Here is a 72,089-nt window from a genome sequence, read left to right on the forward strand (position 1 = left end):
ACCCTCAGTCCCCAGGTGGGTAGATGGCAGGTTGAATAAAGAGAAGCTAGTGATGTGGGGGTTCTCTCATAATCCTCAGTCCCCAGGTGGGTAGATGGCAGGTTGTATAAAGAGAAGCTAGTGATGTGGGGGTTCTCTCATAACCCTCAGTCCCCAGGTGGGTAGATGGCAGGTTGAATAACGAGAAGCTAGTGATGTGGGGGTTCTCTCATCACCCTCAGTCCCCAAGTGGGTAGATGGCAGGTTGAATAAAGAGAAGCTAGTGATGTGGGGGTTCTCTCATAACCCTCAGTCCCCAGGTGGGTAGATGGCAGGTTGAATAACGAGAAGCTAGTGATGTGGGGGTTCTCTAATAACCCTCAGTCCCCTGGTGGGTAGATGGCAGGTTGTATAAAGAGAAGCTAGTGATGTGGGGGTTCTCTCATAACCCTCAGTCCCCAGGTGGGTAGATGGCAGGTTGAATCAAGAGAAAACAATAGGCTACATAACAAAACCCATGAATGTATAAAACGTTAAGGACACCTTTCTTTTTCATGACAAACTGTGAATCCAGGTGAAAGCTATGATTCCTTATTTTTCACTTATAGATGAAAGGTTAACTTCTCTGGGATATGTGGGACGCTAACATCCCACTTGGCCAAAAGCCAGTAAAAATGCAGAGCGCCAAATTCAAATAAATTACTCTAAAAATCAATCTTTCATGAATTCACACATGAAAGACACCAAATTAAAGCTACACATGTTGTGTACCCAGCCAACATGTCTGATTTCAAAAAGGATTTATGGCGAAAGCACACCAAACTATTATGTTAGATCAGTACACAGCCACAGAAAAACACAGCCATTTTCCCAGCCAAAGATAGGAGTCACAAAAAGCAGAAATATAGATAAAATGAATCACTAACCTTTGATGATCTTCATCAGATGACATTCATAGGACTTCATGTTACACAAAACATGTATGTTTAGTTGTTCTTATTAATGCAACCGCTGTGTCAGATTTTTAAAAAAACTTTACGGAAAAAGCAAACCATGCAATAATCTGAGACGGCGCTCAGATATAAACAGCATTTCTCCTCCATGTTGGAGTCAACAGAAATACGAAATTACATCATAAATACTCCCTTAACTTTGATGATCTTCATCAGAATGCACTCCCAGGAATCCTAGTTCCACAATAAATTGTTGTTTTGTTCGATAATGTCCATTAATTTAAAAAAGTAGCTACTTTTCAAAGCTCGTTTAGTAAACATGTCCAAAAGCTTGCGCAGGTCCAGGCGAACGTCGGACGAAAACTTCAAAAAGTTGTATTACAGTTCGAATAAACTTGTCAAACTAAGTAGATAATCAATCTTCAAAATGTTGTTATCATAAATATTCAATAACGTTCAAACCCGAGAATTCCTTTGTGTCTACAGAAGTAATGGAAAGCAAGGCGATATCATGTGGAATGCGCATGACCAGGAACTGGCTCTCTGCCAGACCACTGACTCAAACACCTCCCATCCAGCCCCACATCACAGTAGAGGCTTCATTCAACGTTCTACAGACTGTTGACATCTAGTGGAAGGCGTAGGCAGTGCAAACAGATCCATATCTTACTGGGATTTGAATAGGCGATGAGTTGAAAATCGACCAGCCTCAGAATTCTCACTTCCTGTTTGGATTTTTTTCTCAGGTGTTTGCCTGCCATATGAGTTCTGTTATAGTCACAGACATCATCACTAGATTATTACCAGTTTATATTCACAACTAAAACTTCACCTCATTCCCAGTTTATATTCATAACTAAAACTACACCTCATTACCAGTTTATATTCACAACTTAAACTACACCTCATTACCAATTAATATTCATAACTACACCTCATTACCAGTTTATATTCATAACTAAAACTACACCTCATTACCAGTTTATATTCACAACTTAAACTACACCTCATTACCAGTTTATATTCATAACTAAAACTTCACCTCATTACCAGATTATATTCAAAACTACACCTCATTACCAGTTTATATTCATAACTAAAACTACACCTCATTACCAGTTTATATTCATAACTACACCTCATTACCAGTTTATATTCATAACTAAAACTACACCTCATTACCAGTTTATATTCATAACTACACCTCATTACCAGTTTATATTCATATCTACACCTTATTACCAGTTTATATTCATAACTAAAACTACACCTCATTACCAGTTTACATTTATAACTAGAACTACACCTACACAGTTTATATTCATAACTAAAACTACACCTCATTACCAGTTTATATTCATAACTAAAACTACACCTCATTACCAGTTTATATTCATAACTAAAACTACACCTCATTACCAATTAATATTCATAACTAAAACTACACCTCATTACCAGTTTATATTCATAACTAAAACTACACCTCATTACCAGTTTATATTCATAACTAAAACTACACCTCATTACCAGTTTATATTCATAACTAAAACTACACCTCATTACCAGTTTACATTTATAAGTACACCTCATTACCAGTTTATATTCATAACTAGAACTACACCTACACAGTTTATATTCATAACTAGAACTACACCTCATTACCGAAAGAAACAAACATCTCTCCGGTAAGAAGAAGGGCGGGGGTGTATGCCATATGATTAACAACTCATGGTGTAATCATAACAACATACAGGAACTCAAGTCCTTTTGTTCACCTGAACTAGAATTCCTTACAATAAAATGCAGACCGCATTATCTACCAAGAAAATTCTCTTCGATTATAGTCACAGCCGTGTATATTCCCCCCAAGCAGATACCTCGATGGCCCTGAAAGAACTTCACTGGACTCTATCTATGTAAACTGGTCACCATATATCCTGAGGCTGCATTTATTGTAGCTGGGCATTTTAACAAAGCTAATCTGAAAACAAGGCTCCCTAAATTTTATCAGCATATCGAATGCGTGACTCGAGCTGGTAGCATTCTGGATCATTGCAACTCTAACTTCCATGATGCATACAAAGCCCTCCCCTGCCCTCCCGTCAGCAAATCTGACCATGACTCAATTTTTTTGCTCCCAGCCTATAGACAGGAACTTAAACAGGAAACGCCCGTACTCAGGTCTATCCAACGCTGGCCCAACCAATCGGATTCCACACTTCAAGATTGCTTCAATCACGTGGACTGGGATATGTTCCGGGTACCCTCAGACAACAACATTGATGTATACGCTGATTCGGTGAGCGAGTTTATTAGCAAGTGCATCGGTGATGTTGTACCCACGGTGACTAATAAAACCTTCCCCAACCAAAATTGTGGATTGACGGCAGAATTCGTGCGAAACTGAAAGTGGAAATCACCGCTTTTAATCATGGCAAGACGACTGGAAACATGACCGAATACAAACAGGGTAGCTATTCCTTCCCAAAGACAATCAAACAAGCTAAACGTCAGTATAGAGACAAAGTAGAGTCTTAATTCAATGGCTCAAACACGAGACGCATGTGGTAGGGGCTACAGTCAATCACGGATTACAAAAAGAAAACCAAAATGCTCTTCAACAGCTTTTACCCACAAGCCATTAGACTGCTGAACAATTCATAAAAATACCCACTGGACAATTTACATTGACAACCCCCCTCTTGTACACTGCTGCTGCTCATTGTTTGTTTGTTACCTATGCACAGTCACTTCGCCCCCACCTACATGTACAGATTAACTCAAATAGCCTGTACCCCTGTACACTGACTCGGTACCGGTGCCCCCTGTATATAACCTCGTTATTGTTATTCTTATTGTGTTACTTTTTATTAATACTTTTTATTGTAGCCTACTAGGCTTCTCCGTGACCAACGTGAGTAAAACATTTAAATGCGTGAACCATCGCAAGGCTGCCGGCCCAGAAGGCATCCCTAACTGCGCCCTCAGACCAGCTGGCTGGTGTGTTTACAAGCATATTCAATCAATCCCTATCCCAGTCTGCCTCAAGAGGGCCACCATTGTTCCTGTTCCCAAGAAAGCTAAGGTAACTGAGCTAAACGACTATCGCCCCATAGCACTCACTTCTGTCATCATGAAGTCCTTTGAGAGGCAAGTTAAGGATCATATCACCTCTACCTTACCTGACACCCTAGACCCACTCCAATTTGCTTACCGCCCAAATAGGTCCACAGACGATGCAATCTCAACCACACTGCACACTGGCCTGTCCTATCTGGACAAGAGGAATACCTATGTAAGAATGCTGTTCATTGACTACAGCTCAGCATTTAACACCATAGTACCCTGCAAACTCGTCATTAAGTTCGAGACCCTGGGTCTCAACCTCGCCCTGTGCAACTGGGTACTGGACTTTCTGATGAGCTGCACCCAGGTGGTGAGGGTAGGAAACAACATCTCCACCCCACTTATCCTCAACACTGGGGCCCCACAAGGCTGCATTCTCAGCCCTCCCCTGTACTCCTTTTCACCCATGACTGAGTGGTCATGCACGCCTCCAACTCAATCATCAAGTTTGCAGGTGACACAACAGTGGTAGGCTTGATTACCAGAGGGAGCATCCCCCCATCCATATCGACAGGACTGTAGGTTGAACGTTTTAAGTTCCTCGGTGTACACATCACAGGAAAACGGAAATGGTCCAACCACACAGACAGCATGGTGAAGAAGGCGCACCAGCACCTCTTCAATCTCAGAAGGCTGAAGAAATTTGACTTGTCACCAAAAACACTTTTACAGATGTACAATCGAGAGTATCCTGTCAGGCTGTATCACCGCCTGGTACGGCAACTGCTCCGCCCACAACTGTAAGGCTCTCCAGAGTGTAGTGAGGTCTGCACAACGTATCACCGGGGGCAAACTACCTGCCCTCCAGGACACCTACACCACCCGATGTCACAGGAAGGCCAAAAAGATCATCAAGGACAACAACCACCCGAGCCACTGCCTGTTCACCCCGCTATCATCCAGAAGGCGAGGTCAGAACAGGTGCATCAAAGCTGGGACCTAGAGACTGAAAAACAGCTTCAATCTCAAGGCCATTTGACTGTTAAAAAGCCATCACTAACATTGAGTGGCTGCTGCCAACACACTGACTCTAATCTCTAGCCACTAATAATTAAAAATTGGATGTAATAAATGTATCACGAGTTACTTTAAACAATGCCACTTTATATCATGTTTACATACCCTACCTTACTCATCTCATCTCATCTCATGTATATACGATACTCTATACCATCTATTGCATCTTGTCTATGCCGTTCGGGCCATCGCTCATCCATATATTTATATGTAAATTTTCTTGTTCTTCCCTTTACATTTGTGTGTATAAGGTAGTAGTTGTGGAATTGTTAGATTACTCATTGGATATTTACTGCACTTTCGGAACTAGAAGCACAAGAATTTCGCTACACTCGCATTAACATTTGCTAACCATGTGTATGTGACCAATAACATTTGATTTGATATGTCAACATAGCCTATATAAAATCCATACCATTCAGGTTGTGCAGATAGAGAATTACTTCCTCAGTTTTTAACAGTGTAATTGTTAGATCAATGAATATAATTGATCTCCCTGGTCAAAGTATTTAGAACTTTTCTGATGACAGAAAACTGAAGATGATGGAGAGGAAGAACAGCATCCTCCGTCGATGGTCCCCCACCAGCAGTCTCTTCCAGACTGCAGAGTAACAGATTGATGGTCCCCCACCAGCAGTCTCTTCCAGACTGCAGAGGAACAGATTGATGGTCCCCCACCAGCAGTCTCTTCCAGACTGTACTCCACAGACTGCAGAGCAACAGATTGATGGTCCCCCACCAGCAGTCTCTTCCAGACTGCAGAGGAACAGATTGATAGTCCCCCACCAGCAGTCTCTTCCAGACTGCAGAGTAACAGATTGATGGTCTCCCACCAGCAGTCTCTTCCAGACTGTACTCCACAGACTGCAGAGCAACAGATTGATGGTCCCCCACCAGCAGTCTCTTCCAGACTGCACTCCACAGACTGCAGAGTAACAGATTGATGGTCCCCCACCAGCAGTCTCTTCCAGACTGCACTCCACAGACTGCAGAGCAACAGATTGATGGTCCCCCACCAGCAGTCTCTTCCAGACTGTACTCCACAGACTGCAGAGTAACAGATTGATGGTCCTCCACCAGCAGTCTCTTCCAGACTGCACTCCACAGACTGCAGAGTAACAGATTGATGGTCCCCCACCAGCAGTCTCTTCCAAGACTGAACTCCACAGACAGCAGAGTAACAGATTGAGGACCAATCTGGAGGGAACCTTCAGTCTGCTGCTAGAACTGAGGTTCCTCTGTGGCCTGATGAAAAAATATACAGGTTATATATATAGGAACAAGTCAACTCATATCAGTTATATGATCATTCTTGGTGGACAAACACAATAATAATGTGTATTCGTATCTGTTTCTGAACTTGGTTTCTGTTGCTAATGATCTGTTGTTGGATGGTAACAGAGTAATTGCATAGCAGCTTCTGTCATTTCTGAATGTTTTTTTGTTTAGATTGGATTTCCTTGAACATATTTTCTGTCTGTTTAATCTGTTATCAATAGATGGTCAAGGTATTGATTATCTGTTATCAATAGATGGTGAAGGTATTGATTATCTGTTATCAATAGACGGTCAAGGTATTGATTATTTGTTATCAATAGATGGTCAAGGTATTGATTATCTGTTATCAATAGATGGTCAAGGTATTGCCAAGGTATTGTCATCCGCCTGTCCAAAAGGCCACGTCGTAGTAGCATTTCGTTTTATTGAAGGACTAGAACCTGAGGAGACGAGTGTCACATCCTGATCTGTTTCACCTGTCTTGGTGATTGTCTCCACCCCCCTCCAGGTGTCACCCATTATCCCCAGTGTATTTAAATCTGTCTTCTCTGTTTGTCTGTTGCCAGTTCGTTTTGTTTAGTCAAGACTACCTGCAGTTTTCCCCGTACTCCTGTCATTCTCTAGTTCCTGTTCTCTAGTTTTCCCATTTTGACCATTCTGCCTGCCCTGAGCGTGCCTGACTACCAGCGGTTTTCCCCATGCACCTGTCAGTTCCTGTTTTCTAGTTTTCCTGGTTTTGACCATTCTGCCTGACCCTGACCCTGAGCCTGAGCCTGCCTGCCCTGCCCTGACCCTGCCTGCCCTGCCCTGCCCTGCCCTGCCCTGCCCTGCCCTGCCCTGACCCTGACCCTGACCCTGAGCCTGCCTGCTTGCCCTGCCCTGCCCTGACCCTGACCCTGACCCTGACCCTGAGCCTGAGCCTGAGCCTGAGCCTGCCCTGCCCTGACCCTGGCCCTGAGCCTGCCCTGCCCTGCCCTGACCCTGAGCCTGCCTGCCCTGACCCTGCCTGCCCTGACCCTGCCCTGCCCTGAGCCTGAGCCTGACCCTGACCCTGACCCTGACCCTGAGCCTGACCCTGAGCCTGCCGTTCTGTACCTTTCGGAGTCTGCTCTGGATTACTGACCTCTGTCTGTCCTTGACCTGTCGTTTACCCCCCCCCCCCTGTCCCCCCCCATTCTGTGTAATAAAATGTTGTTACTTCGAAACTGTCTGCATCTGGGTCTTCTCCTGAGCCTTGACAGAAATGGGTTCATCAACTAAGGATTATATCTTTAAGGGTTCAGTATGTAGCCTACAGAGAAACACATTTAGAGAACAAGCTTTGTAGACTCATCATTTCTGATAAGAAAGAGCAGGTGTATTCAAACCATTACAGTTCCTCAGCACTGGAACATTTTGGAATCACAATCATGAAACAGCCCTTAAACATATGACAGAATGTTCTCACTACAGTTGAGGACTCTTACTGTGGTGGACTTTATTTAATAAATAGGTCTGTGGGCTTTTAGCTGGGGTTGAATATACTCCTCAGTAAACTGGGGAAACAGCTTGATTGTGCTACTAGAGACTTGTAATGAGTAGAATAAGAACATATTTGGTTGATCAGAAAGTTTATGTCCACATGCCAAGACAACAGGCTTTGGGCGAGAGCTTAAAACGCATCAGTTTTCACTGTCTGAACGCCTGAAACACTACATGGGCTGGTTGAATATAACGTTACTCATCATATAGACCAGGCTACACATATTCATATACAGCAGACAGGCCTACAAGTTGTTGACATTTAAAGGAAATGTTCCCCCTTCATGGAGATTCACAGTAAACATGGGCTGGTTGAATATAACGTTACTCATCATATAGGCCAGGCTACACATATTCATATACAGCAGACAGGCCTACAAGTTGTTGACATTTAAAGGAAATGTTCCCCCTTCATGGAGACTGCATTCACAGTAAACACTGCATATGTCGGCTTAGTCTGAAATGACCTTTACATTTCTATGGCCTGTGTCTCAGCTGGGATTCTTTCTGAATTTTCTGATTAATCAATTCTTGTTGCTCCATCGTTCTTTCGTTTGAATCACAGCTACATTTTAATTTATAACGTGGGATTGTTTTAATGTATGTAACAAATGCAACAGTTCTCTCATCAATAGCCAGGGGAACAACAGTTCTCTCCTCAATAGCCAGGGGAACAACAGTTCTCTCATCAATAGCCAGGGGAAAATGCTCAGCCTGACTGAGCCCTTCCAGAACAATCCTATGCACGTCATCCTTCAGAGCATGGACACGTGTCCGGTTGTTGAAGCAGACAAGGGGCACCTGTTTGACAGACGCAATTATGCTATCCATAGACTTGTCTGTGGCCAATTACTCCAAAACTGTCACCATGCACTTTTTGAAAAGCTCCTCGTCTGTGAAGGGCATATTGTGTTTGGTTAGTACCCATTATGCTTTTAGGAAGGCTTGTGACCTTCTGTTGTTGGGTCAGGCCACGAAGGAGGATTCTACTGTCGTGTTTGTAGCTTGTAGTTAATGATTACATGTTTCTGCTGGGGCGGGAAGGCCTCTGTCTGGGGCAGGAAGGACACTGTCTGGGGGCGGGAAGGACACTGTCTGGGGCGGAAAGGCCTCTGTCTGGGGTGGGAAGGCCTCTGTCTTGGGCAGGAAAGACACTGTCTGGGGGCGGAAAGGCCTCTGTCTGGGGCGGGAAGGACACTGTCTGGGGTGGGAAGGCCTCTGTCTGTGGCAGGAAGGTCTCTGTCTGGGGCGGGAAGGCCTCTGTCTGTGGCAGGAAGGTCTCTGTCTGGGGCAGGAAGGCCTCTGTCTGTGGCAGGAAGGTCTCTGTCTGGGGCGGGAAGGCCTCTGTCTGGGGCGGGAAAGACACTTTGAAAGTATCATGCTAAGATTCATAATACCGAGATACTGGTGATTTTATGAACTTAATCAGATCTACATTATTTTATTGTCACTTCAGTCTATTCATTAACTCAGCCTATTCATTAATTCAGCCTATTCATTAATTCAGCCTGTTTGTTATTCAGCCTGTTCATTAATTCAGCCTGTTCATTAATTCAGCCTGTTCATTAATTAAGCCTGCTCATTAATTCAGCCTGTTCATTAATTCAGCCTGTTCATTAATTCAGTCTATTTATTAACTCAGCCTATTCATTCATTCAGCCTATTCATTAACTCAGCCTATTAATTGTGATAATATTATATGCTAATTATGTTCTTGACAGTCGACTTTAACTCAGAAAACAATTGTCCCGAAGCCAAACCTAGTTGACGAACCCTGTTTTATAGTATTCCATGGCCTTTACTGGCCAACTGCTGTTATGGTTATGAAATACTATGGTGTTGTGTCACTAGACTTTGACCAGATATTATTGCATCCAAAGATCAACTGTACCTAGAACATAGATACAGAGACACTTGTCATCAGGAAGGTTCTCTCTCAGCACAACGGAAAATATCTCAGTGACTTGACATGTTCTGGTTGTGAATTCAGGCTACAAGGTAAGAATCTTCCCAGGGATTATTATAAAGTGTGTAGAGACATTAAATGTCTGGTGTTATTTTAGTATAGTGAATGACAGTAAAACACTCAGATCTAACAGTCCATTTCACCTGGGACAGCTACGTGACAGTTCAATCATACTAAATGGCGCTAACTGGGCGTAGGCAAGTCACATTTAAAAACATATTGTTCATATATCGTATTATACGATTCTTATATAGTGGTTATTTTATAATTTGTAAAAATGTTAATGTATCATAGTTCTAAATCATCTTTCAGAATATCAGAACATTTGTTGTTTTCTAAATTCCAATGAACTCCTGCTTCCTGTGTAATTTGGTATGAAACCACTGACCAGACTTTTCTTAACATTAATATTATGAACTGAATTCAGAAACAGCATCATAATATCATACCTGTTGAAGAAAGCAACACACTAGAATGAGAGAAATTATTAAAAGAGAAAGTGACACATTATTATTAATATTATTATATATTATATTATTATTATTATTATTATTATATTATTATTATTATGGACAAAAGGTGAAAAATATACATCTGGACTACATATTCATGTGATGCATTGTTTGGATGTGTCCGTTAGAAATAAAACATTTACTAAGAGATAATGAATAAAAGAGAACATATGACCTTCAAGAATTATTGTGTTAACCACAACCAACATGTTGGATCTCTGTTTAGTTGTCACTGTGTTAACCACAACCAACATGGTGGATCTCTGTTTAGTTGTCACTGTGTTAACCACAACCAACATGGTGGATCTCTGTTTAGTTGTCACTGTGTTAACCACAACTAACATGTTGGATCTCTGTTTAGTTGTCACTGTCTTAACCACAACCAACATGCTGGATCTCTGTTTAGGGGACAGTGCTCTAAAATGAGTCTCTCTGGGGAGAGAGAGGAAGGGGGCCCTGCCTCTAAAAGGAATGTCTCTGGGGAGAGAGAGGAAGGGGGCCCTGCCTCTAAAAGGAATGTCTCTGGGGAGAGAGAGGAAGGGGGCCCTGCCTCTAAAAGGAATGTCTCTGGGGAGAGAGAGGAAGGGGGCCCTGCCTCTAAAATGAGTCTCACTGGGGAGAGCGAGAAGGGGGGCCCTGCCTCTAAAAGGAATGTCTCTGGGGAACATGGCACCAAATCTAAGAGGTGAGAGGGACCATTTTTTTAAGATTTTATGAATTGTTTATATCCAAAACACAATAACCACCATCTTTTCTCGTTTGTGTTTTTTCATGAGAAATGAAGGCTGATGGGTAAAATATTACTGTTCTAAGATATTAAATACATAGAGTTTAGTGTCTGACATTTTACTGAGAACATCACAGCAAGATTAAACTAATATTATTCTCTAGATTCTCCCATTTAATTTGCACCATAAAGCCCCACAGTGGAGGTGTCATAATACCCATAACACCTAGCGGTCAAACAGGGAAATGGTTCCAATAGTTTTATAGAGCCCCACAGTGGAGGTGTCATAATACCCATAACACCTAGCGGTCAAACAGGGAAATGGTTCCAATAGTTTTATAGAGCCCCACAGTGGAGGTGTCATAATACCCATAACACCTAGCGGTCAAACAGGGAAATGTTTCCAATAGTTTTATAGAGCCCCACAATGGAGGTGTCATAATACCCATAACACCTAGCGGTCAAACAGGGAAATGGTTCCAATAGTTTTATAGAGCCCCACAGTGGAGGTGTCATAATACCCATAACACCTAGCGGTCAAACAGGGAAATGGTTCCAATAGTTTTATAGAGCCCCACAGTGGAGGTGTCATAATACCCATAACACCTAGCGGTCAAACAGGGAAATGGTTCCAATAGTTTTATAGAGCCCCACAGTGGAGGTGCCATAATACCCATAACACCTAGCGGTCAAACAGGGAAATGGTTCCAATAGTTTTATAGAGCCCCACAGTGGAGGTGTCATAATACCCATAACACCTAGCGGTCAAACAGGGAAATGGTTCCAATAGTTTTTCCAATAGAAAACATGAGCTGGAGCACACCCAGATATTTTTTTTTGTGGAGTTTCTGACTAACGGCTAATAAACTATAAGATATAAAAAATAAATTGAGTCGCACACTCCATGTATAAACTCCATATATAAACTCCATATATAAACTCCATATATAAACTCCCAGTAATTTATTGGGTTTTTACCAACGTTTCAGCATCACTGTGTCTTCTTCAGGGTGATGTCATGAATACTTGAACCAGGTTATGTAGACAAACAGTGCAATTAGTTTAACCAATGTCAATAGAGAGGGGTGTGTCATAATTATTAAGTTAATTAGAATGAATTAAATAAACTGTTTAAAAAACAATAGTTTATAACATATTTAATATATTAGTCTATTGTTATGATATGGAAACATAACTGAATATTGTACATCATATTAGCATCAACAGACATTATTGTTTAATTACATTTCACCTAAATTTCACCTATTTAATTGTTTCCTATTTCAATTCATGTTTTGTTCCATGTAATCTTTTGGTTCAACCTTAATGCATAATAAGCATCATCACCAGGAGGAACATATTGGATGCACTCTGATAAGCTGTTGAAAGAAGATATCAATTTTAAAGAGAGAATTGTTCAGCAGGGCCTGAGATCAAAGTCAATATTCACACAACTAGGGGTCAATGTTTTTAGGATATCCAGCAAGCCTCCCTTTGTCGTAGTAGGATCTCCATGTTACCTCCCCTCCCTTTGTAGTAGTAGGATCTCCATGTTACCTCCTCTGTAGTGGTAGGATCTCTATGTAACCTCCCCTCCCTCTGTAGTGGTAGGAAATCCATGTTACCTCCTCTGTAGTAGTAGGATCTCTATGTTACCTCCTCTGTAGTGGTAGGATCTCCATGTTACATCCTCTGTCGTGGTAGGATCTCCATGTTACATCCTCTGTAGTGGTAGGATCTCCATGTTACATCCTCTGTAGTGGTAGGATCTCCATGTTACCTCCTCTCCTTGGTAGAGCAACATGCTCAATGCCACACTTATAGACCACCAGTGGGGGTTACTTGAAGAGGTGTGTGATTTGTTTTCTGATTGTAGAATATGCCAGTGCTTTTTCAGGATTGCTTACATTTTCTCCCAGTACTTGGTAAACTTGGTGCAAAAGACGGTTGTTGTTTTTTTAGCAACTCCTCTCTTGGGTTTTGAGATATTTTCATCATTGCAGCATCAATAGTTTTGTCCTTGTAGCCTCTAGTCCTTCCTCTCATTTTGAATTTATCTGTCATGTTTTTATCATTTGCTGTCAAAACCCAATAGTTTTTCCACCATACAGTTTCCTCTGGGGGAATTGTAGAAACACTGAAAATAAGGGATGTTTTGTGTAGGGTGGAGTGGCGCGGTGGTTGTCCTTGTGGGCAAATTTTGTCATCAAATACTATCATTCGCTGGATTTATTGGATTAGGGTGGTTATTTTTTTATTTTTTTTTATTTAACTAGGCAAGTCAATTAAGAACAAATTCTTATTTTCAATGACGGCCTAGGAACAGTGGGTTAACTGCCTGTTCAGGGGCAGAACGACAGATTTGTACCAGCTCGGGGGTTTGAACTTGCAACCTTCCGGTTACTAGTCCAACGCTCTAACCACTAAGCTACGCTGCCGACCATGAAGCAACAGTTATAGTTTACAAGCAGCAATATGATGGACCGTGAAGCATCAGTTATAGTCTACAAGCAGCAATATGATGGACCATGAAGCATCAGTTATAGGCTACAAGCAGCAATATGATGGACCACGAAGCATCAGTTATAGTCTACAAGCAGCAATATGATGGACCATGAAGCATCAGTTATAGTCTACAAGCAGCAATATGATGGACCATGAAGCATCAGTTATAGTCTACAAGCAGCAATATGATGGACCATGAAGCATCAGTTATAGTCTACAAGCAGCAATGTGATGGACCACGAAGCATCAGTTATAGTCTACAAGCAGCACTATGATGGACCACGAAGCATCAGTTACAGGCTACAAGCAGCAATATGATTGACATAAAATAGCATACAACTACAGACTATATGATTGCCATAATTTTCTAAAATGGTCTCTCATTACTTTAGTTAGCTATATATCTCATATTAGGGCTGTGTTGATTTGGGAGAGCAAAAAAATAGTGACTATAGCAGGTATTGAACCCCAGGTAAATAGTCACTAGTCAGAACCTCAACCTTAGTATACATGCATTATAAAACATAATATTAATATCTGATATTGCGAGTAAACAACCTCGGAATAGAAAAGACAAGAGTGCGTCTTCCAGCCCTCCAATAAATTACATAATTCAACCCTCCCAGTTAGTAAATTTACCTCAACATGCCCCCGGAGAAGGCAGAGTAACGACACAAGCTTTTTAGCGGGGCTGAAATGACTACTAGCGAGAGAAGGCAGAGTAACGACACAAGCTTTTTAGCGGGGCTGAGTTGACTACTAAGGAGAGAAGGCAGAGCGGCTCGATGCTGGTTGAGGAATTTGACAATGAATGTACTGGGAAAATGTGTTTTTCTAGACCAGAGGTCAATGAATTCCTTTTCAGGTTTATTGATAATCATTATAGTAATGAAGTATAATTTCAAAACATGAGCATAAAACCAGGTAATAATAAACATGAATCATCATTATATTACTTCACAATAATCTGTTAAATGCTTTTTCAGTCCTTCCTCTTGTGTTAGCAGTGTGGAAAGGGACAGGAAGAAGCACAAGGGAGTTTTCCTGTGAGGGGGAGTGGTGGTGTATCCAGGGAGAAAACTAAACTAATCTTCTGAAATGGCATTAGTGGTCTTATGCTGCCATCTATTGGAATTATGGAGGAATTGCAGTAGTACTGAATAATGTGTAATTATTTACTAAAGTAGTAATTACTCAGAATTGCAAAATACAAAATGTTCTAGTTCATTTTACCACTTACAAAAAAATAAAAAAAATAACCATTATTACATAACAGACAATTCAAAAGACATCAACTAAAAACACCATACATTTAGATAATTAAATATATATATATTATATATACAGTATATCACAAAAGTGAGTACACCCCTCACATTTTTGTACATATTTGAGTATATCTTTTCATGTGACAACACTGAAGAAATGACACTTTGCTACAATGTAAAGTAGTGAGTGTACAGCTTGTATAACAGTGTAGATTTGCTGTCCCCTCAAAATAACTCAACACACAGCCATTAATGTCTAAACCGCTGGCAACAAAAGTGAGTACACCCCTAAGTAAAAATGTCCAAATTGGGCCCAATTAGCCAGTTTCCCTACCCGCTGTCATGTGACTCGTTAGTGTTACAAGGTCTCAGGTGTTTGTAAGGCTTCCTTCTGGGACGACAGCCATTGTCTCTGTTGTGTTGAAGACCAATTAAGCAGGAGAGACCAGCCTCCCCTGTTCCCAGCTGTGTGTCCATGAAGAGTGACCGGTCTATGGATGCTCTTATATACTTTAGAGAGGGAGACTTTTCTACTGAACAAAGGTAAGAAGAACTCCTGGGTCATGGTCAGTGAGTTAAACAACACTGTCTCTAGTCATTTCTCCTCTCCCATTTTCCCATTTATTGTTGTTGTTTTCATAATCCATAGGCTAATCATTTTGTCCATTTTCATAGTCCTAAAACAATATTAAACAAACACAACATTCCCTACGTGTGTGTGTGTGTGTGTGTGTGTGTGTGTGTGTGTGTGTGTGTGTGTGTGTGTGTGTGTGTGTGTGTGTGTGTGTGTGTGTGTGTGTGTGTGTGTGTGTGTGTGTGTGTGTGAACTCCCTGGATGAGGAGATGTAATCTCATGTTTTGTCCACAGAAACCAACAGGAGAGATCGGAGTCAGAGATGCTCAGTGGTCAGTCTTCCCAGAGTCATGAAACAAACCTGGCCTCTATATTCAGTGTATGTGGTCCTGTTATGTATATTTGTTTCTTGTTTATCTCAAGTAAAGTTGATCTGTCAATCATTCATTAATGTTTTGAATATAAAGCATTTTGTTTCTTGCTTAACTTATTTACTTTATTTTTTTCAGTTGCTTGAAGAGAATATTATTAGATTTGTGAAGAACGAGCTGAAGATGTTCAAGAGGATTCTTAGTCCAGAACTCCCAGAAGGCTTTGAGAGTCAGAAGCAGGAAGTGGTGGATGCTGAAGATGAGAAGCAGGAGAGCAGTGCCAGAGAGGGGGCTCTGAAGATCACACTGCACATCCTGAGGACAATGAACCAGAAGGAGCTTGCTGACACACTGGAGAAAAGTAAGAGCTGTCTGCCTCATGATGAATGATGTTTTATAACATTTAAAAGCTGTAGCTAAAGTACAGCTAAAGTAGCTGTGTAACTCAATGATATTGTAGCAGCCTTAACACAACACCTAGTGACTTCATCAAGTAGCAGCAGGGATGTGTTGTGGTGATTAATTTAGAGAGAGAGAGAGACTACATTAATAATACCATCAATAATACCAATAATAATATAATAATAACAATAATAGTCTGGAATGGATTATGAAAACATTTATTAAAACCTGTTATGGATGATGCGAATGTTCGCAACTTTTTTAATTTTAAAAAGTGACGTTGCGTCTTGTAAAGGTGAATTTTCCTGGATCAGACCGGCCTTCATAATTTGACATTTTGGGTATACAATGACGGATTTAATCGGGAAAAATACCCAATTGTGATGTTTATGGGACATATAGGAGTGCCGACAAAGAAGCTCGTCAAAGGTAATGAATGTTTTATATTTTATTTATGCGTTTTGTGTAGCGCCGGCTACCGCTAAATATTTTGTTTAGGTCTCGTTCAGGTATTTCGGGGGGTGCATGCTATCAGATAATAGCTTCTCACGCTTTCGCCGAAAAGCATTTTACAAATCTGACATGTTGGCTAGATTCACAATGAGTGTAGCTTTAATTCAGTACCTTGCATGTGTGTTTTAATGAAAGTTTGAGTTTTATCGAGTACTACAGGTGGCGCTCTGAAATTTCACGGATTTTGGTTCCTGTACAGGAACCAAATTCCGCATCATCCCTAAGAGGATTTATTAAAACAGGCGTTATATTAAAATCCACTGTGTTATTTCTTCCTTCAGATGAGCTTGCTGTGATTTGCCAACGTGAACTCAAATCTAATCTAAAGAAGAAGTTTCAATGTGTATTTGAGGGGATCGCTAAACAAGGAAACCCAACACTTCTCAATAGGATCTACACAGAGCTCTACATCACAGAGGGTGGAACAGGAGAGGTCAATAAGGAACATGAGCTGAGACAGATTGAGACAACAACCAGGAAACAAACAAGACCAGAGACTGCAATCAAATGTAATGACATCTTCAAACCCTTAACTGGACAAGACAAACCTATCAGAACTGTGCTGACAAAGGGAGTTGCTGGCATTGGAAAAACAGTCTCTGTGCAGAAGTTCATTCTGGACTGGGCTGAAGGAAAAGCAAATCAGGATGTCCAATTTGTATTTTCAATCCCGTTTCGGGAGCTGAATTTGATGAAAGTGGACAAACACACATTCATTGAACTTCTCAATCACTTCTCAATGGAAACCAAACAATCAAGAATCTCCAACTACCACAAGTACAAAGTTCTGTTCATCTTTGATGGTCTGGATGAGTGCCGACTGCCCCTAGACTTCCAGAAGAACAAGATCTGTTGGGACGTCACAGAGTCAACCTCAGTGGATGTTCTGCTGACAAATCTCATCAAGGGAAATCTGCTTCCCTCTGCTCTCCTCTGGATAACTACCCGACCTGCAGCAGCCAATAAGATCACTTCAGGGTGTGTTGACCAGGTGACAGAGGTACGAGGGTTCAATGATCCACAGAAGGAGAGGTACTTCAGGAAGAGATTCAGTGATGAGGACCTGGCCAACAGAATCATCTCACACATAAAGACATCAAGGAGCCTCCACATCATGTGCCACATTCCAGTCTTCTGTTGGATTTCTGCAACAGTCCTTGAACACATGCTGAAACATAAGAGAGAAGAGATGCCCAAGACTCTGACTGAGATGTACACACACCTTGTGGTGTTTCATACCAAACAGAAGAATGAAAAGTATCTTGGGAATAAAGAGAGCATTCTGTCACTGGGAAAATTGGCTTTTCAACAGCTTGTGAATGGCAATCTTATTTTCTATGAAGAAGACCTGAAAGAGGCTGGCATTGATGTCAATGAAGCCTCAGTGTACTCAGGATTGTGCACACAGCTCTTTAAAGAGGAATGTGTGCTGTACCAGGACAAGGTGTACTGCTTTGTTCATCTGAGCATTCAGGAGTTTCTGGCTGCTGTTTATGTGTTCCTCTCATTCATCAACAACAATGAGAATCTAATGGCCAAGCCTCAATCAACCTCAAGGAACATTTCTGCGCTGTTCAGAGACGAGCCTGAAGTTACTGTCTACAAGAGTGCTGTGGATAAAGCCTTACAAAGTGAGACGGGAAACCTGGACCTTTTCCTCCGCTTCCTTCTGGGCCTCTCACTGGAGTCCAATCAGAAGCACTTACGAGGTCTACTGACAAAGACAAGAAGCAGCTCAAAGACCCATGAAAAAACAGTCAAGTACATCAAGGAGAAGATCAGGGAGAATCCCTCTCCAGAGAGGTGCATCAATCTGTTCCACTGTCTGAATGAACTGAATGACCATTCTCTCGTGGAGGAGATCCAAAGCTTCCTGAGATCAGGAAGTCTCTCAAAACCCAACCTGTCACCTGCACAGTGGTCAGCTCTGGTCTTTGTGTTGCTGACTTCAGAAAAGGAGCTGGATGTGTTTGACCTGAAGAAATACTCCAGATCAGAGGAAGGTCTTCTGAGGCTGCTGCCAGTGGTCAAAGCCTCCAGAGCTGCTCTGTGAGTAAATAAAATGACATTTAAGAACTAATCATCAGGAAGAAATATTCAGTTTAGAGAAAAATATGTGTTGTTTTTTTTATTTTACCTTTATTTAACTGTCAGGGTGTGTTAAGAACAAATTCTTATTTTCAATGACGTCCAGGTGTTCAGGGGCAAAACGACAGATTTGTACCTTGTTAGCTCAGGGTTTGAACTTGCAACCTTCCGGATACTAGTCCAACGCTCTGACCACTAAGGCTACCCTGTGTGTATAATATCATATTTAAAAACATATTGAGTAAATGCATTGATTTTCACATTAGTATAACAATATGACCATACAATTCAAGGAGACAGAAGATTAATCTATATCTTGTTTGGGAGAATAAACCAAATGCATCTGCCATTATCCTTCTACACTACTGGTGTTAAATTAACAGTGTGTTTGTGAAGTCATGATGATCTCTTTGTCAGGTTGTCAGGATGTGGAGTCACAGAGAAAGGCTGTACTTCTCTGGTCTCAGCTCTGAGGTCAAACCCCTCACACCTGAGAGAGCTGGATCTGAGTAATAATGACCTGAAGGATTCAGGAGTGAAGCTGCTCTCTGATGGACTGGGGAATCCCCACTGTAAACTGGAGACTCTGAGGTCAGTATTATCAGATATGAAAGCACTTTATGTATGTAGTTCTCCCATTTGAAAACGTCGTAATTATTCTGACACATTTACTCATTTACTTACTATTAGAGTAGTCATAAGTTTAGTATTTTGTCACAAATTCCATGCCTGCAGTGGTTACATCAAGCAAGTGATTCTACAAACTTGTTGAATGCATTTGCAGTTTGTCTTGGTTGTGTTTTAGATGTTTTCCTAATAGAAACTGAATGGTGAATAATGTCCTGTCATTTTGGAGTCACTTCACTTGTATTGTCAGTAAGAATAGAAGATGTTTCTGAACACTTCTACATTCATGTGGATGATTCCATGATTATGACTAATCATGAATGAATCGAGAAAGTGACAGAGGTTATCGGTAAATCTGAGAGGTTAGCATGTTTTGTTGTAGTCTCTGTTATTGGTAATGGTGAGAGGTTAGCATGTTTTGTTGTAGCCTCTGTTATTGGTAGTGGTGAGAGGTTAGCATGTTTTGTTGTAGCCTCTGTTATTGGTAATGGTGAGAGGTTAACATGCTTTTTTGTAGCCTCTGTTATTGGTAATGGTGAGAGGTTAGCATGTTTTGTTGTAGCCTCTGTTATTGGTAATGGTGAGAGGTTAGCATGTTTTGTTGTAGCCTCTGTAACTCTCTCACTCATTATTGTTCATGATTCATTCATGATTTTTCTTAATCATAGCATCATCATAATTTCATTTTCATCGTGAAACACATACAGTTGAAGTCGGAAGTTTACATACACTTAGTTTGGAGTCATTAAAACTCGTTTTTCAACCACTCCACAAATGTCTTGTTAACAAACTATCGTTTTGGCAAGTCGGTTAGGACATCTACTTTGTGCATGACACAAGTAATTTTTCAAACACTTTTTTACAGACAGATAATTTAATTTATAATTCACTGTATCACAATTCCAGTGGGTCAGAGGTTTACATACAGTAAGTTGACTGTGCCTTTAAACAGCTTGGAAAATTCCAGAAAATCATGTCATAGCTTTAGAAGCTTCTGATAGGCTAATTGACATAATTTGGATGTATTTCAAGGCCTACCTTCAAGCTCAGTGCCTCTTTGCTTGACATCATGGGAAAATGAAAAGAAATCAGCCAAGACTTCGGAAAAAATATTGTAGACCTCGACAAGTCTGGTTCATCCTTGGGAGCAATTTCCAAATGAATGAAGGTACCACGTTCATCTGTTCAAACAATAGTACGCAAGTCTAAACACCATGGGACCACTCAGCCGTCATACCGCTCAGGAAGGAGATGCTTTCTGTCTCCTAGAGATGATCTTACTTTGTGGCAAATAAATCCCAGAACAACAGCAAAGGACCTTGTGAAGATGCTTGAGGAAAAACGTACACAAGTATCTATATCCACAGTAAAACGAGTCCTATATCAACATAAGCTGAAAGATTGTTCATCAAGCAATAAGCCACTGCTCCCAAATCGCCATAAAAAAGCCAAACTACAGTTTGCAGCTGCGCATGGGGACAAAGATCATACTTTTTGGAGAAATGTCCTCTGGTCAGATGAAACAAAAATAGAACTGTTTGGCCATAATGACCATCGTTATGTTTGGAGGAAAAAGGGGGAGGCTTGCAAGCTGAAGAACACCATCCCAAACATGAAGCACGGGGGTGGCAGCATCATGTTGTGGGGGTGCTTTGCTGCAGGAGGGACTGGTACACTTCACAAAATAGATGGCATCATGAGGGAAGAAAATTATGTGGATATATTGAAGCAACATTTCAAGACATAAGTCAGAAAGTTAAAGATTGGTCACAAATGGTTCTTCCAAATGGAAAATGACCCCAAGCATACTTCCAAAGTTGTGGCAAAATGGCTTAAGGACAACAAAGTCAAGGTATTGGAGTGGCCATCACAAAGCCCTGACCTTAATCCTACAGATAATTTGAGGGCAGAACTGAAAAAGCATGTGTGAGCAAGGAGACCTACAAACCTGACTCAGTTACACCAGCTCTATCAGGAGGAATGGGCCATAATTTACCCAATTTATTGTGGGTAGTTTGTGGAAGGAACATTTGACAAAAGTTAAACAATGTAAAGGCAATGCTACCAAATACTAATTGAGTGTATGTAAACTTGTGACCCACTGGGAATGTGATGAAAGAAATAAAAGCTAAAAAAAAACAATTCTCTCTACTATTATTCTGACATTTCACATTCTTAACATAAAGTGGTGATCCTAACTGACCTAAGACAGGGAATTTTAACAAGGATTAAATGTCAGGAATTGTAAAAATTGAGTTTAAATGTATTTGGTTAAGGTGTATGTAAACTACCGACTTCAACTGTATGTATTAAAATACCCCCAAATAAAAGGTGACATTATATACTGTCACCTCATATGAAACATTTGATCTCAAATCCAAAATGTTGGAGTATAGAGACACATTTAAAATGTTAGCTTCACTGTCTAAATAGATATGGTGTGGACTGTATACTCAATACAATCTAAATCTGATACCTCACTGTCTAAATATATATGGTGTGGACTGTCTACTCAATACAATCTAAATCTGATACCTCACTGTCTGTCTTTTGACTGATTCTGCTTTTTATACAAGTCTGGTCAGTCTACCTCAAATAAAAGGTGACATTATAAACTGTAACGTGATAACTCACATTCTACAGATGTTTCTATCTGACGTCACAGTCGTTGTAACATTCTATAGATGTTTCTATCTGACGTCACAGTCGTTGTAACATTCTATAGATGTTTCTATCTGATGTCACAGTCGTTGTAACATTCTATAGATGTTTCTATCTGATGTCACAGTCGTTGTAACATTCAATAGATGTTTCTATCTGATGTCACAGTCGTTGTAACATTCTATAGATGTTTCTATCTGACGTCACAGTCGTTGTAACATTCAATAGATGTTTCTATCTGACGTCACAGTCGTTGTAACATTCTATAGATGTTTCTATCTGACATCACAGTCGTTGTAACATTCTATAGATGTTTCTATCTGATATCACAGTCGTTGTAACATTCTACAGATGTTTCTATCTGACGTCAGTCGTTGTAACATTCTAGAGATGTTTCTATCTGATGTCACAGTCGTTGTAACATTCTATAGATGTTTCTATCTGATGTCACAGTCGTTGTAACATTCTATAGATGTTTCTATCTGATGTCACAGTCGTTGTAACATTCTTCTTTATTTACAGGAAGAAAAGAAACTAACAAAATGAACCGTAAAGCAATATGTCAGAACAGGCAACTAAACATAGAATAACAACCCACAATACTAAACAACTAAACATAGAATAACAACCCACAATACTAAACATAGAATAACAACCCACAAATACTAAACAACTAAACATAGAATAACAACCCACAATACTAAACAACTAAACATAGAATAACAACCCACAAATAAACCAAGAAATATGGTTCACAATCAGAGACAACGATAAACAGCTGCCTCTGTTTGAGAACCAATCCAGGCAACCATAGACATATAAACACCTAGACTAGACAAACCCCATAGATGTCTATAAACTAAACAAGCCCTCATCACACCCTGACCTAACTAAAATAATTAAGAAAACAAAGTTAACTAAGGTCAGGACATCTACAGTCAATACTTTGATCATTTGTCATTTATAATAATGATACATTCATTTATGAATAGATATGGAAGGTTTCAGGACACTGATATATCTGAATATGTTGAAAAAATATACTGCCACTATTTTCACCACCAAATCAGTGTGGTTTTAATATGATTTGAATCTTTGCAGGCTGTCAGGCTGTCTAGTCACAGAGGAAGGCTGTGCTTCTCTGGTCTCAGCTCTGAAGTCAAACCCCTCACACCTGAGAGAGCTGGACCTGAGTAACAATGACCTGAAGGATTCAGGAGTGAAGCTGCTCTCTGATGGACTGGGGAATCCCCACTGTAAACTGGAGACTCTGAGGTCAGTATTCCTGTAGTTGGTCAACAAGTGATAACTGTTCACCAGATGTGTTTACCAGACACACATAGTCCACACCATATGTGTTTGGACAGTGAAGATTACAGTTTTACATTTGGTGCTCTGCTCCAGCATTTTGAATTTGAGAAATAATGTTTCATATTAGGAGACAGTACAGAATGTCACCTTTTATTTGAGGTTGATGGTGAGAGGTTAGCATGTTTTGTTGTATCCTCTGTTATTGGTAATGGTGAGAGGTTAGCATGTTTTGTTGTAGTCTCTGTTATTGGTTATGGTGAGAGGTTAGCATGTTTTGTTGTAGCCTCTCTTATTGGTAATGGTGAGAGGTTAGCATGTTTTGTTGTATCCTCTGTTATTGGTAATGGTGAGAGGTTAGCATGTTTTTTTGTAGTCTCTGTTATTGGTAATGGTGAGAGGTTAGCATGTTTTGTTGTAGTCTCTGTTATTGGTTATGGTGAGAGGTTAGCATGTTTTGTTGTAGCCTCTGTTATTGGTAATGGTGAGAGGTTAGCATGTTTTGTTGTAGTCTCTGTTATTGGTTATGGTGAGAGGTTAGCATGTTTTGTTGTAGTCTGTTTTTGGTAATGGTGAGAGGTTAGCATGTTTTGTTGTAGCCTCTGTTATTGGTAATGGTGAGAGGTTAGCATGTTTTGTTGTAGCCTCTGTTATTGGTAATGGTGAGAGGTTAGCATGTTTTGTTGTAGCCTCTGTTATTGGTTATGGTGAGAGGTTAGTATGTTTTGTTGTAGCCTCTGTTATTGGTAATGGTGAGAGGTTAGCATGTTTTGTTGTAGTCTCTGTTATTGGTAATGGTGAGAGGTTAGTATGTTTTGGTGTAGCCTCTGTTATTGGTTATGGTGAGAGGTTAGCATGTTTTGTTGTAGCCTCTGTTATTGGTAATGGTGAGAGGTTAGTATGTTTTGTTGTAGTCTCTGTTATTGGTAATGGTGAGAGGTTAGCATGTTTTGTTGTAGCCTCTGTTATTGGTAATGGTGAGAGGTTAGCATGTTTTGTTGTAGCCTCTTTTATTGGTAATGGTGAGAGGTTAGCATGTTTTGTTGTAGCCTCTGTTATTGGTAATGGTGAGAGGTTAGCATGTTTTGTTGTAGCCTCTGTTATTGGTAATGGTGAGAGGTTAGTATGTTTTGTTGTAGTCTCTGTTATTGGTAATGGTGAGAGGTTAGCATGTTTTGTTGTAGCCTCTGTTATTGGTAATGGTGAGAGGTTAGTATGTTTTGTTGTAGCCTCTGTTATTGGTAATGGTGAGAGGTTAGCATGTTTTGTTGTAGTCTCTGTTATTGGTAATGGTGAGAGGTTAGTATGTTTTGGTGTAGCCTCTGTTATTGGTTATGGTGAGAGGTTAGCATGTTTTGTTGTAGCCTCTGTTATTGGTAATGGTGAGAGGTTAGCATGTTTTGTTGTAGCCTCTGTTATTGGTAATGGTGAGAGGTTAGTATGTTTTGTTGTAGTCTCTGTTATTGGTAATGGTGAGAGGTTAGCATATTTTGTTGTAGTCTCTGTTATTGGTTATGGTGAGAGGTTAGTATGTTTTGTTGTAGCCTCTGTTATTGGTAATGGTGAGAGGTTAGCATGTTTTGTTGTAGCCTCTGTTATTGGTAATGGTGAGAGGTTAGCATGTTTTGTTGTAGTCTCTGTTATTGGTTATGTTGAGAGTTTAGCATGTTTTGTTGTAGCCTCTCTTATTGGTAATGGTGAGAGGTTAGCATGTTTTGTTGTATCCTCTGTTATTGGTAATGGTGAGAGGTTAGCATGTTTTGTTGTAGTCTCTGTTATTGGTTATGGTGAGAGGTTAGCATGTTTTGTTGTAGCCTCTGTTATTGGTAATGGTGAGAGGTTAGTATGTTTTGTTGTAGCCTCTGTTATTGGTAATGGTGAGAGGTTAGCATGTTTTGTTGTAGTCTCTGTTATTGGTTATGGTGAGAGGTTAGCATGTTTTGTTGTAGTCTGTTTTTGGTAATGGTGAGAGGTTAGCATGTTTTGTTGTAGCCTCTGTTATTGGTAATGGTGAGAGGTTAGCATGTTTTGTTGTAGCCTCTGTTATTGGTAATGGTGAGAGGTTAGCATGTTTTGTTGTAGCCTCTGTTATTGGTAATGGTGAGAGGTTAGTATGTTTTGTTGTAGTCTCTGTTATTGGTAATGGTGAGAGGTTAGCATGTTTTGTTGTAGTCTCTGTTATTGGTTATGGTGAGAGGTTAGTATGTTTTGTTGTAGCCTCTGTTATTGGTAATGGTGAGAGGTTAGCATGTTTTGTTGTAGCCTCTGTTATTGGTAATGATGAGAGGTTAGTATGTTTTGTTGTAGTCTCTGTTATTGGTAATGGTGAGAGGTTAGCATGTTTTGTTGTAGTCTCTGTTATTGGTTATGGTGAGAGGTTAGTATGTTTTGTTGTAGCCTCTGTTATTGGTAATGGTGAGAGGTTAGCATGTTTTGTTGTAGCCTCTGTTATTGGTAATGGTGAGAGGTTAGAATGTTTTGTTGTAGCCTCTGTTATTGGTAATGGTGAGAGGTTAACATGTTTTGTTGTAGCCTCTGTTATTGGTAATGGTGAGAGGTTAGCATGTTTTGTTGTAGCCTCTGTTATTGGTAATGGTGAGAGGTTAGCATGTTTTGTTGTAGTCTCTGTTATTGGTTATGGTGAGAGGTTAGCGTGTTTTGTTGTAGTCTGTTTTTGGTAATGGTGAGAGGTTAGCATGTTTTGTTGTAGCCTCTGTTATTGGTAATGGTGAGAGGTTAGCATGTTTTGTTGTAGCCTCTGTTATTGGTAATGGTGAGAGGTTAGCATGTTTTGTTGTAGCCTCTGTTATTGGTAATGGTGAGAGGTTAGCATGTTTTGTTGTAGTCTCTGTTATTGGTAATGGTGAGAGGTTAGTATGTTTTGGTGTAGCCTCTGTTATTGGTTATGGTGAGAGGTTAGCATGTTTTGTTGTAGCCTCTGTTATTGGTAATGGTGAGAGGTTAGTATGTTTTGTTGTAGTCTCTGTTATTGGTAATGGTGAGAGGTTAGCATGTTTTGTTGTAGCCTCTGTTATTGGTAATGATGAGAGGTTAGTATGTTTTGTTGTAGCCTCTGTTATTGGTAATGGTGAGAGGTTAGCATGTTTTGTTGTAGTCTCTGTTATTGGTAATGATGAGAGGTTAGTATGTTTTGTTGTAGCCTCTGTTATTGGTAATGGTGAGAGGTTAGCATGTTTTGTTGTAGTCTCTGTTATTGGTTATGGTGAGAGGTTAGTATGTTTTGTTGTAGCCTCTGTTATTGGTAATGGTGAGAGGTTAGCATGTTTTGTTGTAGCCTCTGTTATTGGTAATGGTGAGAGGTTAGAATGTTTTGTTGTAGCCTCTGTTATTGGTAATGGTGAGAGGTTAACATGTTTTGTTGTAGCCTCTGTTATTGGTAATGGTGAGAGGTTAGCATGTTTTGTTGTAGCCTCTGTTATTGGTAATGATGAGAGGTTAGTATGTTTTGTTGTAGCATCTGTTATTGGTAATGGTGAGAGGTTAGCATGTTTTGTTGTAGTCTCTGTTATTGGTTATGGTGAGAGGTTAGCATGTTTTGTTGTAGTCTGTTTTTGGTAATGGTGAGAGGTTATCATGTTTTGTTGTAGCCTCTGTTATTGGTAATGGTGAGAGTTTAGCATGTTTTGTTGTAGTCTCTGTTATTGGTAATGGTGAGAGGTTAGCATGTTTTGTTGTAGTCTCTGTTATTGGTTATGGTGAGAGGTTAGTATGTTTTGTTGTAGCCTCTGTTATTGGTAATGGTGAGAGGTTAGCATGTTTTGTTGTAGCCTCTGTTATTGGTAATGATGAGAGGTTAGTATGTTTTGTTGTAGTCTCTGTTATTGGTAATGGTGAGAGGTTAGCATGTTTTGTTGTAGTCTCTGTTATTGGTTATGGTGAGAGGTTAGTATGTTTTGTTGTAGCCTCTGTTATTGGTAATGGTGAGAGGTTAGCATGTTTTGTTGTAGCCTCTGTTATTGGTAATGGTGAGAGGTTAGAATGTTTTGTTGTAGCCTCTGTTATTGGTAATGGTGAGAGGTTAACATGTTTTGTTGTAGCCTCTGTTATTGGTAATGGTGAGAGGTTAGCATGTTTTGTTGTAGCCTCTGTTATTGGTAATGGTGAGAGGTTAGCATGTTTTGTTGTAGTCTCTGTTATTGGTTATGTTGAGAGGTTAGCATGTTTTGTTGTAGTCTGTTTTTGGTAATGGTGAGAGGTTAGCATGTTTTGTTGTAGCCTCTGTTATTGGTAATGGTGAGAGGTTAGCATGTTTTGTTGTAGCCTCTGTTATTGGTAATGGTGAGAGGTTAGCATGTTTTGTTGTAGTCTCTGTTATTGGTAATGGTGAGAGGTTAGTATGTTTTGGTGTAGCCTCTGTTATTGGTTATGGTGAGAGGTTAGCATGTTTTGTTGTAGCCTCTGTTATTGGTAATGGTGAGAGGTTAGTATGTTTTGTTGTAGTCTCTGTTATTGGTAATGGTGAGAGGTTAGCATGTTTTGTTGTAGCCTCTGTTATTGGTAATGATGAGAGGTTAGTATGTTTTGTTGTAGCCTCTGTTATTGGTAATGGTGAGAGGTTAGCATGTTTTGTTGTAGTCTCTGTTATTGGTAATGATGAGAGGTTAGTATGTTTTGTTGTAGCCTCTGTTATTGGTAATGGTGAGGAGTTAGCATGTTTTGTTGTAGTCTCTGTTATTGGTTATGGTGAGAGGTTAGCATGTTTTGTTGTAGTCTGTTTTTGGTAATGGTGAGAGGCTAGCATGTTTTGTTGTAGCCTCTGTTATTGGTAATGGTGAGAGGTTAGCATGTTTTGTTGTAGCCTCTGTTATTGGTAATGGTGAGAGGTTAGCATGTTTTGTTGTAGCCTCTGTTATTGGTAATGGTGAGAGGTTAGTATGTTTTGTTGTAGTCTCTGTTATTGGTAATGGTGAGAGGTTAGCATGTTTTGTTGTAGTCTCTGTTATTGGTTATGTTGAGAGGTTAGTATGTTTTGTTGTAGCCTCTGTTATTGGTAATGGTGAGAGGTTAGCATGTTTTGTTGTAGCCTCTGTTATTGGTAATGGTGAGAGGTTAGAATGTTTTGTTGTAGCCTCTGTTATTGGTAATGGTGAGAGGTTAGCATGTTTTGTTGTAGCCTCTGTTATTGGTAATGATGACAGGTTAGTATGTTTTGTTGTAGCATCTGTTATTGGTAATGGTGAGAGGTTAGCATGTTTTGTTGTAGTCTCTGTTATTGGTTATGGTGAGAGGTTAGCATGTTTTGTTGTAGTCTGTTTTTGGTAATGGTGAGAGGTTATCATGTTTTGTTGTAGCCTCTGTTATTGGTAATGGTGAGAGTTTAGCATGTTTTGTTGTAGCCTCTGTTATTGGTAATGGTAGGGGGGTTAGTATGTTTTGTTGTAGCCTCTGTTATTGGTAATGGTGAGAGGTTAGCATGTTTTGTTGTAGCCTCTGTTATTGGTAATGGTGAGAGGTTAGCATGTTTTGTTGTAGCCTCTGTTATTGGTAATGGTGAGAGGTTAGCATGTTTTGTTGTAGCCTCTGTTATTGGTAATGGTGAGAGGTTAGTATGTTTTGTTGTAGCCTCTGATATTGGTAATGGTGAGAGGTTAGCATGTTTTGTTGTATCCTCTGTTATTGGTAATGGTGAGAGGTTAGCATGTTTTGTTGTAGCCTCTGTAACTTTCTCACTCATTATTATTCATGATTCATTCATTATCTTTCTCAATCATGGCAGTCTCAGGCTTGGTGTCTCAGTGTTCAAATAATATGGGACCAAAACAAACTGCAAATGCAACCAACGAGTTTACGACCAAATACTCAACTTTTGACTACTTTAATACACTATAAGGTAATTGGTCAGATTACTGATGACTTCTTGGGGAGACTGGAAACATAAAGGGCTTTCATTTATTTTATTATTTATTATTATATTTATTTACTTTATTTTTCTAAATGGTGAAACAGACTGATACTGCTTTTTAAACTGGTCTTGTCAGTCGACTATAATATTTGTACTTTTCATGTTTCTCTCTACTAGTAATATTATGATAATTTATAATGATAACTGGTCTGTACATTTTTCTCTCAACAAGCAATACTTTGATAATTTGTCATTTATAATAATGATACATTCATTTATGAATAGATATGGCAGGTTTCAGGACACTGATGTATCTGAAAATGTTGAAAAATATACTGCCACTATTTTAACCACCAAAGAATATCAGTGTGATTTTAATATGATTTGACTCTTTGCAGGCTGTCAGGCTGTCTAGTCACAGAGGAAGGCTGTGCTTCTCTGGTCTCAGCTCCGAGGTCAAACCCCTCACACCTGAGAGAGCTGGATCTGAGTAACAATGACCTGAAGGATTCAGGAGTGAAGCTGCTCTCTGCTGGACTGGGGAATCCCCACTGTAAACTGGAGACTCTGAGGTCAGTATTATCAGATATGAAAGCACTTTATGTATGTAGTTCTCCCATTTGAAAAAGTCGTAATTAATATAATTTGCAGTTTGTCTCGGTTGTGTTTTATGTTTTTCCTAATAGAAACTGAGTGGTGAATAATGTCCTGTCATTTTGGAGTCACTTCACTTGTATTGTCAGTAAGAATAGAAGATGTTTCTGAACACTTCTACATTCATGTGGATGCTACTATGATGATGAATAATCAGGAATGAATCGATGATAATGATGAATGAGAAAGTTACAGAGGCACAAAGATCAGACCCCCTCTGTTATTGGTAATGGTGAGAGGTTAGTATGTTTTGTTGTAGCCTCTGTTATTGGTAATGGTGAGAGGTTAGCATGTTTTGTTGTAGCCTCTGTTATTGGTAATGGTGAGAGGTTAGCATGTTTTGTTGTAGCCTCTGTTATTGGTAATGATGAGAGGTTAGCATGTTTTGTTGTAGCCTCTGTTATTGGTAATGGTGAGAGGTTAGCATGTTTTGTTGTAGCCTGTTATTGGTAATGGTGAGAGGTTAGCATGTTTTGTTGTAGTCTGTTATTGGTAATGGTGAGAGGTTAGCATGTTTTGTTGTAGTCTGTTATTGGTGATGGTGAGAGGTTAGTATGTTTTGTTGTATCCTCTGTTATTGGTAATGATGAGAGGTTAGATTGTTTTGTTGTAGCCGCTGTTATTGGTAATGGTGAGAGGTTAGCATGTTTTGTTGTACTCTGTTATTGGTAATGGTGAGAGGTTAGCATGTTTTGTTTTAGCCTCTGTTATTGGTAATGATGAGAGGTTAGCATGTTTTGTTGTAGCCTCTGTTATTGGTAATGGTGAGAGGTTAGTATGTTTTGTTGTATCCTCTGTTATTGGTAATGATGAGAGGTTAGCATGTTTTGTAGTAGCCTCTGTTATTGGTAATGGTGAGAGGTTAGCATGTTTTGTTGTAGTCTCTGTTATTGGTAATGGTGAGAGGTTAGCATGTTTTGTTGTATCCTCTGTTATTGGTAATGATGAGGGGTTAGCATGTTTTGTTGTAGCCTCTGTTATTGGTAATGGTGAGAGGTTAGTATGTTTTGTTGTAGTCTCTGTTATTGGTAATGGTGAGAGGTTAGCATGTTTTGTTGTAGCCTCTGTTATTGGTAATGGTGAGAGGTTAGTATGTTTTGTTGTAGTCTCTGTTATTGGTAATGGTGAGAGGTTAGCATGTTTTGTTGTAGTCTCTGTTATTGGTAATGGTGAGAGGTTAGCATGTCTTGTTGTAGCCTCTGTTATTGGTAATGGTGAGAGGTTAGTATGTTTTGTTGTAGCCTCTGTTATTGGTAATGGTGAGAGGTTAGCATGTTTTGTTGTAGCCTCTGTTATTGGTAATGGTGAGAGGTTAGCATGTTTTGTTGTAGCCTCTGTTATTGGTAATGGTGAGAGGTTAGCATGTTTTGTTGTAGCCTCTGTTATTGGTAATGGTGAGAGGTTAGCATGTTTTGTTGTATCCTCTGTTATTGGTAATGGTGAGAGGTTAGCATGTTTTGTTGTAGCCTCTGTTATTGGTAATGGTGAGAGGTTAGCATGTTTTGTTGTAGTCTCTGTTATTGGTAATGGTGAGAGGTTAGCATGTTTTGTTGTAGCCTCTGTTATTGGTAATGGTGAGAGGTTAGCATGTTTTGTTGTAGCCTGTTATTGGTAATGGTGAGAGGTTAGCATGTTTTGTTGTAGTCTGTTATTGGTAATGGTGAGAGGTTAGCATGTTTTGTTGTAGTCTGTTATTGGTGATGGTGAGAGGTTAGTATGTTTTGTTGTATCCTCTGTTATTGGTAATGATGAGAGGTTAGATTGTTTTGTTGTAGCCGCTGTTATTGGTAATGGTGAGAGGTTAGCATGTTTTGTTGTACTCTGTTATTGGTAATGGTGAGAGGTTAGCATGTTTTGTTTTAGCCTCTGTTATTGGTAATGATGAGAGGTTAGCGTGTTTTGTTGTAGCCTCTGTTATTGGTAATGGTGAGAGGTTAGTATGTTTTGTTGTATCCTCTGTTATTGGTAATGATGAGAGGTTAGCATGTTTTGTAGTAGCCTCTGTTATTGGTAATGGTGAGAGGTTAGCATGTTTTGTTGTAGTCTCTGTTATTGGTAATGGTGAGAGGTTAGCATGTTTTGTTGTATCCTCTGTTATTGGTAATGGTGAGAGGTTAGCATGTTTTGTTGTAGCCTCTGTTATTGGTAATGGTGAGAGGTTAGCATGTTTTGTTGTATCCTCTGTTATTGGTAATGGTGAGAGGTTAGCATGTTTTGTTGTAGCCTCTGTTATTGGTAATGGTGAGAGGTTAGCATGTTTTGTTGTAGTCTCTGTTATTGGTAATGGTGAGAGGTTAGCATGTTTTGTTGTAGCCTCTGTTATTGGTAATGGTGAGAGGTTAGTATGTTTTGTTGTAGTCTCTGTTATTGGTAATGGTGAGAGGTTAGCATGTTTTGTTGTAGCCTCTGTTATTGGTAATGGTGAGAGGTTAGTATGTTTTGTTGTAGTCTCTGTTATTGGTAATGGTGAGAGGTTAGCATGTTTTGTTGTAGCCTCTGTTATTGGTAATGGTGAGAGGTTAGTATGTTTTGTTGTAGTCTCTGTTATTGGTAATGGTGAGAGGTTAGCATGTTTTGTTGTAGTCTCTGTTATTGGTAATGGTGAGAGGTTAGCATGTTTTGTTGTATCCTCTGTTATTGGTAATGGTGAGAGGTTAGTATGTTTTGTTGTAGACTCTGTTATTGGTAATGGTGAGAGGTTAGCATGTTTTGTTGTAGCCTCTGTTATTGGTAATGGTGAGAGGTTAGCATGTTTTGTTGTAGCCTCTGTTATTGGTAATGGTGAGAGGTTAGTATGTTTTGTTGTAGCCTCTGTTATTGGTAATGGTGAGAGGTTAGCATGTTTTGTTGTAGTCTCTGTTATTGGTAATGGTGAGAGGTTAGCATGTTTTGTTGTAGCCTCTGTTATTGGTAATGGTGAGAGGTTAGCATGTTTTGTTGTAGTCTCTGTTATTGGTAATGGTGAGAGGTTAGTATGTTTTGTTGTATTCTCTGTTATTGGTAATGGTGAGAGGTTAGCATGTTTTGTTGTAGCCTCTGTTATTGGTAATGGTGAGAGGTTAGCATGTTTTGTTGTAGCCTCTGTTATTGGTAATGGTGAGAGGTTAGCATGTTTTGTTGTAGCCTCTGTTATTGGTAATGGTGAGAGGTTAGCATGTTTTGTTGTAGCCTCTGTAACTTTCTCACTCATTATTATTCATGATTCATTCATGATCTTTCTCAATCATGGCAGTCTCAGGCTTGGTGTCTCATTGTTCAAATAATATGGGACCAAAACAAACTGCAAATGCAACCAACGAGTTTACGACCAAATACTCAACTTTTGACTACTTTAATACACTATAAGGTAATTGGTCAGATTACTGATGACTTCTTGGGGAGACTGGAAACATAAAGGGCTTTCATTTATTTTATTATTTATTATTATATTTATTTACTTTATTTTTCTAAATGGTGAAACAGACTGATACTGCTTTTTAAACTGGTCTTGTCAGTCGACTATAATATTTGTACTTTTCATGTTTCTCTCTACTAATAATATTATGATAATTTATAATGATAACTGGTCTGTACATTTTTCTCTCAACAAGCAATACTTTGATAATTTGTAATTTATAATAATGATACATTCATTTATGAATAGATATGGCAGGTTTCAGGACACTGATGTATCTGAAAATGTTGAAAAATATACTGCCACTATTTTAACCACCAAAGAATATCAGTGTGATTTTAATATGATTTGACTCTTTGCAGGCTGTCAGGCTGTCTAGTCACAGAGGAAGGCTGTGCTTCTCTGGTCTCAGCTCCGAGGTCAAACCCCTCACACCTGAGAGAGCTGGATCTGAGTAACAATGACCTGAAGGATTCAGGAGTGAAGCTGCTCTCTGCTGGACTGGGGAATCCCCACTGTAAACTGGAGACTCTGAGGTCAGTATTATCAGATATGAAAGCACTTTATGTATGTAGTTCTCCCATTTGAAAAAGTCGTAATTAATATAATTTGCAGTTTGTCTCGGTTGTGTTTTATGTTTTTCCTAATAGAATCTGAATGGTGAATAATGTCCTGTCATTTTGGAGTCACTTCACTTGTATTCTCAGTAAGAATAGAAGATGTTTCTGAACACTTCTACATTCATGTGGATGCTACTATGATGATGAATAATCAGGAATGAATCGATGATAATGATGAATGAGAAAGTTACAGAGGCACAAAGATCAGACCCCCTCTGTTATTGGTAATGGTGAGAGGTTAGCATGTTTTGTTGTAGTCTCTGTTATTGGTAATGGTGAGAGGTTAGCATGTTTTGTTGTAGTCTCTGTTATTGGTAATGGAGAGAGGTTAGCATGTTTTGTTGTAGCCTCTGTTATTGGTAATGGTGAGAGGTTAGCATGTTTTGTTGTAGTCCCTGTTACTGGTAATGGTGAGAGGTTAGCATGTTTTGTTGTAGTCTCTGTTATTGGTAATGGTGAGAGGTTAGCATGTTTTGTTGTGTCTGTTATTGGTAATGGTGAGAGGTTAGCATGTTTTGTTGTGTCTGATATTGGTAATGGTGAGAGGTTAGCATGTTTTGTTGTGTCTGTTATTGGTAATGGTGAGAGGTTAGCATGTTTTGTTGTAGTCTCTGTTATTGGTAATGGTGAGAGGTTAGTATGTTTTGTTGTAGTCTCTGTTATTGGTAATGGTGAGAGGTTAGCATGTTTTGTTGTAGTCTCTGTTATTGTTAATGATGAGAGGTTAGCATGTTTTGTTGTATCCTCTGTTATTGGTAATGGTGAGAGGTTAGTATGTTTTGTTGTAGTCTCTGTTATTGGTAATGGTGAGAGGTTAGCATGTTTTGTTGTAGCCTCTGTTATTGGTAATGGTGAGAGGTTAGCATGTTTTGTTGTAGCCTCTGTTATTGGTAATGATGAGAGGTTAGCATGTTTTGTTGTAGCCTCTGTTATTGGTAATGATGAGAGGTTAGCATGTTTTGTTGTAGTCCCTGTTATTGGTCATGGTGAGAGGTTAGCATGTTTTGTTGTAGTCTCTGTTATTGGTAATGGTGAGAGGTTAGCATGTTGTGTTGTAGCCTCTGTTATTGGTAATGGTGAGAGGTTAGCATGTTTTGTTGTAGCCTCTGTTATTGGTCATGGTGAGAGGTTAGCATGTTTTGTTGTAGTCTCTGTTATTGGTAATGGTGAGAGGTTAGCATGTTTTGTTGTAGCCTCTGTTATTGGTAATGGTGAGAGGTTAGTATGTTTTGTTGTAGCCTCTGTTATTGGTAATGGTGAGAGGTTAGTATGTTTTGTTGTAGCCTCTGTTATTGGTAATTGTGAGAGGTTAGCATGTTTTGTTGTAGCCTCTGTTATTGGTAATGGTGAGAGGTTAGTATGTTTTGTTGTAGCCTCTGTTATTGGTAATGGTGAGAGGTTAGTATGTTTTGTTGTAGTCTCTGTTATTGGTAATGGTGAGAGGTTAGCATGTTTTGTTGTAGTCTCTGTTATTGGTAATGGTGAGAGGTTAGCATGTTTTGTTGTAGTCTCTGTTATTGGTAATGGTGAGAGGTTAGCATGTTTTGTTGTAGTCTCTGTTATTGGTAATGGTGAGAGGTTAGCATGTTTTGTTGTAGTCTCTATTATTGGTAATGGTGAGAGGTTAGCATGTTTTGTTGTATCCTCTGTTATTGGTAATGGTGAGAGGTTAGCATGTTTTGTTGTAGTCTCTGTTATTGGTAATGGTGAGAGGTTAGCATGTTTTGTTGTAACCTCTGTTATTGGTAATGGTGAGAGGTTAGCATGTTTTGTTGTAGCCTCTGTTATTGGTCATGGTGAGAGGTTAGTATGTTTTGTTGTAGCCTCTGTTATTGGAAATGGTGAGAGGTTAGTATGTTGTGTTGTAGTCTCTGTTATTGGTAATGGTGAGAGGTTAGCATGTTTTGTTGTATCCTCTGTTATTGGTAATGGTGAGAGGTTAGTATGTTTTGTTGTAGCCTCTGTTATTGGTAATGGTGAGAGGTTAGTATGCTGTGTTGTAGTCTCTGTTATTGATAATGGTGAGAGGTTAGCATGTTTTGTTGTAGTCTCTGTTATTGGTAATGGTGAGAGGTTAGTATGTTGTGTTGTAGTCTCTGTTATTGGTAATGGTGAGAGGTTAGTATGTTTTGTTGTATCCTCTGTTATTGGTAATGGTGAGAGGTTAGCATGTTTTGTTGTAGCCTCTGTTATTGGTAATGGTGAGAGGTTAGCATGTTTTGTTGTAGCCTCTGTTATTGGTAATGGTGAGAGGTTAGCATGTTTTGTTGTAGCCTCTGTTATTGGTAAAGGTGAGAGGTTAGCATGTTTTGTTGTAGCCTCTGTTATTGGTAATGGTGAGAGGTTAGCATGTTTTGTTGTAGCCTCTGTTATTGGTAATGGTGAGAGGTTAGCATGTTTTGTTGTAGCCTCTGTTATTGGTAATGGTGAGAGGTTAGCATGTTTTGTTGTAGCCTCTGTTATTGGTAATGGTGAGAGGTTAGCATGTTTTGTTGTAGCCTCTGTTATTGGTAATGGTGAGAGGTTAGCATGTTTTGTTGTAGCCTCTGTTATTGGTAATGGTGAGAGGTTAGCATGTTTTGTTGTAGCCTCTGTTATTGGTAATGGTGAGAGGTTAGCATGTTTTGTTGTAGCCTCTGTTATTGGTAATGGTGAGAGGTTAGCATGTTTTGTTGTAGCCTCTGTTATTGGGAATGGTGAGAGGTTAGCATGTTTTGTTGTAGCCTCTGTAACTTTCTCACTCATTATTATTCATGATTCATTCATGATCTTTCTCAATCATGGCAGTCACAGGCTTGGTGTCTCATTGTTCAAATAATATGGGACCAAAACAAACTGCAAATGCAACCAACGAGTTTACGACCAAATACTCAACTTTTGACTACTTTAATACACTATAAGGTAATTGGTCAGATTACTGATGACTTCTTGGGGAGACTGGAAACATAAAGGGCTTTCATTTATTTTATTATTTATTATTATATTTATTTACTTTATTTTTCTAAATGGTGAAACAGACTGATACTGCTTTTTAAACTGGTCTTGTCAGTCGACTATAATATTTGTACTTTTCATGTTTCTCTCTACTAGTAATATTATGATAATTTATAATGATAACTGGTCTGTACATTTTTCTCTCAACAAGCAATACTTTGATAATTTGTCATTTCTAATAATGATACATTCATTTATGAATAGATATGGCAGGTTTCAGGACACTGATGTATCTGAAAATGTTGAAAAATATACTGCCACTATTTTAACCACCAAAGAATAGCAGTGTGATTTTAATATGATTTGACTCTTTGCAGGCTGTCAGGCTGTCTAGTCACAGAGGAAGGCTGTGCTTCTCTGGTCTCAGCTCTGAGGTCAAACCCCTCACACCTGAGAGAGCTGGATCTGAGTAACAATGACCTGAAGGATTCAGGAGTGAAGCTGCTCTCTGCTGGACTGGGGAATCCCCACTGTAAACTGGAGACTCTGAGGTCAGTATTATCAGATATGAAAGCACTTTATGTATGTAGTTCTCCCATTTGAAAAAGTCGTAATTAATATAATTTGCAGTTTGTCTCGGTTGTGTTTTATGTTTTTCCTAATAGAATCTGAATGGTGAATAATGTCCTGTCATTTTGGAGTCACTTCACTTGTATTGTCAGTAAGAATAGAAGATGTTTCTGAACACTTCTACATTAATGTGGATGCTACTATGATGATGAATAATCAGGAATGAATCGATGATAATGATGAATGAGAAAGTTACAGAGGCACAAAGATCAGACCCCCTCTGTTATTGGTAATGGTGAGAGGTTAGTATGTTTTGTTGTAGTCTCTGTTATTGGTAATGGTGAGAGGTTAGCATGTTTTGTTGTAGCCTCTGTTATTGGTAATGGTGAGAGGTTAGTATGTTTTGTTGTAGCCTCTGTTATTGGTAATGGTGAGAGGTTAGCATGTTTTGTTGTAGCCTCTGTTATTGGTAATGGTGAGAGGTTAGTATGTTTTGTTGTATCCTCTGTTATTGGTATTGGTGAGAGGTTAGTATGTTTTGTTGTAGCCTCTGTTATTGGTAATGGTGAGAGGTTAGTATGTTGTGTTGTAGTCTCTGTTATTGATAATGGTGAGAGGTTAGCATGTTTTGTTGTAGTCTCTGTTATTGGTAATGGTGAGAGGTTAGTATGTTGTGTTGTAGTCTCTGTTATTGGTAATGGTGAGAGGTTAGCATGTTTTGTTGTATCCTCTGTTATTGGTAATGGTGAGAGGTTAGCATGTTTTGTTGTAGCCTCTGTTATTGGTAATGGTGAGAGGTTAGCATGTTTTGTTGTAGCCTCTGTTATTGGTAATGGTGAGAGGTTAGCATGTTTTGTTGTAGCCTATGTTATTGGTAATGGTGAGAGGTTAGCATGTTTTGTTGTAGCCTCTGTTATTGGTAATGGTGAGAGGTTAGTATGTTGTGTTGTAGTCTCTGTTATTGATAATGGTGAGAGGTTAGCATGTTTTGTTGTAGTCTCTGTTATTGGTAATGGTGAGAGGTTAGTATGTTGTGTTGTAGTCTCTGTTATTGGTAATGGTGAGAGGTTAGCATGTTTTGTTGTAGCCTCTGTTATTGGTAATGGTGAGAGGTTAGCATGTTTTGTTTTAGCCTCTGTTATTGGTAATGGTGAGAGGTTAGCATGTTTTGTTGTAGCCTCTGTTATTGGTAATGGTGAGAGGTTAGCATGTTTTGTTGTAGCCTCTGTTATTGGTAATGGTGAGAGGTTAACATGTTTTGTTGTAGCCTCTGTTATTGGTAATGGTGAGAGGTTAGCATGTTTTGTTTTAGCCTCTGTTATTGGTAATGGTGAGAGGTTAGCATGTTTTGTTGTAGCCTCTGTTATTGGTAATGGTGAGAGGTTAGCATGTTTTGTTGTAGCCTCTGTTATTGGTAATAGTGAGAGGTTAGCATGTTTTGTTGTAGCCTCTGTTATTGGTAATGATGAGAGGTTAGTATGTTTTGTTGTAGTCTCTGTTATTGGTAATGGTGAGAGGTTAGCATGTTTTGTTGTAGCCTCTGTTATTGGTAATGGTGAGAGGTTAGCATGTTTTGTTGTAGCCTCTGTAATTTGCTAATGGTGAGAGGTTAGCATGTTTTGTTGTAGTCCCTGTTACTGGTAATGGTGAGAGGTTAGCATGTTTTGTTGTAGTCTCTGTTATTGGTAATGGTGAGAGGTTAGCATGTTTTGTTGTAGTCTCTGTTATTGGTAATGGTGAGAGGTTAGCATGTTTTGTTGTAGTCTCTGTTATTGGTAATGGTGAGAGGTTAGTATGTTTTGTTGTAGCCTCTGTTATTGGTAATGGTGAGAGGTTAGCATGTGTTGTTGTAGCCTCTGTTATTGGTAATGGTGAGAGGTTAGCATGTTTTGTTGTAGCCACTGTTATTGGTAATGGTGAGAGGTTAGCATGTTTTGTTGTAGTCTCTGTTATTGGTAATGGTGAGAGGTTAGCATGTTTTGTTGTAGTCTCTGTTAATGGTAATGGTGAGAGGTTAGCATGTTTTGTTGTAGCCTCTGTTATTGGTAATGGTGAGAGGTTAGCATGTTTTGTTGTAGCCTCTGTTATTGGTAATGGTGAGAGGTTGGCATGTTTTGTTGTAGTCTCTGTTATTGGTAATGGTGAGAGGTTAGCATGTTTTGTTGTAGCCTCTGTTGTTGGTAATGGTGAGAGGTTAGCATGTTTTGTTGTAGCCTCTGTTATTGGTAATGGTGAGAGGTTAGTATGATTTGTTGTAGCCTCTGTTATTGGTAATGGTGAGAGGTTAGCATGTTTTGTTGTATCCTCTGTTATTGGTAATGGTGAGAGGTTAGCATGTTTTGTTGTATCTTCTGTTATTGGTAATGGTGAGAGGTTAGCATGTTTTGTTGTATTCTCTGTTATTGGTAATGGTGAGAGGTTAGCATGTTTTGTTGTAGCCTCTGTTATTGGTAATGGTGAGAGGTTAGCATGCTTTGTTGTAGCCTCTGTTATTGGTAATGGTGAGAGGTTAGTATGTTTTGTTGTAGCCTCTGTAACTTTCTCACTCATTATTATTCATGATTCATTCATGATCTTTCTCAATCATGGCAGTCACAGGCTTGATGTCTCATTGTTCAAATAATATGGGACCAAAACATACTGCAAATGCAACCAACGAGTTTACGACCAAATACTCAACTTTTGACTACTTTAAAAAATATATTTCCACTATTTTCACCACCAAAGAATATCAGTGTGATTTTAATATGATTTGACTCTTTGCAGGCTGTCACACTGTCTCGTCACAGAGGAAGGCTGTGCTTCTCTGGCCTCAGCTCTGAGGTCAAACCCCTCACACCTGAGAGAGCTGGACCTGAGCTACAATCACCCAGGAGACTCTGGAGTCAGACTGCTCTCTGCTGGACTGGAGGATCCACACAGCAGACTGGAGAAACTCAAGTATGTAGAGGGTTTGTGTCAATGTTCAAATCAGACAAGTTTGACTTATCAGGCTAGTTAAGACAAACATTCTTACCACCACTTGGCCAATGGTATTTGCTGACTGTGTTTGTGCATGAGTGTGTGTGTGTGTGTGTGTGTGTGTGTGTGTGTGTCTGTGTGTGTCTGTGTGTGTTCAGGTGTATCCCTCAATGACTGTCTGTTCTTCTGCTTACCGCTACAGTGTGGAACATGGTGGAGAGTACACAATGAAACCTGGGCTTAGAAAATGTGAGTGTTGACTGCAGTGAAGAATATGACTAAGAATAAGTCTTAATTCAAGTTAAGTCAAAGTCAAAGACCACCATCATTACTGACTTGGTCATATTAAATATCAGCTGTAGTTCTACAGAAGCAGAAATCAGGGACACCAAAGTTTACAAAGAGTTGATTTGATTGTGTGTGTGTGTGTGTGTGTGTGTGCGTGTGTGTGAATGTGCGTGTGTGTGTGTGTGTAATTAATGGGAATAAGTGTGTTTTTTATTACCATACAGTATAACATATGATCATTCAACAAGTCTCAAGTTACCTTAACTTCTCCTTTTGATACCTAGAAACATCTACATTAAATGAATTAGTGAAAAGTGAGTTAACATTCTAATGTGAATGATGATGATTTCTAATATTGTGTCTGGTTTCATCCATCAGATGTCTGTGATCTCACACTGGACCCAAACACAGTAAACAGACTCCTCTCTCTGTCTGAGGAGAACAGAAAGGTGACATGTAGGAGAGAGAAGCAGCTGTATCCTGATCACCCAGATAGATTTGAGGACTGTGGACAGGTGCTGTGTAGAGAGGGTCTGACTGGGCGCTGTTACTGGGAGGTAGAGTGGAGTGGGAGAAGGGCTGATATAGGAGTGACATATAAAGGAATCAGCAGGAGAGGAGGGGTTCAGGACTGTTGTCTTGGATTTAATGACAAGTCCTGGATTCTGAACTGCTCTGACAACAGTTACATTGCCTGGCACAATAATAATCCCACTACCATAGACGTCCCCTCCTCCAGCTCCCACAGAGTAGGAGTGTATCTGGACTGGCCAGCCGGCACTCTGTCCTTCTATAGAGCCTCCTCTGACACACTGACCCACCTGAACACATTCACCTCCACATTCACTGAGCCCATCTATCCAGGGATTCATATTTGGTATGATGGTGACTCAGTGTCTCTCACAACATGTCAAACACAACATGACGTTTCACTCTAATAGTTCAGTAAGACACACTGGAGCATCAATGTAGAAGGTTAACCTCTCTATCCAGGGTGTTTGGTATGAATATCTCTCTAGTGTGTAAACCTCTCTATCCAGGGTGTTTGGTATGAATATCTCTCTAGTGTGTAAACCTCTCTATCCAGGGTGTTTGGTATGAATATCTCTCTAGTGTGTAAACCTCTCTATCCAGGGTGTTTGGTATGAAAAATATGTAGTAGCATTACTTTAAATGATAGGTGTGTACAATCGTGTTACTCTGGTTGTGTAAATGGCTGTTTTCACATAACTCTGTACCTAATTCACCACGGCTGTCCACATCTCGTGTTACTCTGGTTGTGTAAATGGCTGTTTTCACATAACTCTGTACCTAATTCACCACGGCTGTCCACTTCTCGTGTTACTCTGGTTGTGTAAATTGCTGTTTTCACATAACTCTGTACCTAATTCACATCTTGTCTGTTCCGAACAAAGTCTCTCCTCATCCTCTATTCTAAGAACCAACTGTTCTTGGTACTCGTAGGAGAACACAGAGGACTCTGACTAGTTGGCCACCTCATCCACTAGATATGTGTTGGTTCGACACATTGAGTCAGTTGTGGTGGAACCAGCCATGACAAAGCATTAATAGGTTTACTATATGAGACCTCTGTTGGTTTCTGCATGTCAGAGCTCTTGGCCCAACACTCAAGAGTGTGGGGTCGACCAGCCTCATTATTGCAGGGCTCTCAACGAGTCTCTTATTGGTGCAGTGATTCAGGGCAGGTGGAGCTGTTATGAGCCCCAAATCTTTACCAACATAAATCAAATCCCACCCAAAAATGGTGGCTTGCTTGTTTTGCATGTTATTTTGGCATTAAAATGTGACACATATCCGTTTGCAAACAATGTAATTTTTTATAATATATATATCATTGAATTAATAAAGCTCTATAGAAACATTGTTTCTTTTTTGATTTCTTGAGTAAGGCAACTAAAAAAATGCAGGTGTTTCAGCCCAGCTCAGTGCTTTTTAGTGGTGGTGGGGCAAGCCAGCAGAAAATACAAGCGTTGCGCCTTGATTGACTCAGTGTTCTGTCACCCATGGTGACAGTCTAAGGGGAGACCTCGAAGAATTCTAGCCCCTTGGGTGTTGCCATAGAGTTACATTAGAAATGCCCATCCAAGAAGGCTCAAAGTCATTGGCCACAGATAAAATGACGTCAAATCACATATGTACAGTAGCTTTGATTGGACTGATCATGTAAACATCATGTGATATCTACAGTAGCTTTGATTGGACTGATCATGTCAACATCATGTGATATCTACAGTAGCTTTGATTGGACTGATCATGTCAACATCATGTGATATCTACAGTAGCTTTGATTGGACTGATCATGTCAACATCATGTGATATCTACAGTAGCTTTGATTGGACTGATCATGTCAACATCATGTGATATCTACAGTAGCTTTGATTGGACTGATCATGTCAACATCATACCTTCAAAATCGTAGCTAGCAAGCTAGACAGTCATCATCATGAATCAAGTCGAAAATCTACTGGCAAATCATATGATGAGAAATAATAGACAAAACATATCGGTGCTCATCGGCCATTGGACATAAACACAACAAGTTGGAAATTTAACAACACGTGTTGAACGGTCATCCAACTTGGAATTGTAAATCTGGCCTCTTTCTAGAGAAACGACCTGAAGCTCAATGACCTCATCATGATTTGACCTTGTTTTTTCCGAGTTCCAGTTGTTTTGAAAGCACCATAAATCCAGAAAATTCCAGGCTTTGATGACAAAATTTTCCCACGAAGGACCACCGTGCCAACTTCCTGTTCAAGTGAGCACAGCACAACAAGGTGAGTCCAAAACTGTTTTCTATGCTGCTGCATAAATGATGTAATATGCCAGGGAGATATGTATACCGTAGCTAAGAAAGTAATACTAAGTGTATGTTGTGTAGTAAGATGTTAGCAGCCCACGTGCCTCACCCTAATAATTTGTTCTATTTACCCCTCTTAATTTCACCTGCTGTTCTGACTTGGTGGTGCACATGTAGCCTATCACCTGTTCTAGAGAAATGTAATCATTGAATATTGTAAGAGCTTTCATTGTCTACTTTATATGCCCCCTTTATTTTCTCCTCTGGTTCTGACTTAGTGGCTTTGCTGGCATGCATCCCACTTGTTTTTTTTTGGGCCCCAACAAGATTGTTGGGCAGATTTATGCAATCTAGTCTTCAGGAGATTTGATTATATATTTACTTTATTTAGTCTGATTCTTAACACAATGGTCTATGATATACAGTAAGTCTGATCTCCTTAACAATGGTCTATAATATACAGTAAGTCTGATCTTCTTAACAATGGTCATACAAATAAGCATTGGATATTAAATGTTCCAGGAATCAAATACCATTTCTGACATTTTAGTATTGGCCACATGTAGAGATGGTAGGAGGACTTACAACTCATACAGACATCATATTATATATATGTAGAGATGGTAGGAGGACTTACAAGACATCATATTATATCTATGTAGAGATGGTAGGAGGACTTACAAGACATCATATTATATCTATGTAGAGATGGTAGGAGGACTTACAAGACATCATATTATATCTATGTAGAGATGTTAGGAGGACTTACAACTCATACAGACATCATATTATATCTATGCAGAGATGGTAGGAGGACTTACAAGACATCATATTATATCTATGTAGAGATGGTAGGGGGACTTACAACTCATACAGACATCATATTATATCTATGCAGAGATGGTAGGAGGACTTACAACTCATTAAGACATCACATTATATCTATGTAGAGATGGTAGGAGGACTTACAACTCATAAAGACATCATATTATATCTATGTAGAGATGGTAGGAGGACTTACAAGACATCATATTATGTCTATGTTGAGATGGTAGGAGGACTTACAACTCATAAAGACATTATATTATATCTATGTAGAGATGGTAGGAGGACTTACAACTCATAAAGACATTATATTATATCTATGTAGAGATGTTAGGAGGACTTACAAGACATCATATTATATCTATGTAGAGATGGTAGGGGGACTTACAACTCATTAAGACATATTATATCTATGTAGAGATGGTAGGGGGACTTACAACTCATAAAGACATCATATTATATCCATGTAGAGATGGTAGGAGGACTTACAACTCACAAAGACATCATATTATATCTATGTAGAGATGGTAGGGGCACTTACAACTCATTAAGACATCATATTATATCTATGTAGAGATGGTAGGAGGACTTACAACTCATGAAGACATCATATTATATCTATGTAGAGATGGTAGGAGGACTTACAAGACATCATATTATATCTATGTAGAGATGGTAGGAGGACTTACAAGACATCATATTATATCTATGTAGAGATGGTAGGGGCACTTACAACTCACAAAGACATCATATTATATCTATGTAGAGATGGTAGGGGGACTTACAACTCATAAAGACATCATATTATATCTATGTAGAGATGGTAGGAGGACTTACAAGACATCATATTATATCTATGTAGAGATGGTAGGAGGACTTACAAGACATCATATTATATCTATGTAGAGATGGTAGGAGGACTTACAAGACATCATATTATATCTATGTAGAGATGGTAGGAGGACTTACAAGACATCATATTATATCTATGTAGAGATGGTAGGAGGACTTACAACTCATAAAGACATCATATTATATCTATGTAGAGATGTTAGGAGGACTTACAACTCATAAAGACATCATATTATATCTATGTAGAGATGTTAGGAGGACTTACAACTCATAAAGACATTATATTATATCTATGTAGAGATGGTAGGAGGACTTACAAGACATCATATTATATCTATGTTGAGATGGTAGGAGGACTTACAACTCATAAAGACATCATATTATATCTATGTAGAGATGGTAGGGGGACTTACAACTCATAAAGACATCATATTATATCTATGTAGAGATGGTAGGAGGACTTACAACTCATAAAGTCATTATATTATATCTATGTAGAGATGGTAGGAGGACTTACAACTCATAACGACATCATATTATATCTATGTAGAGATGGTAGGAGGACTTACAACTCAAAAAGTCATTATATTATATCTATGTAGAGATGGTAGGAGGACTTACAACTCATAACGACATCATATTATATCTATGTAGAGATGGTAGGAGGACTTACAAGACATCATATTATGTCTATGTTGAGATGGTAGGAGGACTTACAAGACATTCTATTATATCTATGTTGAGATGGTAGGAGGACTTACAACTCATAAAGACATTATATTATATCTATGTAGAGATGGTAGGAGGACTTACAACTCATAAAGACATTATATTATATCTATGTAGAGATGTTAGGAGGACTTACAAGACATCATATTATATCTATGTAGAGATGGTAGGATGACTTACAACTCATAAAGACATATTATATCTATGTAGAGATGGTAGGGGGACTTACAACTCATTAAGACATATTATATCTATGTAGAGATGGTAGGGGGACTTACAACTCATTAAGACATATTATTTCTATGTAGAGATGGTAGGGGGACTTACAACTCATAAAGACATCATATTATATCCATGTAGAGATGGTAGGAGGACTTACAACTCACAAAGACATCATATTATATCTATGTAGAGATGGTAGGGGCACTTACAACTCATTAAGACATCATATTATATCTATGTAGAGATGGTAGGAGGACTTACAACTCATGAAGACATCATATTATATCTATGTAGAGATGGTAGGAGGACTTACAAGACATCATATTATATCTATGTAGAGATGGTAGGAGGACTTACAAGACATCATATTATATCTATGTAGAGATGGTAGGGGGACTTACAACTCATAAAGACATCATATTATATCTATGTAGAGATGGTAGGAGGACTTACAAGACATCATATTATATCTATGTAGAGATGGTAGGGGGACTTACAAGACATCATATTATATCTATGTAGAGAGGGTAGGGGCACTTACAACTCACAAAGATATCATATTATATCTATGTAGAGATGGTAGGGGGACTTACAACTCATAAAGACATCATATTATATCTATGTAGAGATGGTAGGAGGACTTACAAGACATCATATTATATCTATGTAGAGATGGTAGGAGGACTTACAAGACATCATATTATATCTATGTAGAGATGGTAGGAGGACTTACAAGACATCATATTATATCTATGTAGAGATGGTAGGAGGACTTACAAGACATCATATTATATCTATGTAGAGATGGTAGGGGCACTTACAACTCATAAAGACATCATATTATATATATATATGTAGAGATGGTAGGAGGACTTACAACTCATAAAGACATATTATATCTATGTAGAGATGGTAGGAGGACTTACAACTCATAAAGACATCATATTATATCTATGTAGAGATGTTAGGAGGACTTACAACTCATAAAGACATTATATTATATCTATGTAGAGATGGTAGGAGGACTTACAAGACATCATATTATATCTATGTTGAGATGGTAGGAGGACTTACAACTCATAAAAACATCATACTATATCTATGTAGAGATGGTAGGGGGACTTACAACTCATAAAGACATCATATTATATCTATGTAGAGATGGTAGGAGGACTTACAACTCATAAAGACATCATATTATATCTATGTAGAGATGGTAGAGGGACTTACAACTCATAAAGACATCATATTATATATATGTAGAGATGGTAGGACTTACAACTCATAAAGACATCATATTATATCTATGTAGAGAGGTAGGAGGACTTACAACTCATAAAGTCATTATATTATATCTATGTAGAGATGGTAGGAGGACTTACAACTCATAACGACATCATATTATATCTATGTAGAGATGGTAGGAGGACTTACAACTCATAAAGACATCATATTATATCTATGTAGAGATGGTAGGAGGACTTACAACTCATAAAGACATCATATTATATATATGTAGAGATGGTAGGACTTACAACTCATAAAGACATCATATTATATCTATGTAGAGAGGTAGGAGGACTTACAACTCATAAAGTCATTATATTATATCTATGTAGAGATGGTAGGAGGACTTACAACTCATAACGACATCATATTATATCTATGTAGAGATGGTAGGAGGACTTACAACTCATAAAGACATCATATTATATCTATGTAGAGATGGTAGGAGGACTTACAACTCATAAAGACATCATATTATATCTATGTAGAGATGGTAGGGGGACTTACAACTCATAAAGACATCATATTATATCTATGTAGAGATGGTAGAGGGACTTACAACTCATAAAGACATCATATTATATCTATGTAGAGATGGTAGGACTTACAACTCATAAAGACATCATATTATATCTATGTAGAGATGGTAGGAGGAATTACAACTCATAAAGACATTATATTATATCTATGTAGAGATGGTAGGAGGACTTACAACTCATAACGACATCATATTATATCTATGTAGAGATGGTAGGAGGACTTACAAGACATCATATGATATCTATGTTGAGATGGTAGGATGACTTACAACTCATAAAGACATCATATTATATCTATGTTGAGATGGTAGGAGGACTTACAACTCATAAAGACATCATATTATATCTATGTAGAGATGGTAGGAGGACTTACAACTCATAAAGACATCATATTATATCTATGTAGAGATGGTAGGGGCACTTACAACTCATAAAGACATCATATTATATACATATGTAGAGATGGTAGGAGGACTTAAAACTCATAAAGACATATTATATCTATGTAGAGATGGTAGGAGGACTTACAAGACATCATATTATGTCTATGTTGAGATGGTAGGAGGACTTACAACTCATAAAGACATTATATTATATCTATGTAGAGATGGTAGGAGGACTTACAACTCATAAAGACATTATATTATATCTATGTAGAGATGTTAGGAGGACTTACAAGACATCATATTATATCTATGTAGAGATGGTAGGGGGACTTACAACTCATTAAGACATATTATATCTATGTAGAGATGGTAGGGGGACTTACAACTCATAAAGACATCATATTATATCCATGTAGAGATGGTAGGAGGACTTACAACTCACAAAGACATCATATTATATCTATGTAGAGATGGTAGGGGCACTTACAACTCATTAAGACATCATATTATATCTATGTAGAGATGGTAGGAGGACTTACAACTCATGAAGACATCATATTATATCTATGTAGAGATGGTAGGAGGACTTACAAGACATCATATTATATCTATGTAGAGATGGTAGGAGGACTTACAAGACATCATATTATATCTATGTAGAGATGGTAGGGGGACTTACAACTCATAAAGACATCATATTATATCTATGTAGAGATGGTAGGAGGACTTACAAGACATCATATTATATCTATGTAGAGATGGTAGGGGGACTTACAAGACATCATATTATATCTATGTAGAGATGGTAGGGGCACTTACAACTCACAAAGACATCATATTATATCTATGTAGAGATGGTAGGGGGACTTACAACTCATAAAGACATCATATTATATCTATGTAGAGATGGTAGGAGGACTTACAAGACATCATATTATATCTATGTAGAGATGGTAGGAGGACTTACAAGACATCATATTATATCTATGTAGAGATGGTAGGGGCACTTACAACTCATAAAGACATCATATTATATATATATATGTAGAGATGGTAGGAGGACTTACAACTCATAAAGACATATTATATCTATGTAGAGATGGTAGGAGGACTTACAACTCATAAAGACATCATATTATATCTATGTAGAGATGTTAGGAGGACTTACAACTCATAAAGACATTATATTATATCTATGTAGAGATGGTAGGAGGACTTACAAGACATCATATTATATCTATGTTGAGATGGTAGGAGGACTTACAACTCATAAAGACATCATATTATATCTATGTAGAGATGGTAGGGGGACTTACAACTCATAAAGACATCATATTATATCTATGTAGAGATGGTAGGAGGACTTACAACTCATAAAGTCATTATATTATATCTATGTAGAGATGGTAGGAGGACTTACAACTCATAAAGACATCATATTATATCTATGTAGAGATGGTAGGGGCACTTACAACTCATAAAGACATATTATATCTATGTAGAGATGGTAAGAGGACTTACAACTCATAAAGACATCATATTATATCTATGTAGAGATGGTAGGGGGACTTACAACTCATAAAGACATCATATTATATCTATGTAGAGATGGTAGGAGGACTTACAACTCATAAAGACATCATATTATATCTATGTAGAGATGGTAGGGGGACTTACAACTCATAAAGACATCATATTATATCTATGTAGAGATGGTAGGAGGACTTACAAGACATCATATTATGTCTATGTTGAGATGGTAGGAGGACTTACAACTCATAAAGACATTATATTATATCTTTGTAGAGATGGTAGGAGGACTTACAACTCATAAAGACATTATATTATATCTATGTAGAGATGTTAGGAGGACTTACAAGACATCATATTATATCTATGTAGAGATGGTAGGGGGACTTACAACTCATTAAGACATATTATATCTATGTAGAGATGGTAGGGGGACTTACAACTCATTAAGACATATTATATCTATGTAGAGATGGTAGGGGGACTTACAACTCATTAAGACATATTATATCTATGTAGAGATGGTAGGGGGACTTACAACTCATAAAGACATCATATTATATCCATGTAGAGATGGTAGGAGGACTTACAACTCACAAAGACATCATATTATATCTATGTAGAGATGGTAGGGGCACTTACAACTCATTAAGACATCATATTATATCTATGTAGAGATGGTAGGAGGACTTACAACTCATGAAGACATCATATTATATCTATGTAGAGATGGTAGGAGGACTTACAAGACATCATATTATATCTATGTAGAGATGGTAGGAGGACTTACAAGACATCATATTATATCTATGTAGAGATGGTAGGGGGACTTACAACTCATAAAGACATCATATTATATCTATGTAGAGATGGTAGGAGGACTTACAAGACATCATATTATATCTATGTAGAGATGGTAGGGGGACTTACAAGACATCATATTATATCTATGTAGAGATGGTAGGGGCACTTACAACTCACAAAGACATCATATTATATCTATGTAGAGATGGTAGGGGGACTTACAACTCATAAAGACATCATATTATATCTATGTAGAGATGGTAGGAGGACTTACAAGACATCATATTATATCTATGTAGAGATGGTAGGAGGACTTACAAGACATCATATTATATCTATGTAGAGATGGTAGGGGCACTTACAACTCATAAAGACATCATATTATATATATATATGTAGAGATGGTAGGAGGACTTACAACTCATAAAGACATATTATATCTATGTAGAGATGGTAGGAGGACTTACAACTCATAAAGACATCATATTATATCTATGTAGAGATGTTAGGAGGACTTACAACTCATAAAGACATTACATTATATCTATGTAGAGATGGTAGGAGGACTTACAAGACATCATATTATATCTATGTTGAGATGGTAGGAGGACTTACAACTCATAAAGACATCATATTATATCTATGTAGAGATGGTAGGGGGACTTACAACTCATAATGACATCATATTATATCTATGTAGAGATGGTAGGAGGACTTACAACTCATAAAGTCATTATATTATATCTATGTAGAGATGGTAGGAGGACTTACAACTCATAACGACATCATATTATATCTATGTAGAGATGGTAGGAGGACTTACAACTCATAAAGTCATTATATTATATCTATGTAGAGATGGTAGGAGGACTTACAACTCATAACGACATCATATTATATCTATGTAGAGATGGTAGGAGGACTTACAAGACATCATATTATGTCTATGTTGAGATGGTAGGAGGACTTACAAGACATTATATTATATCTATGTTGAGATGGTAGGAGGACTTACAACTCATAAAGACATTATATTATATCTATGTAGAGATGGTAGGAGGACTTACAACTCATAAAGACATTATATTATATCTATGTAGAGATGTTAGGAGGACTTACAAGACATCATATTATATCTATGTAGAGATGGTAGGGGGACTTACAACTCATTAAGACATATTATATCTATGTAGAGATGGTAGGGGGACTTACAACTCATTAAGACATATTATATCTATGTAGAGATGGTAGGGGGACTTACAACTCATTAAGACATATTATTTCTATGTAGAGATGGTAGGGGGACTTACAACTCATAAAGACATCATATTATATCCATGTAGAGATGGTAGGAGGACTTACAACTCACAAAGACATCATATTATATCTATGTAGAGATTGTAGGGGCACTTACAACTCATTAAGACATCATATTATATCTATGTAGAGATGGTAGGAGGACTTACAACTCATGAAGACATCATATTATATCTATGTAGAGATGGTAGGAGGACTTACAAGACATCATATTATATCTATGTAGAGATGGTAGGAGGACTTACAAGACATCATATTATATCTATGTAGAGATGGTAGGGGGACTTACAACTCATAAAGACATCATATTATATCTATGTAGAGATGGTAGGAGGACTTACAAGACATCATATTATATCTATGTAGAGATGGTAGGGGGACTTACAAGACATCATATTATATCTATGTAGAGAGGGTAGGGGCACTTACAACTCACAAAGATATCATATTATATCTATGTAGAGATGGTAGGGAGACTTACAAGACATCATATTATATCTATGTAGAGATGGTAGGAGGACTTACAAGACATCATATTATATCTATGTAGAGATGGTAGGAGGACTTACAAGACATCATATTATATCTATGTAGAGATGGTAGGAGGACTTACAAGACATCATATTATATCTATGTAGAGATGGTAGGGGCACTTACAACTCATAAAGACATCATATTATATATATATATGTAGAGATGGTAGGAGGACTTACAACTCATAAAGACATCATATTATATCTATGTAGAGATGTTAGGAGGACTTACAACTCATAAAGACATTATATTATATCTATGTAGAGATGGTAGGAGGACTTACAAGACATCATATTATATCTATGTTGAGATGGTAGGAGGACTTACAACTCATAAAGACATCATATTATATCTATGTAGAGATGGTAGGGGGACTTACAACTCATAAAGACATCATATTATATCTATGTAGAGATGGTAGGAGGACTTACAACTCATAAAGACATCATATTATATCTATGTAGAGATGGTAGAGGGACTTACAACTCATAAAGACATCATATTATATATATGTAGAGATGGTAGGACTTACAACTCATAAAGACATCATATTATATCTATGTAGAGAGGTAGGAGGACTTACAACTCATAAAGACATCATATTATATCTATGTAGAGATGGTAGGAGGACTTACAAGACATCATATTATGTCTATGTTGAGATGGTAGGAGGACTTACAAGACATTATATTATATCTATGTAGAGATGGTAGGAGGACTTACAACTCATAAAGACATCATATTATATCTATGTAGAGATGGTAGGAGGACTTACAACTCATAAAGACATCATATTATATCTATGTAGAGATGGTAGGGGGACTTACAACTCATAAAGACATCATATTATATCTATGTAGAGATGGTAGAGGGACTTACAACTCATAAAGACATCATATTATATCTATGTAGAGATGGTAGGACTTACAACTCATAAAGACATCATATTATATCTATGTAGAGATGGTAGGAGGAATTACAACTCATAAAGACATTATATTATATCTATGTAGAGATGGTAGGAGGACTTACAACTCATAACGACATCATATTATATCTATGTAGAGATGGTAGGAGGACTTACAAGACATCATATGATATCTATGTTGAGATGGTAGGATGACTTACAACTCATAAAGACATCATATTATATCTATGTTGAGATGGTAGGAGGACTTACAACTCATAAAGACATCATATTATATCTATGTAGAGATGGTAGGAGGACTTACAACTCATAAAGACATCATATTATATCTATGTAGAGTTGGTAGGGGGACTTACAAGACATCATATTATATCTATGTAGAGATGGTAGGAGGACTTACAAGACATCATATTATATCTATGTAGAGATGGTAGAGGGACTTACAACTCATAAAGACATCATATTATATCTATGTAGAGATGGTAGGACTTACAACTTAAAGACATATCTATGTAGAGATGGTAGGAGGACTTACAAGACATCATATTATATCTATGTAGAGATGGTAGAGGGACTTACAACTCATAAAGACATCATATTATATCTATGTAGAGTTGGTAGGGGGACTTACAAGACATCATATTATATCTATGTAGAGATGGTAGGAGGACTTACAAGACATCATATTATATCTATGTAGAGATGGTAGGAGGACTTACAACTCATAAAGACATTATATTATATCTATGTAGAGATGGTAGGAGGACTTACAATACATCATATTATGTCTATGTTGAGATGGTAGGAGGACTTGCAACTCATAAAGACATCATATTAGATCTATGTAGAGATGGTAGGAGGACTTACAACTCATAAAGACATCATATTATATCTATGTAGAGATTTTAGGGGGACTTACAACTCATAAAGACATCATATTATATCTATGTAGAGATGGTAGGAGGACTTACAACTCATAAAGACATCATATTATATCTATGTTGAGATGGTAGGAGGACTTACAACTCATAAAGACATCATATTATATCTATGTAGAGATGGTAGGAGGACTTACAACTCATGACGACATCATATTATATCTATGTAGAGATGGTAGGAGGACTTACAAGACATCATATTATATCTATGTAGAGATGGTAGGGGTACTTACAACTCATAAAGACATCATATTATATATCTATGTAGAGATGGTAGGAGGACTTACAACTCATAAAGACATCATATTATATCTATGTAGAGATGGTAGGAAGACTTACAACTCATAAAGACATCATATTATATCTATGTAGAGATGGTAGGGGCACTTACAACTCATAAAGACATCATATTATATACATATGTAGAGATGGTAGGAGGACTTACAACTCATTAAGACATATTATATCTATGTAGAGATGGTAGGACTTACAAGACATCATATTATATCTATGTAGAGATGGTAGGGGGACTTACAACTCATAAAGACATATTATATCTATGTAGAGATGGTAGGACTTACAAGACATCATATTATATCTATGTAGAGATGGTAGGAGGACTTACAAGACATCATATTATATCTATGTAGAGATGGTAGGAGGACTTACAAGACATCATATTATATCTATGTAGAGATGGTAGGAGGACTTACAACTCATAAAGACATCATATTATATCTATGTAGAGATGGTAGGGGGACTTACAACTCATAAAGACATAATATTATATCTATGTAGAGATGGTAGGACTTACAACTCACAAAGACATCATATTATATCTATGTAGAGTTTGTAGGGGGACTTACAAGACATCATATTATATCTATGTTGAGATGGTAGGAGGACTTACAACTCATAAAGACATCATATTATATCTATGTAGAGTTGGTAGGGGGACTTACAAGACATCATATTATGTCTATGTAGAGATGGTAGGGGGACTTACAAGACATCATATTATGTCTATGTAGAGATGGTAGGGGGACTTACAACTCATAAAGACATCATATTATATCTATGTAGAGATGGTAGGAGGACTTACAACTCATAAAGACATATTATATCTATGTAGAGATGGTAGGAGGACTTACAACTCATAAACACATCATATTATATCTATGTAGAGATGGTAGGGGGACTTACAACTCATAAAGACATCATATTATATCTATGTAGAGATTGTAGAGGGACTTACAACTCATAAAGACATCATATTATATCTATGTAGAGATGGTAGGACTTACAACTCACAAAGACATCATATTATATTTATGTAGAGATGGTAGGAGGACTTACAACTCATAACGACATCATATTATATCTATGTAGAGATGGTAGGAGGACTTACAACTCATAAAGACATCATATTATATCTATGTAGAGATGGTAGGAGGACTTACAAGACATCATATTATATCTATGTTGAGATGGTAGGAGGACTTACAACTCATAAAGACATCATATTATATCTATGTTGAGATGGTAGGAGGACTTACAAGACATCATATTATATCTATGTAGAGATGGTAGGAGGACTTACAAGACATCATATTATATCTATGTAGAGATGGTAGGGGGACTTACAACTCATAAAGACATCATATTATATCTATGTAGAGATGGTAGGAGGACTTACAAGACATCATATTATGTCTATGTTGAGATGGTAGGAGGACTTGCAACTCATAAAGACATCATATTAGATCTATGTAGAGATGGTAGGAGGACTTACAACTCATAAAGACATCATATTATATCTATGTAGAGATTTTAGGGGGACTTACAACTCATAAAGACATCATATTATATCTATGTAGAGATGGTAGGAGGACTTACAACTCATAAAGACATCATATTATATCTATGTTGAGATGGTAGGAGGACTTACAACTCATAAAGACATCATATTATATCTATGTAGAGATGGTAGGAGGACTTACAACTCATGACGACATCATATTATATCTATGTAGAGATGGTAGGAGGACTTACAAGACATCATATTATATCTATGTAGAGATGGTAGGGGTACTTACAACTCATAAAGACATCATATTATATATCTATGTAGAGATGGTAGGAGGACTTACAACTCATAAAGACATCATATTATATCTATGTAGAGATGGTAGGAAGACTTACAACTCATAAAGACATCATATTATATCTATGTAGAGATGGTAGGGGCACTTACAACTCATAAAGACATCATATTATATACATATGTAGAGATGGTAGGAGGACTTACAACTCATTAAGACATATTATATCTATGTAGAGATGGTAGGACTTACAAGACATCATATTATATCTATGTAGAGATGGTAGGGGGACTTACAACTCATAAAGACATATTATATCTATGTAGAGATGGTAGGACTTACAAGACATCATATTATATCTATGTAGAGATGGTAGGAGGACTTACAAGACATCATATTATATCTATGTAGAGATGGTAGGAGGACTTACAAGACATCATATTATATCTATGTAGAGATGGTAGGAGGACTTACAACTCATAAAGACATCATATTATATCTATGTAGAGATGGTAGGGGGACTTACAACTCATAAAGACATAATATTATATCTATGTAGAGATGGTAGGACTTACAACTCACAAAGACATCATATTATATCTATGTAGAGTTTGTAGGGGGACTTACAAGACATCATATTATATCTATGTTGAGATGGTAGGAGGACTTACAACTCATAAAGACATCATATTATATCTATGTAGAGTTGGTAGGGGGACTTACAAGACATCATATTATGTCTATGTAGAGATGGTAGGGGGACTTACAAGACATCATATTATGTCTATGTAGAGATGGTAGGGGGACTTACAACTCATAAAGACATCATATTATATCTATGTAGAGATGGTAGGAGGACTTACAACTCATAAAGACATATTATATCTATGTAGAGATGGTAGGAGGACTTACAACTCATAAACACATCATATTATATCTATGTAGAGATGGTAGGGGGACTTACAACTCATAAAGACATCATATTATATCTATGTAGAGATTGTAGAGGGACTTACAACTCATAAAGACATCATATTATATCTATGTAGAGATGGTAGGACTTACAACTCACAAAGACATCATATTATATTTATGTAGAGATGGTAGGAGGACTTACAACTCATAACGACATCATATTATATCTATGTAGAGATGGTAGGAGGACTTACAACTCATAAAGACATCATATTATATCTATGTAGAGATGGTAGGAGGACTTACAAGACATCATATTATATCTATGTTGAGATGGTAGGAGGACTTACAACTCATAAAGACATCATATTATATCTATGTTGAGATGGTAGGAGGACTTACAACTCATAAAGACATCATATTATATATATGTAGAGATGGTAGGAGGACTTACAACTCATAAAGACATCATATTATATCTATGTAGAGATGGTAGGAGGACTTACAACTCATAAAGACATCATATTATATCTATGTAGAGATGGTAGGAGGACTTACAACTCATAAAGACATCATATTATATCTATGTAGAGATGGTAGGGGGACTTACAACTCATAAAGACATCATATTATATCTATGTAGAGATGGTAGGAGGACTTACAAGACATCATATTATATATATATGTAGAGATGGTAGGAGGACTTACAACTCATAAAGACATATTATATCTATGTAGAGATGGTAGGAGGACTTACAACTCATAAAGACATCATATTATATCTATGTAGAGATGGTAGGGGGACTTACAACTCATAAAGACATCATATTATATCGATGTAGAGATGGTAGGGGGACTTACAACTCATAAAGACATCATATTATATCTATGTAGAGATGGCAGAGGGACTTACACTCATAAAGACATCATATTATATCTATGTAGAGATGGTAGGAGGACTTACAAGACATCATATTATATCTATGTAGAGATGGTAGGGGGACTTACAACTCATAAAGACATCATATTATATCTATGTAGAGATGGTAGGGGGACTTACAACTCATAAAGACATCATATTATATCTATGTAGAGATGGTAGGAGGACTTACAACTCATAAAGACATCATATTATATCTATGTAGAGATGGTAGGAGGACTTACAAGACATCATATTATATCTATGTAGAGATGGTAGGAGGACTTACAACTCATAAAGAAATATTATATCTATGTAGAGATGGTAGGACTTACAAGACATCATATTATATCTATGTAGAGATGGTAGGAGGACTTACAACTCATAAAGACATCATATTATATCTATGTAGAGATGGTAGGACTTACAACTCACAAAGACATCATATTATATCTATGTAGAGTTGGTAGGACTTACAACTCACAAAGACATCATATTATATCTATGTTGAGATGGTAGGAGGACTTACAACTCATAAAGACATCATATTATATCTATGTAGAGATGGTAGGGGGACTTACAACTCATAAAGACATATTATATCTATGTAGAGATGGTAGGAGGACTTACAACTCATAAAGACATCATATTATATCTATGTAGAGATGGTAGGGGGACTTACAACTCATAAAGACATCATATTATATCTATGTAGAGATTGTAGAGGGACTTACAACTCATAAAGACATCATATTATATCTATGTAGAGATGGTAGGGGGACTTACAACTCATAAAGACATCATATTATATCTATGTAGAGATGGTAGGAGGACTTACAACTCATAAAGACATCATATTATATCTATGTAGAGATGGTAGGAGGACTTACAAGACATCATATTATATCGATGTAGAGATGGTAGGGGGACTTACAACTCATAAAGACATCATATTATATCTATGTAGAGATGGCAGAGGGACTTACACTCATAAAGACATCATATTATATCTATGTAGAGATGGTAGGAGGACTTACAAGACATCATATTATATCTATGTAGAGATGGTAGGGGGACTTACAACTCATAAAGACATCATATTATATCTATGTAGAGATGGTAGGGGGACTTACAACTCATAAAGACATCATATTATATCTATGTAGAGATGGTAGGAGGACTTACAACTCATAAAGACATCATATTATATCTATGTAGAGATGGTAGGAGGACTTACAAGACATCATATTATATCTATGTAGAGATGGTAGGAGGACTTACAACTCATAAAGAAATATTATATCTATGTAGAGATGGTAGGACTTACAAGACATCATATTATATCTATGTAGAGATGGTAGGAGGACTTACAACTCATAAAGACATCATATTATATCTATGTAGAGATGGTAGGACTTACAACTCACAAAGACATCATATTATATCTATGTTGAGATGGTAGGAGGACTTACAACTCATAAAGACATCATATTATATCTATGTAGAGATGGTAGGGGGACTTACAACTCATAAAGACATATTATATCTATGTAGAGATGGTAGGAGGACTTACAACTCATAAAGACATCATATTATATCTATGTAGAGATGGTAGGGGGACTTACAACTCATAAAGACATCATATTATATCTATGTAGAGATTGTAGAGGGACTTACAACTCATAAAGACATCATATTATATCTATGTAGAGATGGTAGGGGGACTTACAACTCATAAAGACATCATATTATATCTATGTAGAGATGGTAGGAGGACTTACAACTCATAAAGACATCATATTATATCTATGTAGAGATGGTAGGAGGACTTACAAGACATCATATTATATCTATGTAGAGATGGTAGGGGGACTTACAACTCATAAAGACATATTATATCTATGTAGAGATGGTAGGGGGACTTACAACTCATAAAGACATCATATTATATCTATGTTGAGATGGTAGGAGGACTTACAACTCATAAAGACATCATATTATATCTATGTAGAGATGGTAGGGGGACTTACAACTCATAAAGACATATTATATCTATGTAGAGATGGTAGGAGGACTTACAACTCATAAAGACATCATATTATATCTATGTAGAGATGGTAGGGGGACTTACAACTCATAAAGACATCATATTATATCTATGTAGAGATTGTAGAGGGACTTACAACTCATAAAGACATCATATTATATCTATGTAGAGATGGTAGGACTTACAACTCACAAAGACATCATATTATATTTATGTAGAGATGGTAGGAGGACTTACAACTCATAAAGACATTATATTATATCTATGTAGAGATGGTAGGAGGACTTACAACTCATAACGACATCATATTATATCTATGTAGAGATGGTAGGAGGACTTACAAGACATCATATTATATCTATGTTGAGATGGTAGGAGGACTTACAACTCATAAAGACATCATATTATATCTATGTTGAGATGGTAGGAGGACTTACAACTCATAAAGACATCATATTATATATATGTAGAGATGGTAGGAGGACTTACAACTCATAAAGACATCATATTATATCTATGTAGAGATGGTAGGAGGACTTACAACTCATAAATACATCATATTATATCTATGTAGAGATGGTAGGAGGACTTACAAGACATCATATTATATATATATGTAGAGATGGTAGGAGGACTTACAACTCATAAAGACATATTATATCTATGTAGAGATGGTAGGAGGACTTACAACTCATAAAGACATCATATTATATCTATGTAGAGATGGTAGGGGGACTTACAACTCATAAAGACATCATATTATATCGATGTAGAGATGGTAGGGGGACTTACAACTCATAAAGACATCATATTATATCTATGTAGAGATGGCAGAGGGACTTACAACTCATAAAGACATCATATTATATCTATGTAGAGATGGTAGGAGGACTTACAACTCACAAAGACATCATATTATATCTATGTAGAGATGGTAGGAGGACTTACAACTCATAAAGACATTATATTATATCTATGTAGAGATGGTAGGAGGACTTACAACTCATAATGACATCATATTATATCTATGTAGAGATGGTAGGAGCACTTACAAGACATCATATTATATCTATGTAGCGATGGTAGGAGGACTTACAACTCACAAAGACATCATATTATATCTATGTAGAGATGGTAGGAGGACTTACAACTCATAAAGACATTATATTATATCTATGTAGAGATAGTAGGAGGACTTACAACTCATAATGACATCATATTATATCTATGTAGAGATGGTAGGAGGACTTACAAGACATCATATTATATCTATGTTGAGATGGTAGGAGGACTTACAACTCATAAAGACATCATATTATATATATGTTGAGATGGTAGGAGGACTTACAACTCATAAAGACATCATATTGTATCTATGTAGAGATGGTAGGAGGACTTACAACTCATAAAGACATCATATTATATCTATGTAGAGATGGTAGGAGGACTTACAACTCATAAAGACATCATATTATATCTATGTAGAGATGGTAGTTGGACTTACAACTCATAAAGACATCATATTATATCTATGTAGAGATGGTAGGGGGACTTACAAGACATCATATTATATCTATGTAGAGACGGTAGGGGGACTTACAACTCATAAAGACATCATATTATATCTATGTAGAGATGGTAGGACTTACAACTCATAAAGACATCATATTATATCTATGTAGAGATGGTAGGACTTACAACTCATAAAGACATCATATTATATCTATGTAGAGATGGTAGGAGGACTTACAACTCATAAAGACATTATATTATATCTATGTAGAGATGGTAGGAGGACTTACAAGACATCATATTATGTCTATGTTGAGATGGTAGGAGGACTTACAACTCATAAAGACATATTATATCTATGTAGAGATGGTAGGGGGACTTACAACTCATAAAGACATCATATTATATCTATGTTGAGATGGTAGGAGGACTTACAACTCATAAAGACATCATATTATATCTATGTAGAGATGGTAGGAGGACTTACAAGACATCATATTATATCTATGTAGAGATGGTAGGGGGACTTACAACTCATAAAGACATATTATATCTATGTAGAGATGGTAGGGGGACTTACAACTCATAAAGACATCATATTATATCTATGTTGAGATGGTAGGAGGACTTACAACTCATAAAGACATCATATTATATCTATGTAGAGATGGTAGGGGGACTTACAACTCATAAAGACATATTATATCTATGTAGAGATGGTAGGAGGACTTACAACTCATAAAGACATCATATTATATCTATGTAGAGATGGTAGGGGGACTTACAACTCATAAAGACATCATATTATATCTATGTAGAGATTGTAGAGGGACTTACAACTCATAAAGACATCATATTATATCTATGTAGAGATGGTAGGACTTACAACTCACAAAGACATCATATTATATTTATGTAGAGATGGTAGGAGGACTTACAACTCATAAAGACATTATATTATATCTATGTAGAGATGGTAGGAGGACTTACAACTCATAACGACATCATATTATATCTATGTAGAGATGGTAGGAGGACTTACAAGACATCATATTATATCTATGTTGAGATGGTAGGAGGACTTACAACTCATAAAGACATCATATTATATCTATGTTGAGATGGTAGGAGGACTTACAACTCATAAAGACATCATATTATATATATGTAGAGATGGTAGGAGGACTTACAACTCATAAAGACATATTATATCTATGTAGAGATGGTAGGAGGACTTACAACTCATAAAGACATCATATTATATCTATGTAGAGATGGTAGGGGGACTTACAACTCATAAAGACATCATATTATATCTATGTAGAGATTGTAGAGGGACTTACAACTCATAAAGACATCATATTATATCTATGTAGAGATGGTAGGGGGACTTACAACTCATAAAGACATCATATTATATCTATGTAGAGATGGTAGGAGGACTTACAACTCATAAAGACATCATATTATATCTATGTAGAGATGGTAGGAGGACTTACAAGACATCATATTATATCTATGTAGAGATGGTAGGGGGACTTACAACTCATAAAGACATATTATATCTATGTAGAGATGGTAGGGGGACTTACAACTCATAAAGACATCATATTATATCTATGTTGAGATGGTAGGAGGACTTACAACTCATAAAGACATCATATTATATCTATGTAGAGATGGTAGGGGGACTTACAACTCATAAAGACATATTATATCTATGTAGAGATGGTAGGAGGACTTACAACTCATAAAGACATCATATTATATCTATGTAGAGATGGTAGGGGGACTTACAACTCATAAAGACATCATATTATATCTATGTAGAGATTGTAGAGGGACTTACAACTCATAAAGACATCATATTATATCTATGTAGAGATGGTAGGACTTACAACTCACAAAGACATCATATTATATTTATGTAGAGATGGTAGGAGGACTTACAACTCATAAAGACATTATATTATATCTATGTAGAGATGGTAGGAGGACTTACAACTCATAACGACATCATATTATATCTATGTAGAGATGGTAGGAGGACTTACAAGACATCATATTATATATATATGTAGAGATGGTAGGAGGACTTACAACTCATAAAGACATATTATATCTATGTAGAGATGGTAGGAGGACTTACAACTCATAAAGACATCATATTATATCTATGTAGAGATGGTAGGGGGACTTACAACTCATAAAGACATCATATTATATCGATGTAGAGATGGTAGGGGGACTTACAACTCATAAAGACATCATATTATATCTATGTAGAGATGGCAGAGGGACTTACAACTCATAAAGACATCATATTATATCTATGTAGAGATGGTAGGAGGACTTACAACTCACAAAGACATCATATTATATCTATGTAGAGATGGTAGGAGGACTTACAACTCATAAAGACATTATATTATATCTATGTAGAGATGGTAGGAGGACTTACAACTCATAATGACATCATATTATATCTATGTAGAGATGGTAGGAGGACTTACAAGACATCATATTATATCTATGTAGCGATGGTAGGAGGACTTACAACTCACAAAGACATCATATTATATCTATGTAGAGATGGTAGGAGGACTTACAACTCATAAAGACATTATATTATATCTATGTAGAGATAGTAGGAGGACTTACAACTCATAATGACATCATATTATATCTATGTAGAGATGGTAGGAGGACTTACAAGACATCATATTATATCTATGTTGAGATGGTAGGAGGACTTACAACTCATAAAGACATCATATTATATATATGTTGAGATGGTAGGAGGACTTACAACTCATAAAGACATCATATTGTATCTATGTAGAGATGGTAGGAGGACTTACAACTCATAAAGACATCATATTATATCTATGTAGAGATGGTAGGAGGACTTACAACTCATAAAGACATCATATTATATCTATGTAGAGATGGTAGGAGGACTTACAACTCATAAAGACATCATATTATATCTATGTAGAGATGGTAGGGGGACTTACAAGACATCATATTATATCTATGTAGAGACGGTAGGGGGACTTACAACTCATAAAGACATCATATTATATCTATGTAGAGATGGTAGGACTTACAACTCATAAAGACATCATATTATATCTATGTAGAGATGGTAGGACTTACAACTCATAAAGACATCATATTATATCTATGTAGAGATGGTAGGAGGACTTACAACTCATAAAGACATTATATTATATCTATGTAGAGATGGTAGGAGGACTTACAAGACATCATATTATGTCTATGTTGAGATGGTAGGAGGACTTACAACTCATAAAGACATCATACTATATCTATGTAGAGATGGTAGGAGGACTTACAACTCATAAAGACATCAAATTATATATATGTAGAGATGGTAGGAGGACTTACAAGACATCATATTATATCTATGTAGAGATGGTAGGAGGACTTACAACTCATAAAGACATCATATTATATATATGTAGAGTTGGTAGGAGGACTTACAACTCACAAAGACATCATATTATATCTATGTAGAGATGGTAGGAGGACTTACAAGACATCATATTATATCTATGTAGAGATGGTAGGAGGACTTACAAGACATCATATTATATCTATGTAGAGATGGTAGGAGGACTTACAACTCATAAAGACATCATATTATATCTATGTAGAGATGGTAGGGGGACTTACAACTCATAAAGACATCATATTATATCTATGTAGAGATGGTAGGAGGACTTACAAGACATCATATTATATCTATGTAGAGATGGTAGGGGGACTTACAAGACATCATATTATATCTATGTAGAGATGGTAGGAGGACTTACAACTCATAAAGACATCATATTATATCTATGTAGAGATGGTAGGGGGACTTACAACTCATAAAGACATCATATTATATCTATGTAGAGATGGCAGAGGGACTTACAACTCATAAAGACATCATATTATATCTATGTAGAGATGGTAGGACTTACAACTCATAAAGACATCATATTATATCTATGTAGAGATGGTAGGAGGACTTACAACTCATAAAGACATTATATTATATCTATGTAGAGATGGTAGGAGGACTTACAAGACATCATATTATATCTATGTAGAGATGGTAGGAGGACTTACAACTCATAAAGACATTATATTATATCTATGTAGAGATGGTAGGAGGACTTACAAGACATCATATTATGTCTATGTTGAGATGGTAGGAGGACTTACAACTCATAAAGACATCATACTATATCTATGTAGAGATGGTAGGAGGACTTTCAACTCATAAAGACATCATATTATATATATGTAGAGATGGTAGGAGGACTTACAAGACATCATATTATATCTATGTAGAGATGGTAGGGGGACTTACAACTCATAAAGACATCATATTATATCTATGTAGAGATGGTAGGAGGACTTACAACTCATAAAGACATTATATTATATCTATGTAGAGATGGTAGGAGGACTTACAAGACATCATATTATGTCTATGTTGAGATGGTAGGAGGACTTACAACTCATAAAGACATCATATTATATCTATGTAGAGATGGTAGGAGGACTTACAACTCATAAAGACATCATATTATATCTATGTAGAGATGGTAGGAGGACTTACAACTCACAAAGACATCATATTATATCTATGTAGAGATGGTAGGGGGAGTTTTAAAGTTAAGTTAAGTTTAAGTTTTAAACAACTTCAATGTATATGCATACTGAAATGAACATGCTACCCTTGGATACAATTAACCTGATAACATTATTACTTTTTCCCTCTGTCACAAATGTCGTACATTTCTCAGTGTAAGAAATCAGTAATTTAATCCCAGGTATTTAATAAAAATGTAAACGTATTCTCCCATGGCTCCTTTAATTATTATTATTATTTTTTACCTTCTATGTGTGTGTATTTCTATGATGTGTGTGCTAATTACCGTTACCCAGTTACTTTAGTTGCTCTCCTGTCTGACTATGTGTGTGTATTTACCCAGTTACTTTAGCTGCTCTCCTGTCTGACTATGTGTATTTACCCAGTTACTTTAGCTGCTCTCCTGTCTGACTATGTCTGTGTATTTACCCAGTTACTTTAGTTTCTCTCCTGTCTGACTATGTGTATTTACCCAGTTACTTTAGTTGCTCTCCTGTCTGACTATGTGTGTGTATTTACCCAGTTACTTTAGCTGCTCTCCTGTCTGACTATGTGTGTGTATTTACTGTTAACGAGTTAATTTAGCTGCTCTCCTGTCTGACTATGTGTATTTACCCAGTTACTTTAGCTGCTCTCCTATCTGACTATGTGTGTGTATTTACCCAGTTACTTTAGTTGCTCTCCTGTCTGACTATGTGTATTTACTGTTACCCAGTTACTTTAGTTACTCTCCTGTCTGATTATGTGTATGTATTTATCATTACCCAGTTACTTTAGCTGCTCTCCTGTCTGACTATGTGTGTGTATTTACTGTTACCCAGTTACTTTAGTTGCTCTCCTGTCTGACTATGTGTGTGTATTTACCCAGTTACTTTAGTTGCTCTCCTGTCTGACTATGTGTGTGTATTTACCCAGTTACTTTAGTTGCTCTCCTGTCTGACTATGTGTGTGTATTTATCATTACCCAGTTACTTTAGCTGCTCTCCTGTCTGACTGTGTGTGTGTATTTACCCAGTTACTTTAGTTGCTCTCCTGTCTGACTATGTGTGTGTATTTACCCAGTTACTTTAGTTGCTCTCCTGTCTGACTATGTGTATTTACCGTTACCCAGTTACTTTAGCTGCTCTCCTGTCTGACTATGTGTGTGTATTTACCCAGTTACTTTAGTTGCTCTCCTGTCTGACTATGTGTATTTACCGTTACCCAGTTACTTTAGCTGCTCTCCTGTCTGACTATGTGTGTGTATTTGCCCAGTTACTTTAGTTGCTCTCCTGTCTGACTATGTGTATTTACCGTTACCCAGTTACTTTAGCTGCTCTCCTGTCTGACTATGTGTGTGTATTTACCCAGTTACTTTAGCTGCTCTCCTGTCTGACTATGTGTATTTACCGTTACCCAGTTACTTTAGTTACTCTCCTGTCTGACTATGTGTGTGTCTCTTTAATGATAATCAATGTGTATGGGTTTCTATATGTATTTCTCCTTTCTGGAAACTTCGTCTATAGATTTGACTTTTGATCGGACATTACATTTCACCCGTATACAATTCTAAGCTCATTATAAACTATTGTGCCTTGGGACTTTCAACGTTAATATCTCCTATCTCACTTCTCTAGACTAGGTTTCCCTCACCCTCCGTGGATATTACTTTCTTTCAGTATTGAATAGGTTCAGTTTTTCTGTTCGCCTAGAATTACCCTGCCTTCTCACCAAGCCTAATTTGTATTTAGGTATGTCTTTTGAATTAATGGCTATCCTATTTGTACAGAACGACCGTCCCATCTAACAAAACTTACTATATCCCACCCTTAATAACCCTTCGGCTTGCAAAATCATGATTTATTAAGATCTATTTTATTTACGGTAGTGCACCTTACCACAGGTCATTTCTGACCTGTTTCCTTCCTTCCTATCGATGTTGGTTAAAACACAAAGTAGAAACACCTATCATTGATTAAATCCAAACTCCTTTAGAACATTCAATCAAAAATATCCCAAATAATTCCCCCCAGAATCGAGAATATAGGCTACTGACCTTGCTGCCGACTGGGAAAAGCATTGTTCTTTGGATCTAGTCACCGTCCCTGTCGGTCTGGGGTGTACACCGGCCTGGTCTTTTCCCTCAATTCAGAGGCCAGGTCTTAAATAACGGGACCCGGCCCGCTCTTGCACGATTTTTGACGTACGACCTTCAGATGGCAGAGAGGGGTATTTTAGATCCGGCTCGAAGGACCAATTGTTACAGGAATTAAATTCCTATATGTTTTAATACCCAATTAAAATTAAACACTCTGTCAATTCCTAAGAATTTGTAAGACTCTTATTTGCATGAAATGGACAGAGACAAGTCTCAAAATCTATCAGCAGCGTTTATTCTCGAGAGTACTGAACATGATACAGTTTACCACAGATTATAAACTGAAAATTACGTCATTAGTTTTCGTACTACCCCGTCTCATCTCCGCTCCAGTACAATGGCTGTATGGTTCTCAAGACTTAGATCATTTATGATCCGAGCCAAGGTCTGCCTGTGTAGATAAGCATTCTAGCCAGTCTAGCTATAAGTTCAGTCATTTCTACCAAGGAACAGACAGTCATTGTTCAAATTCTTGATTATATTTACACACATTATATTCAGTTCTAGGGTTAAAAGAAAATTCAGACATATACAGTAACAAAATAGTATTCTGATTAGTCAGTCCTGATTGAAATAATTTGTCATTATTGATAAAAATTCCCTTAACATCAACCTGACAGAGGCAACATAAAATCAATAACTATATATATATATATATATATATATATACCCCAAATATACATTTAGAGGCATAGTTAAACGGTTTCATAGGATTTCCTCCTGCAAACAGGACCTGGGAAAAGCAATTCAAACATAATTTCATGCACTCAGACAGAGAGGTCACTCTAAACGATATCTCAGAACCATAAAAAACAGCACCTTGGGGGCCCTCTCTCCCATTCAACCTACACACTCACATAACACAAGTCTGTCAATCACTCTTTTGGACCCCAACCTCCATTATAGAGGTTCCGGAGACATTTCCAAATCCTCCCATTCCCCTGATTTCAACCCTGACCACAACCCTAACCTTAACCCTAACCCTAACCCTAACCCCTAACCCTAACCCCTAACCCTAACCCTAACCCTAACCTTAACCCTAACCTTAACCCTAACCCGACCCCTAACCCTAACCCCACCGCTAACCCGAACCCTAACCCTAACCATAACCATAACCTTAACCACACCCCTAACCCCACCGCTAACCCTAACCCTAACCTTAACCCTAACCCCACCGCTAACCCTAACCCCACCACTAAGCCTAACCCTAACCATAACCCCACCCCTAACCCCACCGCTAACCCTAACCCCACCACTAACCCTAACCTTAACCCCACCCCTAACCCCACCACTAACCCTAACGCCACCACTAACCCCACCACTAACCCTAACGCCACCACTAACCCTAACTCTAACCCTAACAATAACCCCACCCCTAACCCCACCGCTAACCCTAACCCCACCACTAAGCCTAACCCTAACCATAACCCCACCCCTAACCCCACCGCTAACCCTAACCCCACCACTAACCCTAACCTTAACCCCACCCCTAACCCCACCACTAACCCTAACGCCACCACTAACCCCACCACTAACCCTAACGCCACCACTAACCCTAACTCTAACCCTAACAATAACCCCACCCCTAACCCCACCGCTAACCCTAACCCCACCACTAAGCCTAACTCTAACCCTAACCTTAACCCCACCCCTAACCCCACCGCTAACCCTAATCCTAACTCTAACCCTAACCATAACCCCACCCTTAACCCCATCGCTAACCCTAACCCCACCACTAACACTAACCCCACCCCTAATCCTAATCATAACCCTACCCCTAACCTTACCCCTCCTAGAACAACAGATTTGGAAATTGACCCCCCTCGGAACCACAATCTTCTTTCCTCCTCTCATTCCCCTTCCGAGCAGCAGACAATCCTCATCCCCCTAGTTACTACATTCTCACATAAGCTAAATACAGTACCAAGTCCCCACAACCACCCACACCCTACACGGCTCACTTCAGACCAAGAAAATTCATTTCAAACTCATACAGCAAGACCTCCACTCCAGTTTTAGACTCCATTTCACTCTACACTCCAAATGTCATATATATAATCACTAGCACATTTTGCAAAAAACACTACATTGGGGAAACGGGCCCATTTACACACAGAACTAGTGACTCATTTCCAGGATCACTTACCTCAATATATCAGGATTACAGTCGTGTTCTGGGTGGACCAGTGGGCGGTGAAAAGCAGTGGAACGTAGGTGGATAAGAGACCTACAAACAATTACACCTAGCGGTCTGAATGAGCGTTTTTAACTGGTAAGATAGGATCAATGACACCTAGCAGTCTGAATGACCGTTTTTAACTGGTACGATAGGATCAATTACACCTAGCGGTCTGAATGAGCGTTTTTAACTGGTACGATAGGATCAATGACACCTAGCAGTCTGAATGAGTGTTTTTAACTGGTAAGATAGGATCAATTACACCTAGCGGCCTGAATGAGTGTTTTTAACTGGTAAGATAAGATCAATTACACCTAGCGGTCTGAATGAGCGTTTTTAACTGGTAAGATAGGATCAATTACACCTAGCGGCCTGAATGAGTGTTTTTAACTGGTAAGATAGGATCAATTACACCTAGCGGTCTGAATGAGCGTTTTTAACTGGTAAGATAGGATCAATTACACCTAGCGGTCTGAATGAGCGTTTTTAACTGGTAAGATAGGATCAATTACACCTAGCGGTCTGAATGAGCGTTTTTAACTGGTAAGATAGGATCAATTACACCTAGCGGTCTGAATGAGCGTTTTTAACTGGTAAGATAGGATCAATTACACCTAGCGGTCTGAATGAGTGTTTTAACTGGTACGATAGGATCAATTACACCTAGCGGTCTGAATGAGCGTTTTTAACTGGTAAGATAGGATCAATTGAAGGACATAGCACTTGGTTACAGGGTTCTCAAGGAGTTGGAAGAAGGATGCACCATAAAACAAAAAACACAATAAATGAAGTTTGTGTGGCTTTTATTATATTTAACAGATTCTTATTTATAATAGTTTTATTCCTTTTGTTTTTATGTGTTTGAATTTGTTTTAACAACTCAGCACTTGATCTTATAGCACTTTTATAGATATATGGGCTTTTAACTGTGTTGGTTTATGTACTAATAAAGCATCTATCCCTTGACCCCTTGTATATTTTAACATCTTAGTCCCTTCATGGTCCTAGATAACCACTCAGACTATCATTTTTAGAAGCAATATGAACCTACTTACGTTTGTTAAGGTTTTTAGGAGTCAGTCTAGTGTATTTTAACAATATAATGTATTCAGATTGGAGGGGAACACAACAATAGACCTGTGCATCACAAGACAAATCAGTCTCTTTTTAACCCTACTCAAATTCAAAACCTAACCCTAACCCTAAACCAACCCTA

The 72,089-nt window shown here is 37.7% G+C and overlaps 1 protein-coding gene across 1 annotated transcript; it reads left to right on the forward strand.

Moving 5' to 3' along the window:
• The first annotated feature begins 10,774 nt into the window (after window positions 1-10,774).
• LOC139421746 (NACHT, LRR and PYD domains-containing protein 12-like) lies at window positions 10,775-42,543 on the forward strand. Its single transcript, XM_071172865.1, has 12 exons — window positions 10,775-11,037; window positions 15,279-15,395; window positions 15,721-15,805; window positions 15,936-16,167; window positions 16,994-18,761; window positions 19,218-19,391; window positions 23,190-23,363; window positions 29,658-29,831; window positions 37,239-37,412; window positions 40,198-40,371; window positions 40,595-40,641; window positions 41,059-42,543. Exons 1-12 carry the CDS (start codon window positions 10,775-10,777, stop codon window positions 41,616-41,618), a joined length of 3,942 nt encoding a protein of 1,313 aa, XP_071028966.1. The 3' UTR covers window positions 41,619-42,543.
• The last annotated feature ends 29,546 nt before the right edge of the window (window positions 42,544-72,089 follow it).

This window comes from Oncorhynchus clarkii, chromosome 12 (genome assembly GCF_045791955.1).
Source record: "Oncorhynchus clarkii lewisi isolate Uvic-CL-2024 chromosome 12, UVic_Ocla_1.0, whole genome shotgun sequence".
In the NCBI taxonomy this organism is placed as follows: Eukaryota; Metazoa; Chordata; class Actinopteri; order Salmoniformes; family Salmonidae; genus Oncorhynchus; species Oncorhynchus clarkii.

Excerpts from the sequence above, each read along its gene's own strand:
- LOC139421746 (XM_071172865.1), top strand. The coding sequence starts at position 10,775 with ATGAGTCTCTCTGGGGAGAGAGAGGAAGGGGGCCCTGCCTCTAAAAGG. Across the intron at positions 15,806-15,935 it reads ACCTGGCCTCTATATTCAGT|TTGCTTGAAGAGAATATTAT; the intron begins GTATGTGGTCCT and ends TATTTTTTTCAG. Across the intron at positions 40,372-40,594 it reads AGCAGACTGGAGAAACTCAA|TGTGGAACATGGTGGAGAGT; the intron begins GTATGTAGAGGG and ends TTACCGCTACAG.